The sequence below is a fragment of the Helianthus annuus genome, chromosome 2 (assembly GCF_002127325.2).
Source record: "Helianthus annuus cultivar XRQ/B chromosome 2, HanXRQr2.0-SUNRISE, whole genome shotgun sequence".
Taxonomy (NCBI): Eukaryota; Viridiplantae; Streptophyta; class Magnoliopsida; order Asterales; family Asteraceae; genus Helianthus; species Helianthus annuus.
In genome coordinates this window covers 13,368,965-13,441,053 of record NC_035434.2, presented here as the reverse complement: position 1 = coordinate 13,441,053, position 72,089 = coordinate 13,368,965, and the positions used below count along the sequence as shown (strand labels likewise).

The 72,089-nt window shown below is 39.0% G+C and overlaps 2 protein-coding genes and 1 long non-coding RNA gene across 8 annotated transcripts; 1 reads left to right on the top strand and 2 right to left on the bottom strand.

Annotated features, from left to right (window-relative positions):
* Positions 1-14,436: 14,436 nt before the first annotated feature.
* LOC110886249 lies at positions 14,437-15,333 on the bottom strand. Its single transcript, XM_022134029.1, has 2 exons — positions 15,272-15,333; positions 14,437-15,073 (listed from the first exon to the last, which is right to left on the bottom strand). The coding sequence occupies exons 1-2, from the start codon at positions 15,331-15,333 to the stop codon at positions 14,437-14,439; spliced, it is 699 nt and encodes a 232-aa protein (XP_021989721.1).
* Positions 15,334-36,984: 21,651 nt separating this feature from the next.
* LOC110911065 (auxin response factor 2B) lies at positions 36,985-45,228 on the bottom strand. 2 transcript variants are annotated; one of them, XM_035979363.1, is made up of 15 exons: positions 44,614-45,224; positions 44,416-44,531; positions 44,200-44,295; positions 44,053-44,109; positions 43,804-43,959; positions 43,622-43,706; positions 43,378-43,468; positions 43,115-43,279; positions 42,853-42,972; positions 42,279-42,354; positions 42,009-42,177; positions 39,797-40,572; positions 38,729-38,919; positions 38,244-38,403; positions 36,985-37,265 (listed from the first exon to the last, which is right to left on the bottom strand). In XM_035979363.1, the coding sequence occupies exons 1-14, from the start codon at positions 44,699-44,701 to the stop codon at positions 38,265-38,267; spliced, it is 2,325 nt and encodes a 774-aa protein (XP_035835256.1). In that variant the 5' UTR covers positions 44,702-45,224; the 3' UTR covers positions 36,985-37,265; positions 38,244-38,264. The 2 variants fall into 2 exon arrangements, with proteins under 2 accessions (XP_035835256.1, XP_022011345.1); XM_022155653.2 differs by lacking the exon at positions 36,985-37,265 and adding an exon at positions 37,597-37,945 and having other exon boundaries at positions 44,614-45,228.
* Positions 45,229-48,263: 3,035 nt separating this feature from the next.
* LOC110902200 lies at positions 48,264-50,525 on the top strand. 5 transcript variants are annotated; one of them, XR_002571046.2, is made up of 6 exons: positions 48,264-48,574; positions 48,661-48,714; positions 48,921-48,967; positions 49,280-49,380; positions 49,486-49,696; positions 49,951-50,303. It is a non-coding gene; the product is annotated as an uncharacterized LOC110902200 (long non-coding RNA). The 5 variants fall into 5 exon arrangements; XR_002571047.2 differs by lacking the exon at positions 48,921-48,967; XR_002571045.2 differs by having other exon boundaries at positions 48,264-48,714.
* Positions 50,526-72,089: the final 21,564 nt, after the last annotated feature.

Genomic DNA, 72,089 nt, shown 5'->3' with positions numbered 1-72,089 from the left:
CAACAATAGGTCTAACCAATGGCGAGACAGCAGCGTTGTCACTTTCCAACAACATCCTAGCCGCTGCTGATTCTTCGTCAAAGGTTGGCAGATTGAAGGAGTCAAATAGCCCATCATAATCGAACATCCACGGATCACCCGGAGCCCTAACAGGACTCGTGTATCTTTGAACCCTAACTTCGCTCCATAGCTCAATCTTCTTGGTAGCTAGATTCCAAACACGAAAATTCGGAGTAGCATATCCAAGGAAGAAACCCTCGATAGCTCTTGCACCAAACTTTCCATCTGGCTCAATCATAGTACACGGAGCACCAAACGGTTCAAGGTAAGAAAGATCCGGTTTCCTTCTCTGAAGAAGTTCGAAGCAAGTCTTGCCATGTCTCTTTACTGTAAGAACTCTGTTTAGCGTGTAGCAAGCAGCCGATACAGCCTCTCCCCAGAATTGAATAGGGAGTTCCGACTCTACTAACATTGTTCTTGCTGTTTCTATAATCGTCCGATTCTTCCTCTCAGCGACACCATTTTGTTGTGGAGTATAACGAGAACTGTACTCATGAAGAATGCCTTTAGAAGTACAAAACTCATCCATAACTTGATTCTTGAATTCGGTTCCATTGTCGCTTCGGATCCTTTTTACTTTCAACGTATAGAGATTCTCCAACATTGTAAGAAGATCCTTGAGGATGCCAGGAGTTTCACTCTTGTGTGCCATAAAGGATACCCAAGAAAATCTAGAGTAGTCATCAGTAACTACTAAACAATAGGCATCACCGAACGTTGTTTTGTGCTTCATAGGTCCAAAAAGGTCCATATGAAGACGTTCGAGAGGCATGCTGACAGTGTTGATTTTCTTCAAAGGGTGAGACTTCTTTGTTTGCTTCCCCTTTTGGCACGAGACACAGATATCTTGTAGATGAAAACTTCTTACAGGCACACCATTCACAAGATTATTTTTCACCAAATGGTTCATCTTTCTCAAGTGAATGTGTCCCATTCTTCTGTGCCAAGATATAGACTCCTTTTCTGTGGCTTTTGAGACAAAGCAAGTGACTTGTGCAGATGTAGTAATCGCTTGTGATGTGGGCCCAAGTGTGGAGGAACGGGCTATGTTGTACTTGGAGGCCCAAGACCGCGTAAGAAAAGGGCCTTCACTAAAATGGCCCTAACTTGGGCTACGGAGGTCCGTTTGGGGCGTGTGACCAGTCAAAACGAACGGGAGAACGAGCTCTATCTTGCTGCAAACGCCTACGGCGGTTTGGGTCATCGTCCGGGCCGAAAAAACGCTTATTTCTATTAGTTTTTTCCATTTTTATGTTTTTTCAAGTATTTTGGGCATTTTGTTTTTGGGCTTGTGTTTGGCCCGTTGTCTTTTTTAGGCCCGTTTCGAATTTCTGTCATTATTTATATGTCCCTTTAGTGAATGAAACAATCAGACTTGAATTTTGAGAAAAGTTATTTTTCACTTCAAATTCCGTGGCCTTTGGGTTGCAATTTGGGGGTTGGGGAAGAGACACACGGGTATTCGTAGAATCAACGTGTTGATCTTCGTTTATCGTATCACACGCTGCATCAGCTTGGCTCATGTCGAGAATATAAAGATCATTAACTCTCGGAGCCGATAAGAGAATCCATTCTTGTGGAATTTTGAATCCAGGTTTCAGCACATAGCAGCCAGCGTCATCAAAAATCACTGAGAACTTTTTATCGCAGATTTGCGACACACTCAGAAGATTGTGATCAATTTGCTTCACATAATTGATCTTATCAAAGCACACGATACCATTGGAGATACTTCCTTCTCCAGTGATGTACCCACCTTTATCACCCGCAAAAGCAACATACCCTCCTCTAATATTTCTCACATCGTATAGGAGCCGTAAGTCGCCAGTCATGTGCCTGGATGCTCCACTATCAACAATCCAATGACTATTAATAGTTCCTCCTAGAACATCCTGCACATGTCATTTAAACACATCAGTTGAGAATGGGGACCCAAGCCTTAGTGGTCTTGGGTCGTCCCTTGGCATCACGAAAAGTGAGCTCGATCTCTTGATGATTTTTAAGAACAACTGCTCCCCCTGAATTGTCACCCGACTTAGGTAACCAAGTTTGTCTGTGCCTACCAGTTTTTGAAGATTCTGGTTTCACAGGTTGTGACACACTTGGTTCCTTTTGCACTGTTTTAACTTCAGATTTTAAAGCTTTTTCAACAGTTTTCATGTTCTTACGTCGTTGTTTAGTTTCTTGTTCTTTTACAGTTCGTTTATCTTGTTTAGGTGAAACTGACCGACGTTGAGGGTGAACTGTTTCAGGTGGAGCTTTTTCAACCAATTTCTTCTTTGGAGCATTTGGGCAGTTTCTGATAATGTGCCCAATTTCTCCACATTTGAAACAAGTTCTCCTTTCAACAGACTTAGGAGAACTTGATCGACTACCAGATGTTGAACCTGTAGAACCTGAGGTACTTGCTCTTTCATCACACCCGTTTGTGTGTTGAGTGTAATTGTTATCACTGTTACGTTTTAAAATCTTGACTTGTTGTACAAAATCAGTGTTTGATTTGTTTTCAAAAGTCTCAATTTTATCTGTACCTCTTGATGCTACAAATTTAACATCTTTTCCTTTCTTCAAGTAACGAGCTCCTTTTGATTCAACCTTAGCCTTTGGCTTTGGAGCTCGTTGTTGTTGTTTACCCTTAGAAGCAGTAGGTTGTTGAGTGGTTGGAGATTTTTGATTACCAAACTGTTTCCTAATCTCAGCCTTAGGAATTGGATCACATTGTGTTACCACAATTCCCGGAAGTGTTTTTCCCAAAAATTTGTTTGTATTGTCTTCAAAGACTTTGTCAATCAAAGATTTATTTACATTTTTAATTGGAAAAACATGATCTGAGTAGATTTTATTATCTCCAACCAAAGTGTACAACACATTACTGCTTTTAACAGTAGACACACCTGCCTTATCAACCTTAACAGGATCAATCACTTGCTTCTTAACAGATGGAATCTCAGGAGTATCAGGATCACAAAGAATGTGATTCTCTCGTGGAATATCTACTCCTTTCATCTTGCTAAGTGATTTATCCTGATCACTTACAGCCATATCTGATTCATCATCCGATGTCTCATAGTCCTCGATAATTGGAGGACTTTGCTTCATGGATGGTGAAGTTTCTTGTTCCTTAGAGGCTGTGTTTGAAGAATTGTCCGGTTTGAACCCAAGGCCAGTAGTGAACTCCTCAACATCAAGAGGCACACTGGGTTCATACCGAGGCATTTCTTCCTCGTCAGGCATCTTGGTATAGTTGTTCATCAAAGGGGGTGGACATTTGTTATACCCTATGCCTTTCTGATTTCCCTTTAGTTGTTGAACATCGATGATGTGATCAAGCACAAATTGGGAGTTAGAATAACTATCCAATTTCTGTTTGATCGCATCATGTTCGCATTGGGCAATGGCTAATTGCTTTTTAGTTTCTTCCACAATGTTAATATATTCATTTATACTCACTTGTTTGTGGTAAACTACTTTGTTAACCTCGGACACATTTTTCTTTAAAGTTTCTATTACAGATTTAAATTCTTTTTCATTCCGGGTTAAAGCCATGTTTGCCTCTTTGCATTTCGACAGTTCAATAACCAAATTCTGGTTATGACTATGAAGCTTTTCTGATTCAAGCTTCATTTCTGCACATGATTTACAAATACTAGGAGCAGGAGGTTCAGAAGTTACCTGACTAGTAGAGGCTGAACCATTTACCATAAAGGCAGTTTGAAAAGAAAAAGCTCCATCTTCAGAAAATAGCTTTTCCATTTCCGTTGATGTAGCAGCAGCCTTTCTAATCAGAATTGACTTCTGACATTTAAGCTCATCAGCTTCATTCAGAAGATCCTGAATATCTTCACCTTCTTCCTCCTTCTCATCAGGCTCTGAGTGATTATCCCCAGAAACAGAGCCTTCTTCATCAGAACTTCCAGAATAACCAGAACTGTCATCGCTTCCAGAAGATTCTTCTTTATGAACCTGCTCGATGACCTTAGCATACAATGCAGTTCCACTTCCCTGATCTCCTTCACCAAACTGCACTGACCAGTCACATCCTTCATCAGCTTGAACAGCCAAAGCCCGATTGTGATTGGTAGTTCCAGGCTGTCCCTGATTGTTGTTCACTGCCACCATCCTCCGTTCACGGTTTTCTTGTTGGGCATTCACATTCGTCTGGTTTCTGAAAGGGTTGTGATTGCCGTGTTTCGTTGGTCGAGTGCACTCACGTTTAAAGTGCCCTTTCTCGCCACAGTTAAAGCACGTGACGGCATTAATATCAAACCCATACTTCGTGTTTTTCTTTCCTTCCAACGAAGTTCTTCCAGTTCGTGCCATGAAATCTTTTGCCCTTCTAACCGCACTAGCAAAAGCCCATTTAATATCCATCAACTCCATTTCTTCCTTGTCGATCTGATCATAATCTTCATTGGTCATGTTGATGTTTCCAAGTTGACCAGCTACCAAACCACAGTAAGCACTGACCATGGTATTGATAATTTCCATATGTTCCTTAGCAACTTCAATGCTAAGGTGTGAAAGATTTGAGTTGTCGACTTGGATTGTGTGAGGATTTTGGGGTTGAGGTTTAGGATGGCTTGTGTAATGAGCTTGCTGTTGTTGTTGTTGAGGTTGTGGTGGAGCAGCTGTTGACTGAGGAAACGGACATGAGCTTGTGTTGGAGACAAATGCAGTCTGTAACTTAGGTTGCTGAGATGCTGCTGCTCTTGCCAAGGCATCGAAACCCGGAAGATACATTTCAGTATTTTGCGGAGCGGGAGCTCGCTTTGCTTTCCTGATTTCTTCATCATTTTTGTGCTCCAGTTTCTGAATGAACTCATAGATGTTGACTTGGTCTAGAGTTCCGGTATGCTTCAACAACTCGATGAAAGAGCTCCACTTTGGAGGCAAGGCATCAGCAAACCTGTTCACCATCTCTGGCTGAGTAGAAATGATACCATAAGCACACATTTCACTAATCAAATGATAGAAACGAGTGATCATATCATTTAGAGTCTCATTTTCCAAAAACTGAAAAGATTCAAACTCTTTCTTCAACAAATCACTTCGAGACTTTCGAGCAGCTGCATTTCCTTCTCCTCTAGCAACTAAGGCATCCCACAATGCTTTCGTGGTCTTGCAATATGAGAACTGATGGTAGATGTCTTTGTTGAGTGCTTGAGTAAGTGTGGCAAAGGCCTTTTTCTCCAATTCATAAGCCTTCTTGTCATTTTCAAGCATATTGGCATAACCCTCAGAAGTGGACGCAGCAGTCTCCAGATTCTCATTGAATGCATTGATGAAACACGTCCAAAGATCGGTGCTTTGTCCTTGGACATACGTGTGAAAACGGTTTTTCCATGAAGGATAGTCATTCATATGATTTAGCTTCGGTGGACGATTGTTACTGCCCGTTTCACTTTCACTGATCAACAAGTTTTGAAGGCTTTGACTTTGATTTGCTACCAAAGCCCATTGATTTGGACTGATTGATGCTGGAGGAAACATACTCTTTGCCCATGCTGCAACAGACGTGAGTTCTTGACTATTAGATTGTGAGTCCAAACTCCAATCCCAAGGACTTGTACAGCTCATTTTGATCAAATACAAATACCACACCTAAACACCACAAACTGTTAAGTGCAAAACATATATGAATCGAAAGATGTAAACAGTTTGAAAGATCACGACCTGTTTGAAGGATCAACAGTGTTCGTAAGATCACTGTTGAGTTTCAAACAATTACTTCGAAGGATCCTTATCTTTCGAAAGATGATTTCGAAAGATTCCCCTTATCGAAAGATTCAACAATGAAAGATCCTTATCTTTCGTACACAGATCTCGAAAGATGACACTTGTTCGAAAGATCAACAGTGTTCGAAGGATCACTGTTGATGGCTCGAACACTAACCTCGAAAGATAACCTTGAAAGATTCACCCAACACGAAGGATCCTTATCTTTCGTAATGAACAGTAACTCGAAGGATGTATCTATCGAAAAGATTCCTTGACTCGAAGGATAACACACTGACTTCGAAAGATGTTCGAAGGATGGTTATCTTTCGAATCTCCTTGATCGAAGGATGATCCTTCGAGCTCGAAAGTTATCTTTCGACGGTCTGACACACTGACAAAAGTACGACAGGTTGGTGAAAAGTTGATGTGGTTGGTGAGCCAACTTTCGGCAGAAAGGTATGTGCAGACACGACTTTTCACCAACTTTTTGACTTTCAAAAAGTTTTCCCAAAATGGCAACCTTATCAACAAGATCTGGTCACCGGAAACACACCGGAGATATGGCCGGAAAAATCAAAGTCACTTAAAAACAAGTTTTCAAGTTACCCAACCCAACCTTGAACACTCCCGAAGGTTTAGAAACCGTTTTTCAGTTAAAACAAGCAAGAAAACCACCAAAAACGGGTGCTAAACCAAGTGTTCAAACACACCAAGAACTCGAACAACCCGGTTTTAAACAAGGTAAAGAGCCAAGCTCTGATACCACTTGTAGGTCCCTTTTCGCGGAGGATTACGAACCTAAACCTTGTTATACTAACCCACTAGCAAGTGCGGAATCCAAGCTAGTAGGCAAACCGGGATGAAGCAAGTAGAGAAACAAACACACAAGAGTTCACCGATTAACACCACTGTATTAATACGTATGAAGGTTCCGGTTACAAGCACAAAGTTTACAATCAGTTTGCAAACTCTCAAAGTGAATGTGTGTGTGTTTCGGACAGAACTCTCTCTAACTTTCTGTCTATGTGCATCTTAATGAAACACAACACACTGCATGGGTATTTATACCCATACACAGCAGGTCTTGGTCGAAGGATCCGATAGATGGTCCGAAGGATCATCTATCGATGACAACATGTTCGAATGATCAGCAATGACCTCGAAGGATGATCCTTCGAGGTCCAACAATTCGAAGCATATCTTTCGAGTACCTCGAAGGATCAACAGTATCCTTCGAGGCTATCCTTCGATTCAGACTAGCATATTACAAACAGATTGACCAAGTCAAACTAGGAGGATAGTTGACTTGGTCAACTTACAGACTAACTTTGGACATCGTTTATATACAGACCGAATACAGACAAAGTACAGACACAAGTGCACCAACAAAACTAACATTGTTGCATCAATTAGAGACAATCCCAACTTTCGAAAGCATGCATAAACTTTGTAGTAGTAATTTGATTTTTTAACCAAATGAACTTGGAGTTACTAAAGTTAGAATGATATGCATTTAAGTACATTTGATTGTAACACATATTTAGAAACCTAAGCCAACCTTGTTTGCATCAATGATAAATCAAAAAACCTCACTTTCGGAAACATATTTAGATTTGGTCATAAGGTTTTGATTATCTGGCTAGTAATGAATATATAGTAATAGAGCGAAATAAATGTATATTTAGTAAATATTAAATATGTAAGCTAACCTTGTTGATTGAATTAGTGACGAATCTTAATATAATGGTTTTCTGAAACATGTTTAGATTTTTCGGTAGAATTTAGACGTTTAACCTAGTGGTGCGTATGGTGAAAATAGAGCGCAAGAAATATGTGTGAAAATAAAATTTATTTATAAGGAATTTTAAAAAACCCAAACCAACCTAGTTGTCTGAATATCGAAAACTGACTTGACTGGTGTTTTCTCGAAAAAAAATTGTGTGATGTGTGGTACATACAAACTCGTGAATTTAGTCGGTCAATTAAGAAAAAAAATCAAATAACTTCAGCAAACTTTTTACGAAACTCAGGTAATATATACGTAGGGCTGGCAAATCGTGTCTTAGCAGGTTTAACAGGTATCTGATAACGTGAACAACAAAAATTTTAAACATGAATACGACTCGTTTAACTACTTTATATCCAACGTCTATAAGACAGATGTATATTTTATGGACCAAGAAGGAGAAATAATGGATCCTAACTTTCAAATTTTGATTATTTTTAAAAACATAAAAAATTATATGGTGTACTTTTCTGTTATCGTGTCTTAGCAGGTTACCTATAGGTTACGAAAGAATCTGTTACAACAAATAAAACTTTAAATTATATAATACTAATTTAAGAACAAAAAAGATTGATAAGAACTAAAAAACTAAAAGAAATTTTAAGAACGTGTTTTTCTTAAATTTCAAATTATATAGTTTTATTCTAAAATATATTTATAGTGTTTAACCAAACACCTATAAAAGGATTTTAAACTGAATGTTATAAACATAGGTGGATCTTCTTGGTGGTTCGGGGTGTCCCGGTCTCAGTGATTTTTCACTCGTAATGTTAATTTATCGAAAAAAAGTTAATGTAAAATATTGAATTTTTAAGAGTCTAGCGTCACTGATTTGGATTTTGAAAATACAACCCTGATGATTTTTCATTCAAGCTCTGCCATTTTTATAAAGATTGTTAGTTCGATTACTTCCATTTATCAAAATAGCTTATAAAAGAATAAATTTGGGACACCAATTATTATTATTTACATTTCAAACTTCTTAATAAATTTAATTATAGAGCTTACATATTAAATTGTCTTTTAATATATTTCATTTTTTTAAACATTATGTGTCCCAAATACCCTTTAACTCTTTATATTTATAACTTGTAATTTATAATTTATATTTTATATTTTATATTTTTGTTGCTATGAAAAATATGCGTTTTTATTGTATCAAATGTAACAATATTCGTATCTTTTTGTACGTTAGCGTATGTAATAAAAAATTTGGTATCGTTTGACGAAATAAAATTCAATCTCATTACCATTTGATGCAATTGGATTTGTTATAGCTAAGGTAAAGGTGAGGCTCGTTTTTTAACCAGCTATGATAGGTAAAAGAAAATTTTGGCACGGTAATGGCTTTCTCAATTCTTGGCACGTCAATTATTAATGATAATTATTAAAACCTTTTTGTATGTATAATGTTAATGATAATTATATAAACTTGTTTATGTATAATGATAAAAAAAAAGTACACAAACATTTATAGTTGTATAGTGATAAAAAGTAGTTTATTATGTTTTATTAATTATTATAATAAATCCTTAAACTAATTACATGATTAAAATTTTTGATATCAAATATCAATATCAATTGCCGTTCAAAAAAATATATATAATTATCAATTTCAAAACATTTGTCAAAAAGAACTTTAAAATATATAATTATAACTTACAAACACTAGAAATAAACAAGAACCAACTAAAAGATGATGTAAGAATTTTGTTTTAGTTCTAAATTACATACATTTATTAAAAGTTTAAGAGCAAAAAATAATGATCTGTGTATTTGCGTCAAAACTGAAAACTGTCTACGTCACATTAGTTAATCTTTAAGGTGAGCTTTACACAACTCATAGAGTACGTAATCTGAGTCTGTTATGATACACTCAAACCTCCTGAATTTAGTGAGTCAAATGTCATAAATCATTATTAAGTACCAAAGAGAATAACTTTCACAAAAAAGTTTCTGAAACTTCGGTAGTAAAGAAAAAAATAGTCATCAATGGGTGACCATGATGATTAACTATTTGAATATTTTGGTCAAGGAAAGGAAATGTAATAAATCGTCACGCTAGCTGGTTTTTCTTTGTAGTGAGCTTTATGTTATAACTCAAGCATTATGTAACTAAAGGTTGTGGGATGATACAATCAAACTTCGTGAATTTAGTTCAATCGTCGAATATTTTCAATTTCATTAGGAAAAAAAAACAAATTGGGTAATTTTAACAAACATTTTCATAATTCAAGTAAAAAATAAAAGAATTTGTAACAGACATATAAAACTTAAAACTTATTATAATTGAAGAACTAAAAAATATATAAGAACTTTTTTTGCTTAAATTCGAATTATATAATTATATTAAAAATTTAAGAACTATAAAATATTGAAACATATATAAGTATATAACTAAATATTTATAACAGTTTTTGACAAAATTTTGTAAAGGTTGAAAGTTGATAACTGTTTTATTAAAAAAAAAAACGTTATAAAGGAATAAAAAGTGAACAGCTTTACGTAATTTGAGTTTGGGCTATGGTACTCCCAAATCTTTCAGAAATCATCATTAAGGATAACAAATCAAATAAATTTTATAAAAAAAAATCATAAGATCAGGTAATAAAGAAAAAGCAATAGAATATGTTACAAGCAAAATAATACATTTACATAAAAATAAATCAAAAACTAAAAATAGATAAGAACAAAAAAAAACTAACTGAAAATATATGATTTATTTTTCTTCGGATAAGAACTAAAAAAAACTAATAGAAAATGTATGATTTATTTTTCTTCTTATATTTCAAACTGCATATATTTATTAAAAGTTTAAGAGCGAAAATATTGAAAAGTATATACCGAAATATAAATAAAAAAAGTTCTAAAACTAAATGTAATAAAGATGAAAGTTGATAACTTTGTTTTTATGAAAAAGGCTATAAAGGAATAAATTAGGGACAATTGCCCCATTTAAAGGTGAAGAACTTTAGGTAACTCAAGTATTACTATTACGTACTTGTGTAATGGTACATCCAACCTTTTTAAAAACCATCAAGAAAAAACAAAATTTAATAGCAAATTTCATGAAACTCAAACTCACATCATGGAGTCGACTAACATAAGCAATCGGGTGACCTTGTTGATTAACATTATTCGCATACATTACATGGTTTGAGTTTGTGTGATGATACACAGTGACGGATCTAGAAATTTTTTTCACTTGGTTCACTTTTTTAGATGCTTCAATTTCATATGATCGAACATATATAGAAAATTTTGAATCGGTTTAACGGTTCGAGTCGGTTAAGGTTCATCACATAATAAAGAACATTGTGAGATTTTCCTAATATCAGACATCAATCACTATGAAGAATCAACAATAGCCACTCGCATTTCTCCAATTCTTGACTTATCATATGAAAAGAGCACCAATGGCCGGACCAAATACAATTATATATATTGTTCACAAGAGATGAGAGATGATGAATAGTAACTTTATTTTTATAATATTATATAGCTTTTTATTATTTATTATTTAATATATTATAATAGTTTATTATTATATTTACTTTTAATGACATATTTTTAATTTTTTTTCCTTTTATAAAAACATATATTTCCTTTCCCATCTTTTAATAATTGTTTTTTTCTTTCTTAGAACATATATTAATTTATCGATTAATTTGATACTTCTTTAATAATTTACGTTTATAACTTTTTTCTAAAAACTTAAGTACGTAGTTGCGCTTAATTTTTCCCTGACATTATGTTATAAGTTTTGTTAAAAACAAAGTTGTACTCAAAATAAAGTATTTATTTGGTACCATAAAACGGTACGATAATAAACTAAATCATTCTAATGGTTTGTCTTTCTAAACAACATTCTTTATTTTCAAATCTCGTTTGTTTTACATTATCATTTACTCGGTTTCACCGCAACGCGCGACGTAAAAAAAACTAGTATGAATAATTGGGTAGAGACATGTTTTGCTTGACACAAATATGATTATATTGAACATATTGTTGGTGTTCACATAATCTCTTTTGAAATGTTGAGAACATCTACTTGTTGTGTGGACCTTAATAATTTAGTGATTGAAGCTAACAATGTTTGGTTTTACCACATGTTTACCAAGAGAAGAATAACTTGGTGAGAAAGACCTTAAATTATCACTTTACTAAGAGTTTGTATCATGTGAATTAAATATGTAGTAATAAACACCTTTTTTTTTTTTTTTTTTTTGAAAAGCAAACTTCATTCACAAAGGCCGACGAACTATCTCCAAGAAGGAAACAGAAGCGTCAAAAAACGGCCACAAGTTACATAAAATCAAAATTACACCACCTAAACCAATCAATCGAAACCGTTTTACATCTACTTCTAAACCAAAGAAAACCCAACGCTTTGATATCCGCCACTATCTCGGCCACGTTTCGCCTCTTGTTTGAGAAGACCATTTCGTTCCTAGCTTTCCAAATCCTCCAGCACGTTAGAATAGCAATACCTTGCATCACTTGTTTCTTTATCTTCGATCTCTCATAATACTTATGGAACTCCATCGTGTCTTTTGTGTCAAAAAGATAAACCGGGGGAAGACCACACCATCTCGCAATACCTTACCAAACACCCATAGTATACCCACAACCGGAAAAAATATGATCTGGTGTCTCCTCTTGATCATCGCAAAGAACACATAACACATTTCCCACATCGATGTTTCTCCTTCTAAGGGTCGTTTTTGTTGGAATACGATTCGAAAATGCTCTCAACATAAAAATATTGCATTTCTTAGGCAGCCATGTGCACCACTCGAACTGATTGGGATCACCATTAGCCGAATCGTCTATCAACCATTTCTTCACAATTGCCACAGAAAACTCCCCATCCGAACCTGCAATCCATTTCCAATAATCTTGCCGGTCAGTTAATTGAGTATCAAGCACTAATCGATGACACTGAATCAACTCCGTCACTTCCTGAACCGAAGCTGGATACAACGACCAAGCCTAAGTCAAAGCACCCGAGTCTCCATCCCTCCCAATCCGGTCTTTAACTTTACACCATTTATTGGTTTCCAGCCGAAACAAAGCTGGAAATCGGTCTTTTAAAGGAATATTATCCACCCAATTGTCAATCCAAAAGCATATATTCGAACCATTCCCCACAACACCTCTCAACATTTTATTAAACCCCATATCTTGAACCTTCACCTTGTAACCAAAAGAAACAATTTTAGTCCACGTACCGGAGAAACGTCTATTACACTTGACCATATCCCACTTCCGTTTGGACCCATGAATAGCATCGATAATTCTTCTCCACAAAGCATCAACTTCATTACGGTACCTCCATAGCCACTTTAATAATAAAGCTTTATTCGACCATTCAAGTTTAGTTAGACCCAAACCCCCCTTTCGTTTCGAACATGTAACAGAATCCCAACCCAACCAATGTACCTTTTTGACGCCATTTCCACTTCCCCAAAGAAATTTCTTAATTAAAGCTTCTAGTTTCTTGATTACACAAACCGGAGCTTTATATAACAAGAAATAATATGTAGGAAGAGATTCAAGAACCGACTTTATCAACGTAACACGGCCACCAATAGAAATGGAATTCGCTTTCCATTTCGAGAAAGACGAGACTCAAACACTTTGACCACCGCCTCCCAATTATTCTCCCTATTCATATTTGCTCCCACCAAAATCCCCAAATAAACAAACGGTAGCTCCCCAACCTTACATCCAAACCCATTCGCTTTAAGTTGCACCTCCAAGTTACTCTTACCAATACCAAAAAGCGTCGACTTGTTAATATTAATCCTCAGACCCGAACACATATAAAATATTCGTAAGATCCTCCTCAAGTTTTTAAAATCAAAATTTGACCATTCTCCCAATATAATAGCGTCATCAGCGTATAGTAAATGACTCAAGATCGGACCTCCATTCGGGAGCCACACACCATCAAAAGCACCAATCTTCACCGCTTTGTTAAACAAAGCCGAAAACGCCTCCATGACAATAATAAACAAAAACGGTGAAATAGGATCTCCCTGTCTAAGACCTTTGCTACAATCAAACTCGAATGTAGGAGACCCATTAACCAAAACCGAGGATCTCGCCGAAGTTACCACTCCATTAATCCACTTACACCATATTTCAGGAAAACCCATTTGTCTCATAATCGACATTAAGAAATCCCAATTAACAATATCGTAGGCTTTTTCAAAATCTATTTTAAAAATAAATATATCTCTTCCGGTTCTTCTCGCCCACCGCATTATCTCACTAATTATTAATGGCCCTTCCAAAATATACCTACCCGCCAAGAAAGCAGATTGCGTCTCAGAGGTGATATTTCCCATAACTATCTTCAATCTATTGGCCAAAACTTTCGACACCACTTTGCTCACCATACCAATTAAATTAATCGGTCGGTATTCCCCTAAGCACACCGGATCTTTAAATTTCGGAATCAACGCAATAAACGAAGACCCAACCCCCCTGTTTATTTTCCCCGACACAAAAAAACTCTCGGAAAATGTTACGAAAATCAACCTCAAATAAGCTCCAAAAGCGTTTAAGAAAACGAAAATTGAAACCATCTGGGCCTGGCGCTTTGCCATCCCCACACTCAAAGACCGCCTCCATAATTTCTTTATCACTAAAACGCTCAATCAAACCACTCGCCTCCTCTTCTGTAAGTTTCTTTAACCCTTCACACATCAAAACGGTCTCGAACTAACCTCCTCCTTGAATTTATTTTTAAAAAACTTCATTACCTCCTTTTTAATATCACTCGGTCTAGAAACTCAATTCCCTTCTACCATTAAACCCGGGATCGAATTACTAACCATCCTCTTATTTATAACCCCGTGAAAAAATCAAGAATTTTCATCTCCATCTTTTGCCCATTTAACCCGCGCTTTTTGTTTCAAATCTTTCACTTTCAAGAACTCCCCTAGTTTCTTTTTCGCTTCCTCAAAAACCCACACCTCTTCATCCAATAACTCCCTAACCTCCATTGCCAACTCTAAATCAGTGATCTCCTTCTTAAGACAATCTTCCTCCTCACTGTCTAAAGCTTTTTGCTTCTGCCTCCATTCAACAATTTTGGATCGCAATTCTCTTAATTTATGTATAAAATTCAAATCCGGCACCCCTTCACCACTAAAATCCATAATCGAAGTAGTAACCAAATTTTGAAAATCTGGTTTATCGAGCCACGAGTTAAAGAACCAAAATGGTTTTGGGCCAAAATTCTTCGAACACACCTTCAAAAGCAACGGACAATGATCCGACTTCTCACGTGCAAGAGCTCTATATCCCGCATTCGGCCACTTATTAAGAAAACACCACGAAACCATGATTCTGTCTATACGACTTAATTTCTTCCCCGAACAAAACGTGAACTTTCTATCTCTAAGAGAGAATTCATGTAGACCAGCATCTTCTATAAAGTCATTAAAATTCCGTGTAGCAACTATGTCAAACTTTGAGTTCTTCCGTTCTTCTTTATCCCTATTAGACCGAGATTTTATACTCTATTTAAGTTAATGATTGTTTCTATTATTAGATTGTATTGTCCTATATATAGGACCTTCTTTGTACACAATATTCATTCAATACAATACACAATTACAATACAAATCTATGGTATCAGAGCTATACGCTCTTGGAATACAGAAACCCTAATCAGCCGTCACTGTTCGACTTTACTGTTCACCTTTTGCTGTTTCTTTCTTTTCTGTCGCTCTTTGTCCCATCACACGAGCAGCCATGGTTATTTTTTCCTTTACCACAGCAGACAAAACTGCTCATAATTCTCACAAATTCGGCTTCAAACTAAGCCCCACCAATCATGGATACTGGAAAACCATGATCAAACCCTTTCTTATCACTAATGGCCTGTATGTTTATATTGATGGCTCCCTTCCCTGTCCACCCCAGACCATTATTGTTCCCGCCTCCTCGTCTGACAAAGACCCATTACCATCCACACAACAACCAAACCCTGACCACTCGACATGGGTTTCCAATGATGCCCATGTCCACATGCTTCTGCTGTCCATAATCTCTGAAGCTTTCTTCAAACATGTTCACGGTGAAACCTCTCGTGATCTATGGGAATCCCTGGAACGTGCCTACGCACCACACACATCTTCCCGGGAATACACACTAAGAACTCAACTTCTCAAGATAGAGATGCAATCTGATGAAACATCCGCTACCTATATTACAAGAGCCTAAGAATATAATGATGCACTAGCAAACATAGGTGCATCCATGCCAGAAAAGGATGTTGTGATGTTGATTATTTCAGGTCTTCGGGAAGAATATAACATCTTGAAACCCACCCTTGTTGCACGACACCCTCCGGTAACTCTCCTGGAATTACCTGGACTACTGGCTGATCACGAGTACATGACAAAGAAGGCTGATCCCATTATCCCTGCTGTCAGCCAGGCTTTCACGGCTACCACCAGCCGTGAATCAGCCCTGCAGGCCAGCCTTCAACTGCCTCCTAAAACAGTCCAATCACTTCAAAATCTGATAACACAACTAGGCTTTAATGTGCAGCCTGCACAGCACCAGAATCAGGCCAATTATAGCTCTCGTGGACAGCCTACTCGTGACCGGAACAACAACAATCGGCGCGGACGAGGCAACTACAACAACAACCGCAACACGGGCTCCTCGTCAGGTAACAATTCCATATTTGCTTGGGCATCTAATCAGAATACGGTCTATGGTTCTTGCAACAGGTGTGGTATTGGACATGTCCCATCACAATGCCTAAATCATGATCCGGCAACAATCCGTCCACCACGATACGCTCTACAAGCAAACTTTGCTGATCATTGCTCACAAGCATCAACATCTTGGCTGCCGGACACTGGTGCAAACAGTACTGTAGCACCTGATCTCACCAGCCTTGACAATGCTGATCCATATTTTGGTAAGGACACTCTTCTTGTTGGTAATGGCAATAGGTTACCCATTCTACATATTGGTTCCACCACTTTCAATTCACCAAACAAAACTCTTTCTATTAAAAACATCCTACACGTTCCACAAATTAAACAAAATCTTCTTTCCGTACAACGTTTTTGTCAAGATAACAACGTCTTCTTTGAATTTCACTCTACGTTTTTTTGTGTGAAGGATTCGGTTACCAGAACTATCCTCCTCACGGGTCCAAGTAAAGATGGTCTCTACCCTCTTCATCTACCAAAGATCAAACCTGTCTCAAATGTTGCTTTTTCTACCGTTTGGGCCTCTCCTACAACTTGGCACCAAAGACTTGGACACCCTCACTTGCAGCTTTTACAATCTATGCTTTCTAAGAACTGTCTTCCTGTTAGTAATAACTCTGTTTTACCATTTTGTAATTCGTGTCCTATGGGAAAATCCTCGAAATTGCATTTATCTTCTTCAAATTATAAAAGTACTAATGTGTTGGATTTAGTATTTTGTGATGTTTGAGGACCGGCTCCCGTTGCTTCCTTTTATGGTCATCGTTATTTTTTACTTTGTGTTGATCATCATACTAGATACAGGTGGATATTTCCCATCAAACAAAAATCTGATGTATTTGCCATTTTTAAACAATTTCACACAATGGCTGAACGACAATTCAAAACACAACTTAAATCAGTTCAAACAGATTGGGGAGGGGAATTTCGAAACCTATCCTCTTTCTTTGCAAACCTTGGAATTCTACGTCACCTATCTTGTCCTCATACAAGCAAACAAAATGGCTTTGTTGAGAGGCGCCACCGTCATGTGGTCAAAACCGGTCTCACTCTTCTAGCTCAATCTGGTGTTCCAATGCGTTTTTGGAACTTTGCCTTTGAAACCGCCACATACTTGATAAATCGCATGCCATCACGTACCTCATCCCACGTGTGACAACTCGAAATCTAGAACCTTTCGTTGTGTCTTGATGTAGCTTGCTTGTATGTTATGTGATTAGTTGACTGACTAAACTTAATGATAACGTGAACTTTTATGTGCTTTGTATGTGTGCATTTGTATATATATATATGTGTACGTGTTTTATGTGAACCGAGAACCCAACCCGAGAACAAAGAACCCGACTCGAGACCATGAGGTCTCGAGTGAATAGTGACCGAATGGGCCTTGGGCCGAGAACCTTTGGCCGGTTGGGCCATTGGGCCGAAAACCCTTAGCCGAAACCCATTAAGGGTGCAACACTTGGAACTAGTATATATAAACCACCCTTAGTTATTTTGACCATTTGTTGAAACATCACAACACACACACTCTTCTATCCTCTCTCCCACTTAAACTCTAGAACACAAACACACTCCTCATTCTTGGATTTGGACTTGGATCGGCTCACACACACCCGGTTGGAAGCTTTACACACACCCTCGAAACCCATTAACCGGTTAGTGTTCTTAATGATTATTGTTAAATGCTTAGTGAATCATGTTGAGTTTTGTGCTTGAATTAATGATTATGACAATATGTTAGTTGTTGAGTTATACATGATGTTTTGAAAAGAAATCGGTTCATGAATGTTCTTGTTATGTGTGGAACTATGCATAAATGCTTGATGTTGAAAATAGGTTCATTGTATGTTAAAAACGAATGATGATATCGGTTGTACTTGGATTTGGATCCGAAAAGTTTGGGTGTTTATACTAAACAAATCGGCTAATGAATATGTTGGTCATGATAGGATGCATGGTAGTGAATGTTAGTTCATAATTTTGCTTGAACAAAGGTTGTATATGTGATGAATAGGCTTGAATGTTTGAAGAACAATTTGAATATTGGTTGAAGATGTGAAAACCCTTGTGATTTTGATCCATTTTTACTAATAGCCTGATTAGGAAAACTTGTTAGTGAAATTCTATTGGTTGTTTCCTGATTTGGGCCTGATTACATTGTACTAATGGGACTGATGCATCTGCATCAACACGTGAACATGAAAACGACAGCTTACGACTCGCAATCACCTAGTTGCGACTCGCAACCACAGCGTGATGACTCGAGACCACGCGGTTGCGACTCGCAACCATAACAGGACAAGCCGAGACCACAGGTTACGAGTCCCGTTGCGACTCGAGACCTCAGCATGACAAGCCGAAACCATGGTTGCGACACCGGTTGCGACTCGCAACCACCTGAGATCAGCACAAACAGCATGACTCGAGACCATGCTTGCGAGTCCGGTTGCGACTCGAGACCACATTTATGGGCCTTAGTTAATGGGCCGGCCTTGTGGACTTCTGTGTTAACTGATTAATATGTATACTGGGCTTAGGTAGAACTTGTGGGCCAAATGTGATACTGTGCACTGTTGTTAAACTGCCATGATAGAAACTGTATGCCGTAACTGCTACTTGTACGTGCACTACTTGGTTCGAATCTGATTATAAGTGATATCCGTGTTAGGACGTTATTGACTACTTGCGACTTGATTGATCTTTCTGTGATTAACTGCCGAGCAAACCAAGGTGAGTTCACACCCTCTACAAAGCATGGGATTCCCTGGGTTGGGAACGGGGTTAAGGAACGTGGATTCCTCGTCCTCCTTGGGTAGGACGTCAGTGGTTCAGGAATGTGATTCCTCGTCCGGACGGACGGATAAACGTACTAGACTAAAACTCTATCACGAAGTCCCTCCTTTTTGTATCGACTAATCGCCGGGCCAATGGCGAGCGGGTCATTAGTTAGATAGCGCTATTTAGGTCTGACAAGCCTCACACCGTGCCGCAGAGGACGGGCGTGAACTAATGGATCTGGGGCACGTCAATGATGATAGACATTGATGTTTTCAGGGCACATAAACATGACTACAGTCAGCAGTCGATATGGTAACGAGTCTAGTGTACGCATGGGGTAGCCCCCACGGCCGAAATGCCTGATAACTAACATGGGGTAGCCCCCACGGCCGGAGTGCCGGAGTAACTGGGAATGAACATGTCACATTTTTTTAAACTATGGGGTAACCCCCACGGCAGGATGCCAGATAAAGTAAACTGTTTTCGAAACAACTAAAACGAACACCCAACCGTGAACTCACTCAACTAGTTGTTGACTCGTTACTACATGCTTTGCAGGACCATAGGTACTCAGCTGGAGCTTGCATGGAGGAGGGTCGTTGTGGGACACGGATTGCTACGTGCTATGTTAAACTTGGAACTTTTGAACTTATGTTATAACTTTAAACTTATGCTTCCGCTTGCAACTTAACTTGTTTGTTTTGAAACACCAATCGTAATGGTTAAACTTTTATAACTGCTTATATGCTTGTTCAGTATGATTGGTGGCTGGATCCTGGTCAGTCACGCCTCCAAGCGGTGGTACTCCGCAGGTGGGATTTTGGGGGTGTGACAGATTGGTATCAGAGCCATTGGTTATAGTGAACTTGGTTTTAATAAAGGAGAAACGTTTTCGTTAAAACCAGACTATAACCGGTTTAGTGCTCAACGGTCCACAACGACACTTCGCTCTTCATGCAAGGCTCGACATTCTAGGTAATATGATGTGCGTATATTGCCTACTTGTTAGTTACATAGTACATTGCTCATGGTATGCTTGATTAGTATAACTACTGTTGTTTGAACACGTGCGTGCTTACTCTGTCCTACTATCGTACTTTCACGAACCTCTCTCACACGTATTACTCTTATTATGAAGAATCATGTCTGGACGCGTTTACATGACACAAGCCCAGTTGACGACTTTGATCAACGAGCGAGTTGCCGCAGCGCTTGCAGCTGCACACGCAGGAGGTATATCCTGCAGTCCGAAAATTGTTCTAGGATCATTTGGATCCTACTCTCGTGAACCAACCTTTGTGTTAAACTCTGTCTTTCTTTCACCTACCTTAGGTCAATATGCTCAGGCACCGGTGTGCACTTTTAAGACCTTTATGGACTGTCGACCCACTACTTTTAGCGGAACTGAAGGAGCAGTAGGTCTCCTACACTGGTTTGAGAAACTGGAGTCTGTGTTCGAAATGTGTGAATGCCCTGAAGCGCGCAGGGTGAAGTATGCTACTGGTACTCTCGAGGGTTTGGCTCTCACGTGGTGGAATGCTCAAGTGCAGATGTTAGGGTTGGTTGCTGCCAACGCCACCCCATGGGAAACTTTCAAGGAAATGATCAGGGAGGAATACTGCAGTCGTGACGACATTCATAAGCTGGAAGATGAGTTCTACAATCTCAAGATGTCGGGGTCAGAGATTGAAGCATACACTAAGAGATCGCATGAGCTTGCCTTGTTGTGTCCTACTATGGTGGATCCTCCATATAAGCGAATTGAACTCTATCTTAAGGGCCTGGTGCCAGAGATCCAAAGTCATGTGACTTCAGCAAACTTGACTACTATCCAGCAGGTTGTACAGTTGGCTCACCGTCTTACTGATCAGGCGGTGGAGCAGAACAAGTTACCGAAGCGTATAGGTGCTGCAACTACTTCTGGTGCTTCTAGTGGGGACAAACGGAAATGGGATGGAACTTCAAGCAGGGGTTCAACTTCTGTGCAATCTCAGTCTCAGCAGAGAAAGACGGACGATCATAAGAGCCCCAGTCAGCAGTCGTCTGGTGGTCAAAGTCATGGTGGATACAAGGGGAGTCACCCCAAATGCAATCGTTGCAACCTACACCACAGTGGGCCATGCACCAGGGGCAACTGTCATCGGTGCAACAAGCCTGGTCATGTTGCAAAGGATTGCAGGAGCGCATACCCCGCCAATCAGAATCGTCAGCAACCTCAGCAGAACCAGCGACAGCAGCAGGGTAACAACAAAGGATGCTTTCAGTGTGGAGCTGAAGGCCACTTCAAGAAGGATTGTCCCCAACTGAACCAGAACAACAACAACAATCAGGGGAATGGTAACAATGGGAACAACAACAACGGTGCTAGGGGACGAGTGTTCGTGATTGGTCAAGGTGAAGCAAGGAATGATCCCAACGTGGTGACGGGTAAGTTCCTTCTCGACGACTTTTATGTTACAGTCTTATTTGATTCGGGTGCCGATACTAGCTATGTGTCACTAGAAGTTAGTAAGATGCTTAAGCGTATTCCTACACCCCTGAGCGACAAGCACACTGTAGAGCTAGCGAATGGTAAGAATTTGGAAGCCTCACACGTAGTCAAGGGTTGGCAGCTTATTCTCGCTAACCAGACCTTCGCTATCGATCTTATTCCTATTGTTTTGGGTAGTTTCGACGTTGTCATTGGGATGGATTGGTTATCCCAACACCGAGCAGAGATTCTTTGTAACGAGAAGATCGTTCGTATTCCTGGTTTTGGTAGTGAACCTCTCATGATTCGTGGCGACAAGAGAAGTGCTGTTGAGAACATCATCTCTCTTCTTAAGGCCCAGAAATGCTTACGAAAGGGCCACACTGCGATTTTGGCTCTAGTTACTGATACCACAGAAAAGGAGAAGAAGCTAGAAGATTTTCCCGTTGTACGCGACTATCCTGAGGTATTCCCTGAGGAATTACCTGGTCTTCCGCCCCATCGCCAAGTCGAGTTTCAGATTGAACTAGCTCCTGGAGCTGCGCCTGTAGCCCGTGCACCTTATCGTTTAGCTCCATCTGAGTTGGAAGAACTCTCCACGCAACTATAAGAACTCCTGGATAAAGGTTTTATTCGTCCTAGCTCATCGCCTTGGGGAGCTCCAGTACTATTTGTGAAAAAGAAGGATGGTACCTTCAGAATGTGTATCGATTATCGCGAACTCAACAAAGTGACTGTGAAGAACCGTTACCCTCTACCGCGTATTGACGACTTGTTCGACCAGTTGCAGGGGTCGAGCTACTATTCAAAGATCGATCTGAGATCGGGATATCACCAGCTGAGAGTTCGGGAAGAGGATGTCTCTAAGACGGCCTTTAGGACTCGATATGGGCACTATGAGTTTTTGGTCATGCCATTTGGGCTGACCAACGCACCGGCAGTCTTTATGGATTTGATGAATCGAGTGTGCAAGCCGTACCTGGACAAGTTTGTTATAGTCTTTATCGACGACATCCTGATCTATTCTAAGAGCAAAGAAGAGCACGAACAACATCTACGACTTATTTTGGAACTCCTTCGGAAGGAACAGCTTTACGCGAAATTTTCGAAATGCGACTTCTGGCTTCGAGAGGTCCATTTCCTAGGGCATGTGGTGAACAAGGATGGGATTCACGTTGATCCATCCAAAGTGGACTCTATTAAGAACTGGCCTGCGCCTCGCACACCAAAGGAGATTCGCCAATTCTTGGGATTGGCAGGTTACTACAGGAGGTTCATTAAGGATTTTTCTAAGATCGCGCAGCCTCTCACCCTACTAACGCAGAAAGGCGTCGTCTATCATTGGGGAAATGCACAAGAGTTGGCTTTTCAGCATCTAAAGGATAGACTTTGTAGTGCACCTATCCTTTCACTGCCAGAGGGCACAGATGATTTGGTGGTTTACTGTGACGCATCAATTCAGGGTCTTGGTTGTGTATTGATGCAACGAGATAAAGTCATAGCCTACGCCTCACGACAACTCAAAGTTCACGAGAAGAACTACACTACACATGATTTAGAGCTGGGAGCTGTTGTTTTCGCACTTAAGTTATGGCGGCATTACCTGCACGGAACCAAGTGCGCCATCTACACCGACCACAGGAGTCTAGAGCACATATTCAAGCAGAAGGAACTGAATATGCGGCAGCGACGATGGGTCGAATTACTGAATGACTACGAGTGCTCTATCAGGTATCACCCGGGCAAGGCCAACGTTGTGGCAGACGCCCTGAGTCGGAAGGACACTACGCCTAAGCGCGTAAGAGCTTTACAACTCACGATACATTCTAGTCTACCTTCGCAGATACGAGCTGCTCAGATAGAAGCACTGAAACCAGAGAACGTTAGAGCCGAAGCCCTACGCGGGTCAAGGCAACGCTTAGAACAGAAGGAAGACGGTGCTTACTACGTAACAGGACGCATTTGGGTCCCACTCTATGGCGACTTACGAGAACTTGTGATGGATGAAGCGCACAAATCTCGCTACTCGGTACACCCTGGTTCGGACAAGATGTACCACGATATTAAAACTACGTATTGGTGGCCTAGCATGAAGGCCCACATAGCAACTTACGTCAGCAAGTGTTTGACTTGTGCGCGAGTCAAGACGGAATATCAGAAACCCTCAGGCCTACTCCAACAACCAGAGATACCACAATGGAAATGGGAGCAAATTTCCATGGATTTCGTTACTGGCCTACCTAGATCACAGCGCGGAAACGATACTATCTGGGTGATCGTGGATCGACTCACGAAATCCGCACACTTCTTGGCAATTAAAGAAACAGATAAATTCTCCACTCTGGCGGAGATATACCTCAAGGAAGTTGTTTCGAGGCACGGGGTGCCCACTTCTATCATCTCTGATCGAGATGCACGTTTTACTTCGGAACTGTGGCAGGCAATGCACAAGTCTTTTGGCTCACGTTTAGATATGAGCACAGCATATCACCCGCAGACGGACGGGCAGTCCGAGCGCACTATTCAAACCCTAGAAGACATGCTTCGTGCATGTGTAATCGACTTTGGCAACAGCTGGGAAAGACATCTGCCACTCGTGGAATTCTCGTATAATAACAGCTACCACACCAGCATTAAAGCTGCTCCGTTTGAGGCATTGTACGGACGTAAATGCCGGTCACCTCTTTGTTGGGCAGAGGTGGGAGATAGTCAGATCACTGGTCCGGAACATGTGGTAGACACTACTGAGCGGATTGCTCAAATACGACAACGCATGGCGGCCGCTCGTGACCGTCAGAAGGCATACGCCGATAAGGGCAGGAAACCGCTTGAGCTCCAGGTTGGGGAGCGGGTATTACTCAAGGTTTCACCCTGGAAGGGTGTGGTTCGTTTTGGTAAACGAGGCAAACTCAACCCACGATACGTTGGACCTTTTGAAATCATCGAGAAAATAGGCAAAGTGGCCTACAGACTGAAATTACCAGCAGAACTCGGTGCAGTTCACAACGTTTTCCATGTGTCAAATCTGAAGAAGTGTCTGTCAGATGAGACGCACGTAGTTCCTCTGAAGGAACTCACGATCGACGAACAGTTGAAATTCGTCGAAGAACCTGTCGAAATCACGGACCGGGATGTTAAGGTCCTCAAGAGCACTAGAATACCTCTCGTTCGAGTTCGTTGGAACTCACGTCGCGGCCCAGAGTTTACCTGGGAGCGCGAAGATCGGATGAAACAAAAGTATCCCCAACTGTTTGAGAACAGTACAAACGCTACTGAGGCTGAAGCTACGGAATTTCGGGACGAAATTCCAGATCAACGGGGGGTGGATGTGACACCCCAGGATAACCGGGAAAACCTTACAACTTGACTAGCTTCCTCAGTGAGTGCCATCAAATTTCGGGACGAAATTTCTTTCAACTTGGGGATGATGTGACAACTCGAAATCTAGAACCTTTCGTTGTGTCTTGATGTAGCTTGCTTGTATGTTATGTGATTAGTTGACTGACTAAACTTAATGATAACGTGAACTTTTATGTGCTTTGTATGTGTGCATTTGTATATATATATGTGTACGTGTTTTATGTGAACCGAGAACCCAACCCGAGAACAAAGAACCCGACTCGAGACCATGAGGTCTCGAGTGAATAGTGACCGAATGGGCCTTGGGCCGAGAACCTTTGGCCGGTTGGGCCATTGGGCCGAAAACCCTTAGCCGAAACCCATTAAGGGTGCAACACTTGGAACTAGTATATATAAACCACCCTTAGTTATTTTGACCATTTGTTGAAACATCACAACACACACACTCTTCTATCCTCTCTCCCACTTAAACTCTAGAACACAAACACACTCCTCATTCTTGGATTTGGACTTGGATCGGCTCACACACACCCGGTTGGAAGCTTTACACACACCCTCGAAACCCATTAACCGGTTAGTGTTCTTAATGATTATTGTTAAATGCTTAGTGAATCATGTTGAGTTTTGTGCTTGAATTAATGATTATGACAATATGTTAGTTGTTGAGTTATACATGATGTTTTGAAAAGAAATCGGTTCATGAATGTTCTTGTTATGTGTGGAACTATGCATAAATGCTTGATGTTGAAAATAGGTTCATTGTATGTTAAAAACGAATGATGATATCGGTTGTACTTGGATTTGGATCCGAAAAGTTTGGGTGTTTATACTAAACAAATCGGCTAATGAATATGTTGGTCATGATAGGATGCATGGTAGTGAATGTTAGTTCATAATTTTGCTTGAACAAAGGTTGAATATGTGATGAATAGGCTTGAATGTTTGAAGAACAATTTGAATATTGGTTGAAGATGTGAAAACCCTTGTGATTTTGATCCATTTTTACTAATAGCCTGATTAGGAAAACTTGTTAGTGAAATTCTATTGGTTGTTTCCTGATTTGGGCCTGATTACATTGTACTAATGGGACTGATGCATCTGCATCAACACGTGAACATGAAAACGACAGCTTACGACTCGCAATCACCTAGTTGCGACTCGCAACCACAGCGTGATGACTCGAGACCACGCGGTTGCGACTCGCAACCATAACAGGACAAGCCGAGACCACAGGTTACGAGTCCCGTTGCGACTCGAGACCTCAGCATGACAAGCCGAAACCATGGTTGCGACACCGGTTGCGACTCGCAACCACCTGAGATCAGCACAAACAGCATGACTCGAGACCATGCTTGCGAGTCCGGTTGCGACTCGAGACCACATTTATGGGCCTTAGTTAATGGGCCGGCCTTGTGGACTTCTGTGTTAACTGATTAATACGTATACTGGGCTTAGGTAGAACTTGTGGGCCAAATGTGATACTGTGCACTGTTGTTAAACTGCCATGATAGAAACTGTATGCCGTAACTGCTACTTGTACGTGCACTACTTGGTTCGAATCTGATTATAAGTGATATCCGTGTTAGGACGTTATTGACTACTTGCGACTTGATTGATCTTTCTGTGATTAACTGCCGAGCAAACCAAGGTGAGTTCACACCCTCTACAAAGCATGGGATTCCCTGGGTTGGGAACGGGGTTAAGGAACGTGGATTCCTCGTCCTCCTTGGGTAGGACGTCAGTGGTTCAGGAATGTGATTCCTCGTCCGGACGAACGGATAAACGTACTAGACTAAAACTCTATCACGAAGTCCCTCCTTTTCGTATCGACTAATCGCCGGGCCAATGGCGAGCGGGTCATTAGTTAGATAGCGCTATTTAGGTCTGACAAGCCTCACACCGTGCCGCAGAGGACGGGCGTGAACTAATGGATCTGGGGCACGTCAATGATGATAGACATTGATGTTTTCAGGGCACATAAACATGACTACAGTCAGCAGTCGATATGGTAACGAGTCTAGTGTACGCATGGGGTAGCCCCCACGGCCGAAATGCCTGATAACTAACATGGGGTAGCCCCCACGGCCGGAGTGCCGGAGTAACTGGGAATGAACATGTCACATTTTTTTTAAACTATGGGGTAACCCCCACGGCAGGATGCCAGATAAAGTAAACTGTTTTCGAAACAACTAAAACGAACACCCAACCGTGAACTCACTCAACTAGTTGTTGACTCGTTACTACATGCTTTGCAGGACCATAGGTACTCAGCTGGAGCTTGCATGGAGGAGGGTCGTTGTGGGACACGGATTGCTACGTGCTATGTTAAACTTGGAACTTTTGAACTTATGTTATAACTTTAAACTTATGCTTCCGCTTGCAACTTAACTTGTTTGTTTTGAAACACCAATCGTAATGGTTAAACTTTTATAACTGCTTATATGCTTGTTCAGTATGATTGGTGGCTGGATCCTGGTCAGTCACGCCTCCAAGCGGTGGTACTCCGCAGGTGGGATTTTGGGGGTGTGACACCACGTCTCTCCCTTTGAGCATCTTCTCAAACGTAAACCGGATCTTTCTTTTTTACATGTCTTCGGGTGTCAATGCTTCCCTCATCTTCGTCCCTATAATCCACACAAAATGGATTTCCTCTCTAATACCATATGATTTGTATTGTAATTGTGTATTGTATTGAATGAATATTGTGTACAAAGAAGGTCCTATATATAGGACAATACAATCTCATCACCATGTATCTTTCTCGGGTATAGTCCCTCACATCACGGTTACCAATGTCTTGATCTTACCTCGAATCGCATTTACATCGCCCGACATGTACGGTTTAATGAAACATACTTTCCTTTCCTTCATTCATCTTCCCCTACACCTACCCCACCCTCTCCTGAGCCTTATTTTTCATCCTATCCTTCACTACCCGAACAACCATTTCCTTCCAATCCAACTGAACCGTCTACACCCCTGGCCCAAACCCAACCGGTCCAACCATCCTCACCATCGGCCCAAACCAATCCGGCCCAACGACCTTCGGCCCACATCCATCCTGTCCAACAACTAACCGAATCTATTCAACCACCCAACCCATTCTCAACCGAACCACTTACTATCACTTATAAACGCCGCTCAGCTACGGACACTCACCCCACCCTCCCAGCCTATCAAACCTACCAAAACACTTCACCACCAAACACATCCTCCACCATACCCATTCCACCACCTTCTGACCACACCCAATCCAATTCTACAACCACCAACACCGACACCCAACCTCGCCCTCGCCCTCCAAACCTTCGACCAAACTCTAAGCAAAGGGCTTCTTACAATGCTTCCGCTTTCCACACCTCCATTGATCCTTCCTCAACCGAACCCTCCACCTTTGCCATTGCTAACAAAAGCCCTCAATGGCGCGGTGCCATGACAGAGGAGTACAAAGCCTTGATAAGAAACGGTACCTGGACTTTAGTACCACCAGTTCCTAATGCTAATGTTGTTGATTGTAAGTGGGTATACAGGTTGAAACATGATGAAAACGGGAATATCAAACGTCACAAAGCTCGTTTAGTGGCCAAAGGTTTCAACCAACAGCCGGGATTTGATTATCATGAGACATTTAGTCCAGTGGTGAAATCCACCACGGTTCGTGTAGTTTTGTCTCTTGCTGTTACAAGACAATGGCCTCTTCGCCAATTAGATATTCAGAACGCCTTCCTTCACGGAGATCTCAAGGAAACTGTGTACTTGCGACAACCACAAGGCTTTGTTGATTCACAAAAGCCAGATCATGTTTGTCTACTCCACAAGTCCTTATATGACCTCAAACAAGCCCAAGAGCCTGGTTCAATCGCCTCTCCAGTACCTTATTACAACTTGGGTTTCACGGATCCAGAACAGATCCTTCATTGTTTATTTATTCTCATAATGGTCACTTATTATACATGCTTGTTTATGTGGATGACATAATCCTCACTGGCAATAATTCTCGGCTCATTGATCACATCATTCAACAGTTGGGTACCACTTTTGCAATCCAAGATATGGGTCGGTTGTCATATTTTTTGGGCATTGAGGTAATTTTTCAGGGCCATGACTTGCTTCTCTCACAAAGGAAATACATTGCTGACATTATTCAGAAAGCAGGTCTCTCCCAGTCAAAATCGGTTGACTCTCCTATGGCTCCTAACTCTAAATTGGCTCTTGGAGACAGTCCTCTATTTGACAATCCAGTGCAATTCAGACAAACAGTTGGGGCTTTACAGTACCTAACTCTTACCAGACCGGACATCACATTTACGGTCAACAAAGTCTGTCAATTTATGCACTCGCCTACCGAAAATCACTGGTCAGCAGTCAAAAGAATTCTTCGGTATCTTCAAGGAACATCCAGTCTCGAGTTGCTAATTCAACAAAAATCAGCCCCAGTGATTCATGCTTACACTGATTCTCATAATCACTCTCTCACTGCCTTTACTGATGTAGATTGGGCTGGTTTTCTCGATGATCGGCGATCCACGGGGGGTTTTGCCATATATCTTGGCTCCAATCTTATTTCATGGTGTGCTCGTAAACAACGCACAGTCTCTCGGTCATCTACAGAATCAGAATACAAAGCCCTAGCCGACACTGTTGCTGAGTTAACATGGCTTGAAGCACTTCTAAAGGAGCTTCACGTTTCTATGGCATTGTCACCTATCCTATGGTGTGATAACCTAGGTGCCACTTACTTATCAGCCAACCCTGTTTTTCATGCACGTACAAAGCACGTGGAAATTGATTTTCACTTTGTCAGAGAAAGGGTGGCTCGGAAACAACTCTTCATACAATTTATCAAGACGGATGGTCAAATTGCAGATGTGTTCACAAAACCCCTTGCCTCAAAACGATTTCTATTTCTTAGGTCCAAGCTAAAAGTTGCTCCTCGGCATTAGCTTGAGGGGGGATATTAGACCGAGATTTTATACTATATTTAAGTTAATGATTGTTTCTATTATTAGATTGTATTGTCCTATATATAGGACCTTCTTTGTACACAATATCCATTTAATACAATACACAATTACAATACAAATCATAATCCCGAACACAATTAAAATCTCCACCAACAATCCAAAACCCATCCAAACTATGTATGACCCTAGACAATTCCAACCACAATTCTCGTTTACCATTATTAGCATGTGGAGCATAAACATTCAACATAGTACACCTCTCCCCCGATTCTTTCAATATACCCGACACCACCAAGTAACGCCTTCCGTTAATCGATGACTGCTGAATAAACATTTTCGGATCCCACAACGATAAAACCCCTCCCGATCTCCCATTAGCTTCAACCCAATCGCTTCCATAATCCCCATACCCCAAAAACGATCCAAACACACCCCCACAAGAGACGCGTATTGAATTTCCTGCAACATAATAAACCCCACCTCGTGTTTAATACGCAAACCCCGAACCCAATTGCTCTTACCTTGATTCCCTAGACCTCGAATATTAAGCGAAATCACATTCATGATTCCACCTCTTGAAATCCTTCTTCCTGAACCACCTTTAGAACTGATTGTTGAAAGTCATCAATGTTATTTGCACCCAAATCTTTACCCAAATTAATCTTCTCAGCAACTTCAAAATTACGAACTCTTTCCACGTACCTATCATCCTTTTTGGTGTCCGCTTTGTTTCCACCATCCAAGCCGTCACCAAAATTAGCTCTACTAGTTTCCTGAGAAAGCCCCTTGTTGAGATCCGGGGTCGCAAAGGCAATCGAATTGTTCTCCTCTTGTACTAATGTCCCTGGATTCACCGCTTCGATCAATCGAACCACATCAAAAGGATCACTATTGTCTTCACGAGGCCGCTTCTTAGGCCTATCCTGGTCAGAAACTGATCTCGATACACTCTTAGCCAAAGATTTTCGTCAATACTTTCCCCTCTTCTTAGTTTTCCCCAGGACCGATTTATTTGCATCCAAGTTAACAGGAACATATCCATTTTCTTCATCATTCACCCTACCCACATTATCAAAACCAACCCCTGACATATTATCGCTTACATTCAAATCGACATTAGCATTATTATCCACCGGTTCCGTTGAACTGTTTTCATCTTCACCATCAACAAAATCTCTATCGGTCTCCGATGAATCCTGAGACTCATCATCGTCCTCAAAAAGACAGTCTGAAATCCATTCCCCTACCTCCTCCTCAATCCAAGCCGAGAACGAATGCTCTTTCCATTTCAGCGTCACCCTTTCCTGAATCCTTCCCACTTTATTACAAAGAACAGCAAGGGATATACTCGATAAATCACTATCATCCTCATTAACTTGTGCTTCCTTAACGACTTTACCATACCTAGCGCCAATAACGTTGAAAATCGGATTCATGCACAAATGCACCGGCACTCCATGCACCTTAATCCATGCAATTCTTACCACGTCCCAGACTTGCCCTTTCCATATTTCAAGTTTGTCGAACCAAAGTGACCACATATCCTTCGCCTCGAAAAATCTCACCATCTCCTCCTTGTTCTTGAATACCAACATAACCCCAAAACCTCCAACATACTTAATCATTGCCGATCCAAAACCTGACGCTGACATACAAGTACGAAATGATACTAGAAAATCAAAGTTCCTTACCTTACCCATCATAGCACAATCATTCCATTGTTGAAAAGCTTGAACATTATCATCTATCTTAATCATCTCCACCGAACCATCGGGATCTTTGTTGCTCAGTATATCCCTAAACAACCTTTTCCCAACAAAACTGGAACCTAGATTATTACCGCGTCTGCCATCTTGATTACCTTCTTGATCTCTGGCCTGTTTTTTCGATCCATATACCTTATCTTGTTTTTTAACCGAGTCTTCTCTTTGAATCTTCTCGGCATCCATGAATCGTGCCAAAGATATGAATAGTTTATAACTACCCATCCAAACATCCTTCATCTCCTTTTCCATAGCCAGCCTATCTCGAACGTTCCGAAATGAAACGAAACGAAACCAAATCTTTTTCCCAGTTTGTCCAACTTCCGCGCAATATACGTTCCGTCAACGACTCCATAAGCTTTAAGAACCTCAACCAGATCAGAAGAAGCACATCCTCTTGGTAAATTTGAGACAAAAAACTTTGTGATCCCGTCCGATTTCGACAACCCATTCGCCGTCATTCCGAGGAGTTCGGAGAAAACCCTACTGTGTGTTTTTTTTTTTTTTTTTTTTTGTAGTAATAAACACCTAGTAAAGTGTTTAATTCATGTCTTTCTCACTAATTTCTTCCTCTTTCATGGTAGTTTAGATCAATTGTTATATCAATGCATCTAAATAAAGTGATGCGTCTAAATAAAACGATTTAAGGACACATATGAACTTAAATGTTATTAAAAACTTAAAAAAAGCACAACATTTAAAAAAGAAAAAAATCAGCTATCATTTCTATAAGAATATAAGATAACAGTGTCTAATGTGAATTACATATACGTACTTTACTCCCTTGTTCTTATTAGCAAGAGCAATATCTTGGTTGGAGATCCTCTTCTACAATAATGACACCAAAGATATCTTTACCTAGTTAGAATAGTGTTCACACGATACATATAAATATTTAGTACATATCTAGTTTAGACAAGAAACTGTGATAACCTGAATTACCGGAGAGAATGAGAGAGACGGCTGGAGGTCAGAAGGTGGACGGCGTTGGGGCTGGCCGTTGGAGACCGGAGGTGAATGCGTGAATTGTGATGCGTGCCTCAACTGTTTTACTTTAACCAATATTGGTTTTACATTAAAAAAAAGGAGGTTTAATAAAATGACAAAGAAAAACACAAGGACTGGAATCGAGCTCAAGACCTTAGGTTTAGAAACAAGATACTTTATCAGCTAAGCACTTAACTTGTTCTGTTATGGGTTCCTCATGGGTTCCTTCTGTGTTTTCTATATGGATTTTTACTAAAAATTTCAAACCGACTGGGTTTTTAGAAACCCGTTCTTGCCAAGTAGATCTTCCCCCGATGATACACCCAAACCTTGTTAAATAGGTAGGTCAAATGTTAGAAAATCACCATTAAGCAAAATTAATCAAATAACCTTAAAAATTTCATGAAACTCACTCGTAAAAAAATACAAAATTAATCATCATTGGGTGACGTCGATCGTTGGTTAACAATTTGAGTATATCAGTAAAGAAAATGTGATCGTTCGACACGCTAGCTAGTTTCTCTTTAAACGAGTTTCATGTAACTCATGCATTATTTAAAATGTCATTTTAGTCCCTGTGGTTTGGTCAATTTTGTCAGTTTAGTTCAAAGGTTCATTTTTCGTCTGTGGGTCCAAAAGGTTTCACCGTTGCCATTTTAGTCCACTGGGTTAATTTTATCCATTTATTATGTTAATGAGAAGGGCAATTCGGTCATTTTATATGTAATTATATTAACTATAATGGCAATTCGGCCATATAAAATGACCGAATTGTCCTTCTTGTTAACAGAAAAAATGGACGAAGTTAACCCAATGAATTAAAATGGCAATAGTGAAACCTTTTTGGACCTATAGCCGAAAAATGAAACTTTTGGATTAAACTGACAAAATGGCTCAAAACACAGGGACTAAAATGACACTTAACTCTAATTAAACTATTAAAGTTTGTGATGATACACCTTTTTTTAATGGCAATAAAAACACTTTATTAACAAACCAAAGCGCGGCAAAAAGCTACGAAGAACAAATACATAAATGGAGAAAAGGTAAACAAAAACAATAAAACTACATTCACCCAACGATACACCTAAACTTTGTAATTTAGACCATACTGTATGGGAGTGTGAAGGGGGAGGGCAAAGCTCCTTCACGCCACCCACATCACCCTACCACCATTCCACTTGGGTGTTGCCTCTTCCTATTGTGGGAAAAAAATGATATTATTTTTTGGAGTTTAACAAAAATTGCAACGGCTAGTTATTTTTTAAATTTTTATAATTTAAATTAGTTACTTCATTTTACATTATAAAATAGCCACTCTAACACATTCGTCTTCACATTATTCTACTTCTCTTTCAAACTTTTATAAAAAAAAAATCTTTAAACTTTTATAAAAAAAAATGAACCCACACAACCATTCTTTCAATCCAAACAACTCGTTTTGTCGACCCGAAACGCCGACTGCCCCACAAAATCCTAGCCCACTACAAAACCCGAGTATCCAAGTTCTAGTTGGTACACCCTAGTTTGCGGCTTACACATCTATTTTAACAGGCATGTTGTATCCGAGATTTCCTTACGACAACACTTCCCCCTCGCAAGTTTCGCTACCAAACATCCCTCACTAACAACAACTTCCTATATCTACAACGGAACCCACACCCGATACTGTTTCGGAAACCCAACCGCCGGAGAAGCTCCCAAGTGGAAGTCGGGTTGCTATAAAATGGACAGCAAGTAAGAAGTGGTTTACCAAATCTTGATTTTCGTATCGGAGGACCTGGTGATCGATACATTCTTTTACGTTATCTAAAGAAAAATAAATAAATCATTTTGTTGACGGTTTTTGTTTAAAATAAAATAATATTTATGATGTCGCTTTATTTTTTTAAAGGAATGCTCAAAAGAGGAAAAATTTTGGGATCGAATTCGTGAAATATTTCACGAAACTTGAAGCAAGATGTATACCGGTTCAATGATAGTCTCTCGTTAAAGTGACACAAAATAAATAAAAGGACGACAGAACTTCAACAACGCCAAAAATAACTCAAAAGGGTGAAAATGAAGCCGACTAGATGGCGAGAGCCTTTAATGAATACATAGAAAAAGAACGTCACTCGTTCCAATTTATTGATTCGTGGTAGGGGGCACGTCACCACATCAAATGGGCGAAAGTATTGCTTGCGACTCAATCCTCAAAAAAGAAGCAAAACAAGTTGGTCTACTCGTTTCGATGCTCGTAACGAAATTGTTCTCAACTTAAGCGAAAATAATGTCAAAGTTGAACAGAGTCGTCCACCCGGTAGGGATAAAGCTAAAAGGAGGCCACCAAAATCATTAAGTGCCAATGTGGATTACACCTAAAATTTAGCCGAGCTTATAGAACGTATTAGTACGTTTAAGAATATTTAATAAGAAAACCTCGAGAAAAAAAGAAGTATACGTGCACTATATCAAGAAAAATAAATTTGAAAAGGAGAAAGGAATGACAAAAGAAAAACGAAAATATTTGAAGTTACTCACTATGAATATCAATCAGAGTACCGGACATGAAAGACAAATGTACGAGGATATGGAAAAACAAATTAGGGAAAATATAGTCTTTAGTTAGTAATGTTTTTAATGTCTTTTCGGTTTTTTATTATGTTTTTTTTTTCTAATTTCGTTTAATTTTATACAATGCATTATTTCTTAAGTTAATGTTATTGTTTTAATTAATGGTAATGTCTTTTTTATTTAATTGTTTTGTTTTTTTTTTAAAGAGAAAAATGCCCGAATAGTCCCTGTGGTTTCATCTTTTTTCACCTATAGTCCCCAACTTTCTAAAATTACCTGAATAGTCCCCAAGTTTACAATTTTTGTTCCCGGATAGTCCCTGAGTCTAACTTCAGTTTGTTTTCTCTGTTAAGTGACCCCATGTGCATATCACGTGAGGGGTATTTTGGCCAGTTTCTGTTTTTATTTTCTCTGCCTATTAAATAAGTGCATTTTTCTCACAGACCTAACCACCAACATTTCTTCTCATCAATGTTCTTGATCTTCTCGAGAGAGTTCATCTTCCTCAGCAGCATCGAAAAAACACTTTATAACTCTAAAACAAACTTTGTTTTCTCTCATTAAATGATGATTGTTGTGGATCGGATAAACTTTGTCGAACCGTGCCCTAACTCCAAGAGAAGCCACCATCTACTCGAAAGGTGACCGTAGTACGAGGAAAGCCAACATACCTATAAGGATCAAAAACATTCACAACGACTCTCAACGTTGTACTATCGATACAGAGCAGAACAGAGAAACCCCATTAAGGTTTGGTCCTTGAATTTTGGTCATAATATATTAGCACTCCAACTGTTTGTGAAAATGCCTCAAAGAGATAAAGTGGTAATATTGTTGTATTAGTCTTTATAGAACAGGTGAGATGAGTTTTTAATACCCATTTGAATGCAGGTGTCTTTTATTGAGGTGCCAGAAAGGGGTGTTTAGTAGATATGAGTTGGTCCAGTAGTAACTATCTTTGCTTGTCAAGCTCAAGCTCTGTTATCGGTTTCAATGAAGTTACACGGTTTAGCAGGTGCAAGTTGCCTTGTGAGGTGAGGGTGCAGGCATACTTTTATATGTTAGGCACAAAGAAACTGACCAAAATACCCCTCACGTGATATGCACGTGGGGTCACTTAACAGAGAAAACAAACTGAAGTTAGACTCAGGGACTATCTGGGAACAAAAATTGAAAACTTGGGGACTATTCAGGTAATTTTAGAAAGTTGGGGACTATAGGTGAAAAAAGACGAAACCACAGGGACTATCCGGACATTTTTCTCTTTTTTAAATTATGAATAAATCAATTATTTTAATTAAAAAAATATAGATTTTTTCCCTTGCCCACCCCATGTTTTTTTTTGTGATATGAATGGAAAACTCCACATAGTAGCAGTGTGAGGACTTTGCCCAAGCCCTCCTGACTCCATATAGTCTTAGTGGGTCAAATGTTGGAAATAACATTTAGGAAAACCAATTGAGTAACTTAAACAAACATTTTACTAAAACTCTTAACATTTATATACTATGAATTAGTCATATGTTTGTGCAATTGATGTTTGTACTATGTGTTGTTGGGTTTGTTTATGTTATTTGGACTTGTAAGTTTGTTTTGGGTTGTAATTTCGTTTGGTATTTAAGTTTCTATTTTGTTAGTGAGTGGCTTCATATAGAAGCCTCACCCTCTTTCTCATCCGTGTGTTTCTATGTCATCCGGCCACCGCATACCACCATGTCACCATCACCGCTATCTTTTTTTTGTTGACTTTCTGATCACCTCCTGCTAGAGAATAACGGCAAAGGGCAAACAGAAGTCATTACAAAGCAACATCAAATCTAAACCAACAAGGTCAATCTAAATTACAAAATCTAGCTCCGAAAAAGACGAATTCGCCTTTATCTCCTCCACTGGTTTTTTAATGTTATTGAACAGCCTTAGCATTCCATATCAACCCACCAAAATAATGTTTTGCCCCCATTTTCTTGAAAACTTTGCTCCCTGGATTTACTTGCTGGAATTGTATTCTTTCCTTAATCGAATCACCTTTATTAATCGGCAATTGACACCAGTCTTGGACTGACTTACAAACCGATTCTGCCAAGACAAGAGATCAGTAAGTGATCAGATGACTCTAACGCAGAACCGCAAGCATCACATATCATTGAAGAGACAAAAGACGTTTCTGTTTTAGCAACCACGGTCGGCCTGCCAATACCACTGAACACTTCCTTAATTCTTTTGAATCAATGTTGAATTGATACAAATCATGTCACACTTTCACAATATTTTTCCAAATCCCAGGCGCCGTTTTCTTTTTACTGGAAACCATTCAACGTTACTTCTACTACAATGTTTGTTTTATCTTATCATATTGGTCAAGAGGGTATTAATAAAATCCTTTGAGTTCTTGCGCTAACGGTCGAAAAACAGAAAGATAAAACCAGAGTTTAATGCTACAAAATTAAAGTCTCCATAAAGAGTCCTTACATACAAAAAGCTAGCTACCTTTGTACATAATGGCAGGCATGCTCCCAATATCAACTATATACAACCGTACTTGATATATATATTTTAAGGACATTAATAATGTTTAGAAGCCATGCAGCAATATAACAGCTCCAAAATATTGTATAATCATCAAATATTCAGAGAAGATTTTGCTCAGGAATTTGGATGCATCATTAAATAGTTGTTTCAACTCTTCTTGACTGCCATAACCTATGTAGTATACCATACATACTCCCTCCCTATCCCCTCCCCCTACAAACATATACCTGCCAAAAAAAAAAAAACCGACTCTTCATCATATTAGTTCTCCGATTATTTCTACGGGTATTCATAAACCACTGAACTTGAACAGGCCAAACTGAACCAAGTTGGCCGGTTCAGACACGGTTCAGTTTTGGCGGTTTGCCGATTTAGCGGTCCGGTTCGGTTCGATTTGGAACTAGTCCGGTTGATTGCATAAAAAGTTAACTGAATTTGGTCCAATTAAACGTTCTGAAAATTTCGATGAAACCTCGAAACTATAAAAAAATTAATTACTAAAATAGAAAGAATGGAGTTAGTTACCTAGATATAGTTTTAAAAACCCTATGCATGTTCAGGACTTGAAGACAATGGAGCAACCGATGAATTCTCCTCGCCCCTTGAATTTAGAGTCCCGAGATTCATTCGTTGAACCTCCTCTCTTGTATAAATATATATCTTACGGACCATGCCACAAAATTCCCTAATTGACAAGAAAAATAATACATGGAAAACACATTAGTTAGAATATTTCGGATTAAATTACGCAATAATTCAGAGTGGGTTGATTAATGTCTCCGGTTGGCTGACTTGGAACATCTTTGTTTTTGTCCAAATGGTTTAATTTCTATAAAAAGTTATTGCATTAATTAATTAATTAATTATGAATATAAAGATCACATTTATTGAATAGTATCTAATTTTGAACTATTTTTGACAGTTCCCTTTTTAACTACTTTTTTTCCATTTGACCCGTTGGAGATGAAACATAATGCAGATATAGATATAAAGTAGATATAAGTCCTTACTGCCATGGATCGTCTCCAACAAGCATCATGTCACCCTCATCATCTGTGTATACAACCAACCAAGCCTTGTTGCGGGATTTTAGTTCGCCGTTGAATTCAAATAACTCATCTAACTCAGCAATCAATTCATCGTAATTGTTGAATTTAGTAAGATCCAGAGACCTGCCAAGGGCGATCCCTTGCTTATGAACCTGAAATGAATATAATTATGCATGTCAAAAACACCAATAAAATCTATAGAAAATACAATAATTAGGTGTCAAGATGGGGTAGCGAGTTTTTGTCAAAAGGGATGGGGTCGGGTCAGGTTTAGGGCTGTAATCGAGCCGAGTCGAGCAGAGCCAGGTTGAGCTCGAGCTCGAACTTAAAAAAGCCAGTTCCGCTTGGCTCGTTTATTTTATCGAGTTGTAAAGTCGGCTCGTAAAATGTTCAAGCCAGCTTGAGCCAAATCGAGTCAGCTCGTATTGATATTATAAAAAACAAAAATAAAAATTAGACATATATCTATATGTATTATTTTTATTTTCTAATATTTTAAAGCTCAAAAGGCATATTAAAAGTATTATATGTATAATTTTTGTTTGTTTTCTCATATTTTTATATGTTACAGATTAATTAAACTTAAAATATTAACACTTCAAGTCCTCCCGCATATTTTTTATTTTATTACATTTAAAATTAAATTCAAATATATAAAATAAATTTAATTCGAACCGGCTTGCGAGCTCACGAGCCAAGCCAGCTCTAGCTCTAGCTCTAGCTCGAGCTCAGCTCGTTTACAAACTGAGCCGAGTCGTTTACAACTGAGCTTTTTTCGAGCGAGCCACGAGCTTTTTGAACACCCCTAGGTTGTGTTGACCCCGAAAAAAACTTCCTTCGCCAATGTTTTAAAAAATTCTAAACAACTAAAGTGTCAATTATGAACACAAAAGAGTATCATTACAAATATAACAAAAAATCTTTGAATAAAAACGATTTAAGAGCCTTGGTTCAGATTTTTTTTAAACTCGACCCATTCATAAGTAAACGAGTCAAAGCTACCACCTCGGCATATGATAAAACCAATACCTTCGTACAGCTCCTAGTTGAACCCCCGTAGACTTTCAGTTGTGGCTGGGAATTTTGATATTGCTTCTCTATATCTTTACCCATTGGTGAATTACCAATAACATTTAGACGCATGGACGGTTCAGATCTCTGTGTAGATTCAAAGGAAGGGTATCTTTGTAATTTCAACTCTTGATTTGCATCCGAAGCAACCTTGTTACCAAGGGGTACACCAAATATTTTACAGTTTCCGTCTTCTGGTTTCCTAACCTCATTTTGCTGAACCAGTGGCAATTTTGGAATTTCCAGATACGAATTTGTAAGTGGCGGCGGCATTAGCCACTTTCCAAGTTGCGGCCCGTTATTGTTTGGGCTACGATAAGCGGAATGCTCACCGAAAGCACCTTTCTTTGGCGAGCCCATTAGGTTCAGGGACAGATTGGATGGCAGGGTTGACCATGGGTTTGACTTTGACTGTATGTTGAATTTTCCTTCGGTTGGACTTTGACCAGAAGAGTATCCAAAACCGGATAATAAATCAGTGAAAGATGATTCGGCGGGTCTTCCGAACGGTAACATTCTATCGACTCCTGAGTAACGTTGGGTGACAGTCACATGGTCGGTTTTGTCGTTTTCTTCTGTTATCAGTGAAGATGGCCATTGAATAGGTATACCACATGAATCAGAGTCGTTACTTTCCGCAAAATGGCCTCTTGGTGTTGATAGTTCTTGTCCTTGCAAGACCCTTGAAAATGCACTTGCCGGTGAAAGGTCTGTTGCAACAGCCCGTGATGAACCTGTATTCAAGACTTGAAGTTAGCTTGTTATGGAACTTATGGAACAATAGTTCATTTCCTAATGCATTCATCATGACTAAAGATTAGGTGACACGTCAAAATGGTAATTTTCTACGCAATAGGCTGGTTGAAGTGAAACCACTTTTTGTCCAAACCTTTTAAAAAGCAATTGGGGTGCTAAATATAATTACAGATTATTATATTATTTCTAGTTGTAATCTATATACTTTTTGTAGAATAGTGTACGCTTTAGAAGAAACAGAAATAGGATTAATTTCATATATACCCTTCCAAACTTACCAAATTTCATATATACCCAATAAAAACTAAGTGGAGGGTTCAAATGAGAAGAATTTTTTTGTAAGAAGAAAAAAGAAGAAGTTTCAACCAATAAGAATGCTTCATTTTAATTCAAAAATATTTGTATTTAATTTAAATATAAGGGTATATTGGTAAACTTACATAAATCATTAATTTGTATTATTCCCCTTTAATAACTAGCTAAATTAAATTTGTAACTCCTTTTCAAAATATATACTTTTTCCAAATTAAAAAACAACTTAATTTAAAGTGTAGAATAATTTACTAGTTGTGTAGGATAAATGACGAGTTATGTAGGATATATTTCGAGGTGTGTAGGATAAATTTCGAATGTGTAGGATGAAATTTTATAATGTGTAGGGTATATGTAGGAAAAATTTTGATATGTGTAGATTTTGTAGATTATATGTAGGATAATTAATGATTAGTTGACTAATTAATTTAAAGAGAGAAAAATTTAATGATATGAGTTATAAATGAAATAGCATTTTACTAGTATGCCCTTTCTTCTTTTTCTTCTCACATTAAATTTCTTCTCAAATGAACATTCCCCTAAAAACTAATAGTCTCATATATACCCAACTTTGATGAATTTTTACTTAATGACCATTCTACCCCTTTTCATTATATATATTTGTACCCTATGGCAGTTAGGGATCTCTACGGCAAAAAAAGGGTAAAATAGTCTTTCAATAAGTTGTTTTTAATGAATTGGTTATATTTGATATTTTAACTCTTTTGTAAGGGCATACATGATAATCTCTGTTTTGCATGGGTATATATGATATTTTTAAAGTTTGTAGGGGTATATATGAAATTGCCCCTTAGAAATACATTTTGAGCACTCGTTTTGACCCATGTGAACAGTTTTATATTTAGCTTATTCTGTTGAGTTTACTCGTTTAACCCATTAGAAATAAAAACATAACTGGTTTAACAGTGGTGGGGGTGGGTGTGTAACGGATCGAAACTGGTTTTCCGAACGTTATCTGTAATCTGTACTAAATATGGTCACATATATTAACTTATGCTTTTGAGATTACCAGTTTGACCCGTTTGAGATAATACAAAACCCCAGTCCACTCATTTATATACAAACAAGTTGATGTAAATACCTTCTCTTGTAAGAACAGAGGAATCGGGAGATGAAGGTAACATGGTTGATCGAGGCCTTTTTTGTTTATGTACTAGAAGTGGATTTACTGCAGGACTGAGGGCGGGCTCGATATTCCAAGGTGAAACTCTCTCTGGACGAGGAATACTCGATGTTTCATCCCATCTTACCTATAAAGGAATATAATAGAAAGAATAAAAACAATAAAAAAGTTAAGATTGCATGATATGTCATATGGAGTAAAAAAACTAAAATTGGGAGTTAATAATACCTTTAGGTATCTCCACTTAGATTCGGGCCAACTCTTGGGATCAGACTCTTCAATTCCAACTATGGTTCCGGTAAATCTACAGCATTTGATCATGTCTCAACATGAGGATAACAAAATAATTTTGGAAAAGAGTAAAATGGCATTTTCGTCCCTGAGGTTTGGACAGTGTTGCGACTTTCGTTCAAAGGTTTATTTTTTGCATCTGGATCCAAAAGGTTTGAAATCTTGCCATTTTCGTCCAGCTCGTTAACTCCATCCAATTTTCTCCGTTAAGTCATGGGTATTTTCGTCTTTTTTGTTATCTTAAAGGGCGATTCGATTTTTTGAATACTTGTACATTATGCTAAATGCTTGTACATAACGTGAAAAAGACTAAATTGCCCTTTAAGTTAACAAAAAAGACGAAAATACCCCTGGATTACCGGATAAAATTGGATGGAGTTAACGAGCTGGATGAAGATGGCCAGATTTCAAACCTTTGGATGAAAGTCGCAAAAGTGGCCAAACCTTAGGGACGAAAATGGCATTTTACTCTTTGGAAAATAAAAAAAATCAGTCAAAACACTAGCTCTACCTTTGTTCTGGAGCTTCTTCACCTTCAAACCTCATTTTAAATCTCATTCCTATGGAGTAGTTATTCTTGATAGACTCCATGTACCGATCATATGGAACGATGAACTCTGCAGGGCTAGTTCTGGATCCATATAAAATATTAGTGCAAAATTGGAGAATAAAGATGAGGTAAAAGCGTAAAACATAATTAGCTGAACAGATAATACAACAGTATACATCAATTTGCCACCACAAATATTTAAGATCTATACTTGATCACATACCTAGGCTTGTAATAGACTGTAAATATTGTTCCTGTTTGAATAGCATGCCATGCAGTCGCAAGGACACCGAGATGCATGCTATGACTGGATATGACAGATGATGGCATGTTTGGTTGCTGTCTCATTGCACGTCTAACCCCCACACGGAGATCTCCGTTTTCACCTCTATATATAATGTTTACTTGTCAGGTATTTTTATAAAGTAGATCAGAAAATAAATGAAAGAAGATATGATCCACATGAGATTTGTTATTACTTATTACCTTAGGAATATAAAAGCGTCTCCAGCAACGAGCCTTTTAGAACTAACAAAAACACTCCAACCACTTTGAAGCAGATGCCTTCTCGGTTGACCTAAAATTGACAAACTATGAGTTGCACGAATTGAGAAAGGCTATATAATTACTTAAATATTGTATGTATAATAACAAAACAAAATCCAAATTCAATTAACCAATAGGGATTTCCGAACCATGACTTCAAAACAAAATCCAAAGTTGTCAATACCGCGGAATATGTGCCGAAAACGCCATTCATTTCCATGCAAATCCTTTGCTGCCAGCTCCTGTGTTGGAGGCTGCCTTGACATATCCTGTCACGACCAGATAACCGTTTTTAAGTATCAAAAGTTTAAAACACAACTGAATTTAACCTTATGAGTGATGATCTTTACAGGGTAAGTTACTAACCAATGGTGGAAGACATTCATCAGCATGGCGTCTCAAAACAGAAAACCCACCATGAGTACTTGTATCAGAAGCAGTCAAAGTCTTGCAAAAAGAGTGCACACGAAACCGAGCTTCCGCAGGCGGTGCTGATTCTTTTGTAACAGCACCTTCATCTTGCTGTTTAAACATTTTCATTGTACCAAAAGTTATTAACTAAATTCTTTTTACACGTGTACCAAACATGTTAATCACACTAAAGATAAAACTCACGTTATTTTCAGGCATCAAAGTTATTTGCGCGTAAACCTCATCCGTCTCTAATTCAGCCTACATACACAACACAGTCATAATTATTCGAAAGAACAACAACAAACAGTCTACCACAAACACCAAATCCAGTAATGCATAACAATTTACCTTCAATTGCACGTTCATAACACGGCAGAGGATCTTCGAGGGAAGGTTATACATCGGCATCTGTTGTTCCGCCACCTGATTCGTTGAAGCCTCAACCTAACAAACAAAGTAATCCATAACAACTCATCAACAGTGACTATTTAATAACTAGATTCACACAAATCCTACAAAACTTTGTGATAAAATAACAAACAACTAAATACTCAAAATGTGAACCTGTTCTATATGTCCTTGAGGAAAGTAGAACACTAGCTCATTCTCTCGAGGCACCGTAACGAGCGGACCAGCACACGCGCGCCATAACTCCTTGTAAAGAGCCGCATCCGCATCAACTAGTAAAAACAAAACGTTAATCAATAGTATATCACATAATAAAACAAACTGATCAACAAAAACTACTCAAAGTACTCTTACCGGCACCAGAAACCGCCGGAACAGTTCTCGAATCACCTACAGCGTCGTTCACGTCTCCTCTCATGTTATCAACCTCAGAAGAAGTCATTTCACTACAATATCCGAGTCTCACCACAGATCTCTAACCTAGAAACGCATAATTCTCAACAAAACCCTAAGATTCTACCTTCAATCACACTAGATCAACTCAATCCAGTTCTAAATTGTATTAAATTGCATTAAATGAGAAAATTCAACACCACACAGCTTCCGAAACTTCTACATCAACATTGAAAACGATTTTCTCTCTCTAGAATCGAAATTCGACCATAAATCACAACAGATCAACTCAATTTCAGTTCTGAACACCTTAAAATTGCAGTAAACGAGCAAATTCAACACCGAAGAGGTTCCAGAAAATCTAAATCAACAATCAAAACGATTTTCTTTCTCTAGAACCGAAATTCGACCATTAATTACAACAGATCAGCACAATTTCGGTTGAATTCAGCTTCAAACTTGCGTCAAGTGAGCAAAATCAACACCGAGCGTTTACAGCAAGAATCAGACGGATTTTCTCTCTCTAGAAAGTGGAATTTCTCGTAAGCGAAGAAGATATTCATCGAATGGTTGGAGGTCAAAACAGGTGTATGCAGTAATTTCAACAGGTGGTCCAACATCCGAGTAGTGTGTACCGGGTTATTTGGACCGGGTTTTTTTTTGGTGTGATGAACCGGATTAAAAACGGGGTCCTTTTTTGTTTTGGATTCTTGTTTGTTTTGAGGAATAACCAATGTTGTAATATTTTCTTGGTTTCGAAACTGCCACAACAAGATGTAGCTGAAAACATTCCATAGGTCTAGTTGGAAAACGTTTCGGTGGTCGAACCAAACAATGCTATGATGATCAAACAAGACAACGCTCCGTATGATGGTCAAGTCAATGAAGATTAGCTACCAGATCCTAGATTACCCATTATAGAAGGTTTCGTACGATACCATAACGAAGCCAATATAGATGTTTGGTATTATGACAAATGAGACTATCGATGCTTTTATTCATACGATGACGATTACGACTCGGATTGGTCAAATGACGATTGATGTTAATTTCTATGTTAGTTTGTGTATTTTCTAAATTTTAGTAGATGCGTGTTTTTGTTTTTTTATTTTTATTTTATAAATATTTTTATTTAATTGTGTAGTTTTTTAATGATTTTTTTAATTTTAATTAATAAATGTGTTAATTTAATTTTAATCATTACATGTTTAAAATAATATTTAAAAAAGGAGAGGGGTGTATGACAAGTATAACATAGGTTGAGGGACGAGATTGAGGATGAGAGGAGATGTTGATGTGACGCTAAAGTGTCAGTTAGGGATTAAAGAAGTGCATAACGGGTAGTCTAAGAACCAGAGCTATCAATGTCATTTGAACGACCTCTATTTGAACAGACTTGTTAATGATCATAGCGGTTGAAACGGTTGGGCATGACCACCTGAAGTGATTAGACGAGATTATAAGAAAATTCTTATAAAATCTCATTTCCTAGTTTTTGCTCCAAAATATTTTATTTCATATTTTGATAACATAAAAAATTACAAAAATAGATAAAATAGATTAATATTATATTTTAACTTAGATGGTATAAAAGATTAAAAGTATTTGTTATTGATTCACATTCAATCCACATCCCATGTCACCACCCTGATTTGTGGACATGTGGACCATCACTTACGGATTTTAAAATGAATTTCATTCAAATTTATGAAAAGAATGGAAGTATAGCAAATCATTGATTGCCACGTGTCATGACACATGGCTATATGCAAATCGCTAATCACCCATATGTCATTGTATCATTCAGTATTGGTGTTGTGTGGCCACAACATAATGGGGTGCACCCGATCCAACATGTGCAAATGGACCTCTCTACCCGAACATGTAATTTAGATATTTTAAGACTAAATCATTTTTACTTTAATAGACTAAAACGATATATACAAAGAGTATTTATACACAAAATAAAATTTTGATCGATTCACATAGGAAGATAACTCCATAATAACAAGCAACATTGTTAGTCTTAACAGGATGGTTATGTCTCGTAAGAATACTATGACATAAGAGTAAATAAAGGGTAAATTGATTAACGAGTGTGATGATTCAATATTGAACGAGGATACAATAAATATTCACATTTCCCTTTGAGGTGAGTTTGTAAAGGCTTAGATTTTTTAGTAACAATTGTTACACCTAAATACCATCTAACCTTACACCTATAAGAATTAGATGTTAGATACTATTCGAGTTTATACACCAATTGATGCATTTATTGTATAAATGATGAGTGTCTCATCACATCCCCTGACTTGTTGGGTGGTTGTGTTAGATTATTTAACGTTATGTTAATGAATCTAATTTTGTCTTGATTTTAAAACTTCAATATTGTCTTCCATGGGTTCAAGCATCCTATTACCCCGATGATAGTTACATTGTCAATCATATAAAATCTTAGGAAGTACAAGTATTTGTGGTTCGATTAGCATAACGAATTTTAGTAATTATTAAACATAATCAAATACGCATACGAACTTACTCATAAACTCATCGGACCATTAACCTCATTTCATTAAATTACAGTTAAAATCTATGCTAGAAACAAAAAGCTTCTAGTATATTTGTTTTCTAATGATTGATGATCGATTGAATTTTCAAATACATAACCAATCTCGTTATGCACAAAGAAGAAAGGGGAATGAATAGATACGAAAACAAAAAAAAACATGGATCCATATATATGGTGCGACTTTTAAAGGTATGAATAGCGTGGTATGATGGTTGACAATTTTAGTGAGAAAGAGCTAAGAGATAACAGGAAGATGAATATTATTGATACATTAATAAGTTTTTTTTTGTTACCTTCTAAGCAAGTCATCATTTCCTCTAAAACTTTAATTTTCAAATTGTTATTTATTTTTGTTAGACGGAAATTTTCCCAAATTCTACATGTAAACATATAGAATGCATTTTTTTAATAGTGGAAGTTCTATCAATAGGTGCGGCAACTAGTAGGGAGCTAGAACTAGAAGCCAAATTATAACAATATACAAAGCTAGAGTTTCAAGCACCGGGGAAGGTTGTGAGATCACAGTTACACCACATGTTCCACTCAAAGACGGATAGTTTCGACCTATTTTTTACCCACTCAAACGTATTCCTCAAGAATTTCGAGTATAGACGGACAATTGTAATTGAAGGTCTTCTCATTCATTTCTCTCCAGATGAACCAACATGTGTCTCTCTCAATTGGCTCACCACATGTTATAATAACCTGATGTCTTAGCAACATCTAATGGTAAACCTTTCAGTGCAACTTTAAATTTTTTGAAGAGAAAAATAAATAAATATATATTGAATCTTGATTTTTTATGGCAAAACTATCACATTTTCCATGTGTTTGCCAGCTTTTTTGGAGTGGTAGTTAGTTGAGATGCTTACCCATGACACAATGACATAACCTTTGTCCCTTCACCAACCTTTTACTTTCTTTCAAAAACAACATTAATATATGCATAAGACGTGATACACGTGTTGAATATTCAAAGGGTTAGTATATAATTACGTCACGTATCTATATAACTATATAATACATCTCCTATGTACTAAAAAGTAATTTACCCCTGAAATTTTAAGATAGCAGACGAAGAGTCATGCCTTATTCCCTGTTCTTTCATCATCTTCTCCCAATTTTGCCCCCCAATTCAATGGATTACGCCCATAATCAAGCCTACACCTGAATAAGATGACTCAAAGCGTCACTGCAATTAGTAAAACAATCAATTAGGTCACATCATTGAAATCAATTCTTGACGATTGGATGGCAGCAACCCTAATTCTCCCGGTGAAGAAGACGAACCGCACAAACGACTAAGTTTTCATCCATTTATATCCAGTTTCATCAGATTGTTATAAAGGAGAGGTGTGAGGTTTCCCTTCACCACCATTGTCATCACCGTCGTTGCCAACCCCACTACCACTGTCTGACGCGATGGTTGTTGCTTGCAGACCGATTGAAGATGAACGAAGGCAAGATTATTCAACACATTCGGCGGACCACAGGTATGATTTTCAATTTTGAGTTGTGAAACAAAAGGGATTAAATTATCGTATCAAATCCCAGTTTTGATTGGTAACTACTAATGTTTGGCGATGGTTTGTCGTCGTCTTGGGTTCTGATCGAGTCATCATCTAGGATTCTGATTGACAACATTCAATTGCCTACTGAATTTTAGTTCGAATTAATCGAGTCATTGCTGCTTTACTAGGAAATTTTGAAGAACCCTTGAAAAGCTTCATCTGTGTTTTTGACAAGGTGCCCTTTTAGAAGTCTATTTGATTTTATTACATAGCTTTTGCTTATATTCAAGTTGATTCTGATTGTTGTTGCTAATACAGGGAGTATGTAGTAGGATTAATGGGTTAAACCGGGTCTAAGTTGTTCCTGGTCATTTTTAGTACAGGCTAGAATGAACTGCGTTGACCCATAATTACATTTTGTTTCTTTTTCACTTTTTTTAATAGTGTTAATAGCAGATTATGGTTAAAAATCAATATTACTTTGTTATGAAATAGGCAAACAATCTTTTAAAAGAAGAATTCATTTGTAATTTCATATATTGCGTAGGAAGGGCACCAGATTCTTTAGAGGAAGCTCGAAATATTAAAGAGTGACTCTTCATAAATTGGCAGATGGGTGGCGCGTATGGATCAGCTTCTAGGGAAAAAGTAAGGAATTGTTCATGATCATGATATTTGATAGATGAGATACATACTTGATGTAACAATAGTTTTCTTATACTAATTGTGCTAATGGCAGATTTTATTTACAAGCTTGGTTTGCAGGCATGTCTTCTTTGGATTATTCGACAATGAAGTGGAAGCTACAGGAGTCTTGTAATTCTTTAATTACATAATCTTTGAAAGTTAATGTGTTTAATGACATTTCAGATCATCATTTAACAATGTAATGGTAGGGAAGCCATGACCAACTTTGAGTCAAGCATCTACGGGGAAGATAGAAGTTTGGAAGCCATGAATCAAGGTATACTTAAGTTGTTTTGTCTTTCTTTTTAATTCTTTTTAAAGAGCATAATTAACAAGAAATTATGATATGATATATGTATCATTCAATTGAACAAAAATTTAGTGAATTTAAGTTTCTTTTAAATCTTTTATAGTTATTGAAATTATTATATGGACCTGATAGATGAGCCGCAGTTTGACTTTTAAAGCCAAATGTACTGTCAATTGCGAATTGGATATGGATTTTGGTTTAACTGGCCCTTTACACTGCAGTTGAAGGCCCCAAGTTGGGGTTTCAAGGCTGCTGGTGCAGACAAGAAGGCTGAGGCATGTAGTCCGTGGGCACTGGTAAAGATCCCTGGAAATGTTGTTGGGCTACAAGGCTGTTGTTTGACACCAGTATATGGACTTTCAAAGGCCTACGCTCATAAAGTTGATATGGACTTCGATGTTGCTCTGTGTATGAAGGTCCAACTATGGGTTAAAAGTCTGCTGTTCAACCACACTATACTCCTTATCCATATTTGCATTTGGTTGCTTTAGACATATTTTTGGGTATGTCTTACTTTAAAACATTTTCTTGTTTAATGTACAAGGAGATCTATTTATTCTTTAATTTACTCGCTTCTCAGTCAATCTCTTAGATGATAACAAGCTAAAAGGGCCAGAAAAGCTTTACTGAGTTGACGTCCATGGTGGAGCTATTGTCTAAGACTCTAAGTCACTTTTCACTTCTTTTTTTTGCCCTATTTCTCTTTTTATGCTGCCAACAATTTTGTGATATAATGTAGTTTTAGTGTTTTATTTACGTTCAAATCGTTGAAAAGAATAAAGATATTTTTAATTCTTTTTAAAGAGCATAATTAACAAGATATGACCCAGCAAGTCAAAAGTTTTGATTCGTATGTCAAATGCATGCATGACTGACTCACTACATGATTCCATTTATTAGAGTCCTTAATTTGATAGTTTTTCAAGTTCTTAAAGCATACTTTATATTATTTATATATAATAAAACGTATAATGCGATTATAGGACATGTATATGTTCCATCTTCGCATGTGGACATGTAGCAAACGTGCGTGAATATTTAGTACCTTAAAGTTATAACAACTCAAGAAGTGACAAGATGCGAGATAGACGATTCTGATGCTGCATCTTCTTTTCCATAGAAGTATTGCACACATGGGTGGACCTAAGTGAAGCCCAGGGTGGGCGGGCGCACCCCTTGAAAAAAAATAGTGTTCGCACCCCTTGAAAATATGCTTGAACCACTCATTCGCACCCCCAACAATAATTTATGGGTCCGCCATTTGCACAATCTATCACGAGGGGTTGTTAGACTCACACACCCGCCGCAACGCGCGGGCATCCCACTAGTATCAAAATAAATATAACACTTGATTTTAATATTGTATATATTAGTTAAATTAGTTAAAATATATTATATAATTTATCCACCGGCCCTAGTCAAAATTCTATGATTGACCCAAAGGAAGTCATTGGAATGACTTTACTAATTACCCAATTCGTGAACTGAAGTTCGTTTTCCTTTGAAAATTTCGTGCTCCCCAAATCTGCCATAATGTCAGGCTATCCGGTATGGGGACGGCTCCGGGATGTTTCGGACCGTCAGGCTCGGCTACACTGCCCCCTTGGGACTTGTCGCGGCACAAACGTCGCCCAAGGGACGACGGGGACGCTCCAATGTGCATTTAATGTCATTGTCCAACAGCTATTTAAAAAAAACACCTTTCAACCCGTTCATTTTTTTACAAAAAAAAAAAAAAAAAAAAAAAAAAAAAACTCACCCCCTATATCATGATGCATAATATGATCATCGAAGACGAAGGTAGAGCAATTTGTGAGTACGACGAAAATGCGATTAACGAGAATTATGTTTCGGTAAGTTAGGAGCAACAAGATTTAAACAAGTTCTCGCTACATAATGAGTATATACATAAAAACCTTAAAGCGGACTTGGTGGGATACATTTAGAACCACAACGAACCCAATGACGACCTAGGCCCATCCCCAAAGTATTTTTTTATTTGAGTTAATATTCTATATTTTTAATGTCATGTAAATTATTAACTTTAGTGTTTAATTTAATTTTACTTTTATATTATTGCATATTATTTAACAAAAAAAATGGGAGACATATCACCCACAACCTAGGCCCATCCCCAAAGTGAGATGATAACCTTCCGATAACATAGCCGCCTATGTGGAGACCCATCCCCAAATGACGGGATTCCTCCACACCCAATAGCTGTCACACCCCAACCGATGGCGGAAACATCGAAATGAGACGAACAAATTGCTCAAAAGTTCATAACTCTATGTGACAATATATATTAAATTCAAATTTCATAAAATTGCTAAAAACGTCATACAAAAATCAAATAAGACAGCATTGTTTCAAAGATACATTGACAAAATAGATTTATCTAAATGTGTTTCTAAGTCCACCTAAATCTTGTTTCTTCACCTAGCATCATCTTGTCTATCAAACTTGCAACGTGTATTAAAATAGAGTTCAATGCAAAAGCAAATGCGTGTAACACCTCGAAATTTTGCGTCCAATAATGTATTGACACGTGTCATAGGTTTACACGTGGTAATAAATACTAAATAAAGACTAAAGTTGACAAACATTGAAAGTATGTGAATCTGAGGGTTCAAAATGTCAACGAGGGATAAATATACTGTACAGTAACCCTAAATGATGCTCGTACCTTCAAACGAATAAATCATGGATCGTACGGAACGAAATGCGGAAGAAAGTGAGAGATTACAAACTACAGGGGTTAAATGTGTCAACATGTTTAAGTTATACCTCTGAGTGACCCTTTGACGAACCCGAGACTTTGTAACAGTAAATTACGCTCACTAGAATGTACGATATAAATTTCGCGAATTTCCGTTTTAAAACGAGAAAGTTATGATCAAATTCGTATACGAGGGGTTAAAAGCGTCAACTTTGAAAGTTAGGATTTTTCGGGTAGTAATAAACTAACCGGGGACTTAACGGCGCGGGTAAAAGTCACGGGGCCCTTGTACGAAATTAAACGAGGCCCAAAGTGCAAAGTTACCCCTTCGAATCGCCAAGGGCCAGCAGTAATAGTTGAAAAGATTTGAAAAATCTTACTTTTTGGTCTCAGGCGGGCCGCGTGAAAGTATCAAAGGACCTTACGCGGGCCGCATTGACAGTAGAAGATATGGGCTCTGACAGTGAGATTGAAGCGGGCCGCGTAAAGGTAGCATGGTCTTGGACGCGGGCCGCGTCAATGCCCCAGATGCAGAAAAATCGGACAGAAGCACTGTTGAGTGTTTTAACCGACCTTAGAGCCATTATTGAGAGCATGGGCGCCCCCTAAACGTCCCCTAGCACTCAGGGACAGTTGTTGATCATCCAAGAACACTTGTAGGCATTGTTGTCAAAGATCTAAGGTGCCTAAACTAGTATAAAAGGACCTTAAGTTGCAACATTGTTCTTCACACCTTCAACTGCTTTCTTGATCATTTCTGAAGCTTAAGCACTCTCTCTTAGCATCCCTGGTCGTGCATAGGACTCTTGTAAGTATGCTCCACCCTTTTTTGGTTAAGTTTTGCTTAGATATAGCTTAAAAGTCAATCTGTCGTAATTAACGATTGACTTAACGATTAATCACAAATGGTCCAGTGATTAATCGAATCAAAGGTAGTTATATGTTGGTAATCATGTGGGCATTAAACCCTTAAAAGGGCACCCTCTGATTCCCGCTATAGCTAGTCCAAATGTCAAGTCAAACTTGCTTAGAAAAAGTCAACAGAATGCTAACTTTCGATTTTATGCATAATCAGTAATGTAGATGGCGTGTAACCTGTTTTGACACTCATAAAACATGATAATAAATATTATAAGTGGTCTAAGCTTGTTTGATCCGACCATTTACTGTTTTGACCCGGTTCGGAACCGAAAGTCGCAAAACTTTGACTTTTGCTTTGACTTCAGTTCTGACCCGTTATGGTATGATTTAGATATGCCTTAGGACTCTCTTAGGACCAGGTTACATGATGGTATAACCTCTGTGACCGGTTCGTTGTTTGTCCGAGTCTTTTGCACATTTCCGTTAAAAGCTTGAAAGTTGACCATAACGCCCTTTTTACTTTAAAACGAGAATTTTGGACATGTGAAAGGACAATAACCTTAGTTACTGATTTCTAAGCATGTCCCTAAAATTTCACGTCAATCCGAGGTCTAGAATAGGAGTTATGCTAAATAGCGCAATTACGGAAACTTTGGTAATTAAACGGCGCAATTAACATAAAGCCTATCTAAACCCAAATTTCGACACCAAACCTTTTACACACTGATGTAAAATAATATTTTGGAATTTTTAAAGATTTTTAATTATTTTTAACCTGCTCGTAACCTACGGTTATGGCATTGATTCGGTAAATACCGAATATACCCTTTTCGGACATAACTTGAGTTCTACATGGTATTTTGACCCGATTCCAGTTGCTACTGATTTTAAATAATAAATAAAGTATTTTGAACTTTATAAACTGTTCGGAAAACTCAGATTTCCTGTAGAACTCGGAAATCTCTTTTATAATCTTTAAATAGACCAAAATACCCCTACGGGGCGTACATTGGGATTAAACTCATTATGGGCATAATGGAAGGTATCCTACTAATACCACAACCTCTTTAAAGCATATTAACTTAGGAAACCTGTGTAGGACTCTTACGGTTACCCGTTACGTCATTTGCGCGCACGGTTCGGTTTATGTAACTAGTTTACATAAACTAGCCGAAACGGGTCAAACCTTATCGTTTTTACTTCAAAATCCAGAGTGTGGTTATATTACCCATATAAAGCAAGTCTTCAAACTTGTTGGGTCCAAACCACAGTCCATTCCTGGTTTTCGCCTTTCACGCGATTAAACCGTAGTTATCCTTTGAAACTGACCGGTCTAAGCTAAGGCTAAATTAAAGACCCGTTAGGATTCTAATAGGTTGTTTAAACCTTCGTTCCAGAATAGGAGACCAGTAAAAGATACTTGCATTTGCTTATTGAGGTTATTACTTGCTCAGGTAAATACTTTTAACTTATTTTCCGTTATACGGGCTTGGGTTACGGTATATAAAATACCGCTTGGTCGGGCAATTGACCCTAACTCATTAGTAGTTGGGTATTATCAATGTGACCCATTTAAAAAAAAAATTTCTTGGCTTTACGCCTTTGGGAGCTTAATGACCATGTCCCGGATATCCTTGGCAGCATTTTACGAAATGGCCACGACCTTGACACGCGGGTGTAGGCGTACACCCGGCAATGTGTCCATATTTATAAAAGTATAACCGTTGGTTTTCCCGCCACGGTTTTATGCTATGTGGTGTGTCTATTAACCTTAAACCCGGCACGACCCGGGCAACTGAGCGCATAGTGAACATGTAATTCTTTTACAAGATTTAATTGATAAATTATCCCAAGTTATAAAGAGTTTGTGCCTTGTGCATTCAAATCAATTTTATTAAACCTTTTACAAAAGTGTAGGTTGAATGTATTTACCAGTGTAAACTGACGTATTTTCCTCAAAAAGATTAAACGCAGATTCTACGCGAAATAGGCTGGCCACTCCTTAGCATCGTTAGAGTCTCGCAAGCTTGGGATCCCATTATCTGTTGAACATTATTCCTATTTTATTTTGATCCCCTGTGGATTATATTCGACTATTTGTGATACTTGGATATTACATTTAATGGTTGGAATATATCTATCCTTATGCTTCCGATGTGCATTTAAATATTGTGTGGTTTGACTATATTGTTGCCAACTACGTCACAGTAATCCCCCTCCGGGCCCACCGGTGAAACGTGTGGAAATCGGGGTGTGACAGGTTGGTATTAGAGCCAACGTTGAGTGAATTAAACACTATCCTTATGTGTTTAATCTCAATGACACAATTGCACATACTCGAGTCTAGACAAGAACATAGGACAAATTCGAATTGTGGTTCTAGTTTGTCTTTTATTGTTTATTGTTGATTTAAAACTATTTAAGCAGGAAAGATGCCACCAGCAATTAGAAGAGGAGGAAGAGGCAAAGGACCGATCACTACTCACAATGATCACGAGGCCGGACCTTCACATATGCGAGCTCCTTCCAGCACAAGGAGCAAAGAACCTCAGAGGCGTAGGAGGAACCTCTTTGAGCCCGCAAGACGGTCTACCTCACACAGTTCGACACCTTCATACCGTCACTCTTTTGGACCAAATTCGGAGAACGAGCCCAGTAACCCTCAACCTTCGTTTATACCTCTCCAGCGTTCTGTTTCGCACCGTTCCAATGTCGACCCTACTCCTTTCTTCCAAGGCCAGTTCAACCCGGCTGATTATGTCCAAGAACCAGTAGGTTTTAACCCTTTAGGACCTGAAGACCATTTCTCCGAGGATAATGCGATGGATATGGACGAGGACACAGATCCCGTCGAGCCTGCACGAGGTACTCCCAATCATCCTATCGAGATCTCCGACGGGTCATCCTTTCACGGAACACTCTATCAAGGTCCCGACAGTTACCAGGCGAGGTTTAACCAGTGCGAATGGTACTTTACACCCTCTCACCATTCATCACCACCAGCAGCAACAGCAGCAGTAGGATCCTTCCGAGGATTCGCGTTTCGTGGCAGTTACGCCACCGCCTCCACCGCCACCAGTTCATCAAGCACCTCCAGATCCGCCAAGGCATAGGAGATCAGGCGCGCGGATGTCCACACGAGGAGGGGAATTTCACTTTAGCACCCCTCGCCACTCGAGTGCAAGTCATTTTCCGCCACTGCCTGAAGACCCGCAAATGGGTGAACCTTCGAACCACCATGCAGAGGTGAATTCTGCACCAGTTGCACCACCTCCGCCACCATTCGGCTACGATAACCCGATACCTGCGTACGCCGGCTCCACCGCGTACAATCCATTTGAGCAGCCAACTCACACTCACTACAACTATATGGGTGGTGACCCATACATAGAAGCGGCGGCAAATTACTACGTCCGTCATCCTGAAATACCTTATGAAACACCTTGGGGAAGGGGACACTCAACTCAAGGGTACCCAATACCCACTAGAACTCCGGTTCAACAACCGTCGCAGCAGCCACGTTTTTCCCCACCGGAGCAGGAAGAAATCCTTCACCGTTTAAATAGGGTAGAACGAGACTTTGAGCAAGAACACAAGAACAATCGTGGATTCCTTAAAGGCCTAGCAAACCTGTTAAAAGGGAAGAAGAAGCGAGATCATTAGTCCTTATATGTTATATTGTAATTCCTATTTTAAATCAAGTCCGTGTGTGGACATTTATTGTGTGTAGTCCCTGCGTGGACAATTTCCTTTCAGTCCCTGCGTGGACTTATCTTTTTGTCCCTGTGCGGACATCTATCCTTGTATTTGGTCCCTGCGTGGACTTGTTTTCTGTAAACCTCTGCGTAGGTATTTGTCAATTGAAAGTCCCGTTTAGGGCAGTGTGTAATCATTATTATGATTAATGGAATGTTAAGTTTATAAATTTCATTTTTGTCATTTTAATACATTATTATATGAAATAAATTAAAAATCATTCCTTTTAAATAAGTCTGCCTAAATAAAGAATCTTAATGGTGAGACCTAGCCTGGTGTCATTATAAGACCCGGCCAAGATGGTAAGACCCGAGTAAAAGGATTCAGATTCCTGTTAACCTCTGTAAACATATTAACATTCTTGGCAGATGTGATTCGTTAAAATCACACGCGTCATTCTTATATAAGAATCCTTCAAAGGATTCCAAGACCTAAGTTAATGATTTATAAATCATGGGTGAAATCATCAATTAAGATGATCACTTATCAAACATCCATTAGTGATGTAGTGCCTACGGGTCATACTTATTGTTATATAAGACAAAAGACAGTTATAGTCTATGACTCCCTGTCAGAAAAAGGTAAAAGAACTGTGGTTCAAACCTTCATGCCTTGATTCTCTGAAATCCTGGCTGATAATATATAAAACGTCCTTGTGACTAGGCTTTTATGCCACTAACAATATTGTTTGTAATTAGGATAGGTTATATTCAAATCCTAAATGAAAGTGAGTAACAAATTAACCAAATATGGTCTATGTTTACCATGGTTAATGAATTGCCATAAAAGACAATTCCATAATAAACTCCTAAATAAAATTCTGTCATATTCCTTGTAGCAGATCAAGATCTCAATGGCTGACCCAAATGGAGTTAATAGTCAATCAAAGGAGGATGACAATGATAATGCCCAGATTAATATAATGGGCGCTGAATTGAAAGCTTTAGTAGACGACACTGTTAAGACTGCCTTAGATCGGCAATATGAAGAGTATAGCGAGTCTCGAAGCAGGACCCGATCTGCACCACACTCTAAACCAAAAACCCATTCTGAGCATCACAGCAAACCACCCTCGACCCAGTCTAAGCCTAAGAAGGACGAAGATCGGCACTCATCGAACGAGAATAGTGTCCGTCCTAAGAATAAATTGTTTGATAATGCACCTCGCGCCAAGGGTTGCACATATAAGTATTTCGTTTCTTGCAAGCCCCGAGATTTTACTGGGGAAAAGGGCGCTGTGGATTGCATGACCTGGCTAGACAAAATGGACACCGTGGTGGACATTAGTGGTTGTGCTGAGAGGGATGTGGTGAAGTTTGTATCCCAGTCATTTAAGGGTGAAGCACTAGCGTGGTGGAGATCATTGGTTCAAGCCTCAGGGAAGGCTGTTTTGTATAGCATGTCATGGGAGGAATTTATTGCTCTTATCAAAGAAAACTACTGCCCTCAGCACGAGGTTGAGAAGATAGAGTCGGATTTCCTATCACTGGTCATGAAGAACCTGGACTGCCAGGCATACCTCACGAGTTTCAACACCCTATCAAGACTGGTTCCGTACCTTGTGACCCTGGAACCCAAACGGATCGCGCGTTTCATTGGGGGTTTGGCCCCAGAGATAAAAGCTAGCGTGAAGGCTTCTAGGCCTGCTACATTTAGACCGTGGCAGATATATCTCTGTCTCTCACACTGGATGCAGTGAGACAGAGATCTCTGAGAAATGTTGATACTGAAAAGAGGAATGTGAAGATGATGATTCACGTAAGTCAAGCAAGAAGCATCGCGGGAATCGTGACCACAATAAGGGATCAGAGACCAAGAAGAATGATCGACAGTCGGGCGATAGGCCCAAGTGTAATGTTTGCAAGAAGCACCACTTCGGAAGGTGCAGGTATGAGCAGAAATCCCAGTCGAAGGCATGTGGGATTTGCAAGTCCTCTGAGCATAGGACTCTTGAGTGCAAGAAACTCAAGGATGCAACTTATTATAGTTGCAACGAAAAAGAGCACATCAAGACTAACTGCCCGAAGATAGTGAAGAAGGCTGAAGAGGGGAAAAAGACCAATGCCAGGGTCTTTCAGATGAATGTTCAAGAGGCTATCCAGAACGACAACGTCATAACCGGTACGTTTCTCATTAATGATGTATTCGCAAGAGTATTATTTGATTCTGGAGCAGATAAATCCTTCGTGGATAATAAGTTTTGTGAGCTATTAAAATTGCCTGTTAAAGCCTTGAATGTGAATTTTGAGGTAGAGTTAGCTGATGGGACTATGGAAACAGTCTCAACAGTTTTAGATGGATGTGTTATATCCATTAGGAATCACTCATTTCCTTTATCCCTGTTACCCTTTAAACTCGCTGGTTTCGACGTAGTATTGGGTATGGATTGGTTATCGCATAACCAAGCCCAAATTGTGTGCAACAAGAAACAAGTGGTAATCAAGACTCCGTCTGGAGAACCACTTACCATTCAGGGAGATACTCGGCATGGATTGCCTGCGCAAGTGTCTATGCTAAAGGCATCCAGATGTTTGAAGAAGGGATGTGTCATTTATATGGCACAGGTGATTATCGGTGAGGAGAAACCCAAGATTGAGGACATCCCAGTCATCTCTGACTATCCTGAAGTTTTCCCGGAAGAACTGCCTGGTTTGCCACCAGATAGGCAGGTGGAATTCAGTATCGACATCATTCCAGGAGCAGCGCCTATTGCAAGAGCACCGTATAGATTGGCGCCGACTGAAATGAAAGAATTGAGGACGCAGCTAGATGATCTGCTAGCCAAAGGTTTTGTTAGACCAAGTTCATCTCCTTGGGGAGCACCAATCCTGTTCGTCAAGAAGAAAGATGGTTCGATGCGTCTATGCATCGATTACCGTGAGCTGAATAAAGTTACAATCAAGAATAGGTATCCTTTGCCCAGGATCGACGATCTGTTCGATCAGTTGCAAGGAGCGAGCTACTTTTCCAAGATTGACCTAAGGTTAGGCTACCATCAATTGAAGGTCAAGGACGCAGATGTGCACAAGACTGCATTTAGGACTCGTTATGGTCATTTCGAGTTCCTAGTGATGCCTTTTGGGCTCACTAATGCACCTGCCGCATTCATGGATCTCATGAATCGCGTCTGCAAGCCGTATTTGGATAAATTTGTCATTGTCTTCATCGATGACATCCTCATCTACTCAAAAAGTCAAGCTGACCACGAGAAGCATCTTCGATGTATTCTTAAACTGCTTCATCAAGAAAAGCTTTATACCAAGTTCCCTAAATGTGAATTTTGGCTATGAGAAGTTCAATTCCTTGGACACGTAGTCAGTGAGCGTGGTATCCAAGTGGATCCCGCCAAGGTTGAAGCCGTCATGAATTGGCAGGAGCCGAAGACACCTACGGAGATTCGCAGTTTCCTAGGTTTGGCAGGATACTACAGACGCTTCATCGAAAATTTCTCAAGAATTGTTGCACCCCTAACTTCTTTAACTAGAAAGAATATAAAGTTTAATTGGGGCCCTAAGCAGCAAGAAGCTTTTGATATTCTCAAACAGAAACTAAGCAACGCTCCTGTGTTGACATTGCCGAAAGGAATGGAAGAGTTTGTAGTGTATTGTGACGCATCGCACACCGGGATGGGTTGTGTGCTTATGCAGAGGGGCAAGGTGATTGCCTATGCTTCGCGACAATTAAAGGTGCATGAAAAGAATTACACCACCCATGACTTGGGGTTGGGTGCCGTTGTATCTGCACTGAAGCTATGGAGACACTATTTGTATGGTATTAAATTTGTGATCTACTCCGATCACAAAAGCCTCCAGCACCTATTCAATCAGAAAGATTTGAATATGAGGCAGCGACGTTGGATGGAAACTCTGAACGATTATGACTGTGAAATAAGATACCATCTAGGCAAGGCCAACGTAGTCGCAGATGCCTTGAGCAGAAAAGAAAGAGTGAAACCAATAAGGGTCAATGCTAAGAGCATTGAAATCAAGAACAGTCTGAATGAACGATTGTTAGCTGCACAGAAGGAAGCTGTGTTAGAAGCTAACTATCCAAACGAAAAGCTAGGAGTAACTGAAGAGCAGTTATCCTATGGCAAGGATGGAATTCTGAGATTAAATGGAAGGATATGGGTTCCTGTTTATGGAGGCCTTCGAGACGTTATCCTCCAGGATGCCACAGTTCCCGATATTCCGTTCATCCTAGAGCTGATAAAATGTACCAGGACTTGAAGGCAAACTTTTGGTGGATAGGCTTGAAAAAGTCTATAGCCACCTACGTAGCAAAGTGTTTGACTTGTGCACAAGTAAAAACAGAACATCAAAAGCCGTCAGGCTTGCTACAACAGCCTGAACTTCCCGAGTGGAAGTGGGATATGGTGACGATGGATTTCATCACCAAGTTGCCAAAGACAAAGAAGGGAAACGATACAATATGGGTAATACTTGATAGACTGACCAAGTCAGCACATTTCCTACCCATAAAGGAGACTCATGGCTCCGATATACTAGCCCAGTTGTTTGTAGATAAGATTGTAGCCCTTCATGGCGTGCCTGTGTCTATTATCTCTGACAGAGATACCAGATACACGTCACACTTTTGGAAAAGTTTCCAACAATTGTTGGGCACACGTTTGAACTTCAGTACGGCTTACCACCCTCAGACAGATGGACAGAGTGAGCGTACAATCCAAACGTTGGAAGACATGCTTCGTGCATGTGCGATCGACTTAGGTGGTAGTTGGGATAACCACCTACCATTGGTCGAGTTCTCCTATAACAACAGCTACCATACGAGCATTAAGGCTGCACCTTTTGAAGCCCTATATGGTAGAAAGTGTAGAATGCCCGTTTGTTGGGCAGAAGTTGGAGATGTCCAGATGACAGGACCTGATATAATTTTTGAAACAACGGACAAGATTGTCCAAATTCGCGATCGATTGAAAGCTGCCCGTGATAGGCAGAAAAGCTATGCAGATTTGAAGCGTAAGCCTTTGAATTTCGAAGTAGGCGACAAGGTATTGCTTAAGGTATCACCCTGGAAGGGGGTGATGCGATTCGGTAAGAAAGGCAAACTAAGCCCGAGATATATTGGACCCTTCGAGGTAATCGAACGTGTCGGATCGGTTGCCTACAAATTAAACTTACCGGAAGAGCTCAGTGGTATCCACAATGTGTTCCACATCTGTAACCTGAAAAAGTGTTTCGCTGACGAATCACTGGTTATACCGCATACAGATGTACACATCGATGAGAGCTTAAAGTTCGTTGAAAAACTTGTGTCGATCTAGGATCGACAGGTTAAGAAGCTTCGCAGGAAGTATATACCGATTGTGAAGGTAAAATGGGATGCCCGTAGAGGTCCCGAGTACACGTGGGAGGTAGAGTCCACGATGAAAGAAAAGTACCCTCATTTATTTCAATAAATCTCGAGGTCGAGATTTCTTTTAAGGGGGTGAGGATGTAACACCTCGAAATTTTGCATCCAATAATGTATTGACACGTGTCATAGGTTTACATGTGGTAATAAATACTAAATAAAGACTAAAGTTGACAAACATTGAAAGTATATGAATCCGAGGGTTCAAAATGTCAACGAGGGATAAATATACTGTACAGTAACCCTAAATGATGCTCGTAACTTCAAACGAATAAATCATGGATCGTACGGAACGAAATGCGGAAGAAAGTGAGAGATTACAAACTACAGGGGTTAAATGTGTCAACATGTTTAAGTTATACCTCTGAGTGACCCTTTGACGAACCCGAGACTTTGTAACAGTAAATTACGCTCACTAGAATGTACGATATAAATTTCGCGAAGTTTCGTTTTAAAACGAGAAAGTTATGATCAAATTCGTATACGAGGGGTTAAAAGCGTCAACTTTGAAAGTTAGGATTTTTCGGGTAGTAATAAACTAACCGGGGACTTAACGTCGCGGGTAAAAGTCACGGGGCCCTTGTACGAAATTAAACGAGGCCCAAAGTGCAAAGTTGCCCCTTCGAATCGCCAAGGGCCAGCAGTAATAATTGAAAAGATTTGAAAAATCTTACTTTTTGGTCTCAGGCAGGCCGCGTGAAAGTATCAAAGGACCTTACGCGGGCCGCATTGACAGTAGAAGATATGGGCTCTGACAGTGAGATTGAAGCGGGCCGCGTAAAGGTAGCATGGTCTTGGACGCGGGCCGCGTCAATGACCCTGATGCAGAAAAATCGGACAGAAGCACTGTTGAGTGTTTTAACCGACCTTAGGGCCATTATTGAGAGCATGGGCGCCCCCTAAACGTCCCCTAGCACTCAGGGACAGTTGTTGATCATCCAAGAACACTTGTAGGCATTGTTGTCAAAGATCTAAGGTGCCTAAACTAGTATAAAAGGACCTTAAGTTGCAACATTGTTCTTCACACCTTCAACTGCTTTCTTGATCACTTCTGAAGCTCAAGCACTCTCTCTTAGCATCCCTGGTCGTGCATAGGACTCTTGTAAGTATGCTCCACCCTTTCTTGGTTAAGTTTTGCTTAGATAGCTTAAAAGTCAATCTGTCGTAATTAACGATTGACTTAACAATTAATCACAAATGGTCCAGTGATTAATCGAATCAAAGGTAGTTATATGTTGGTAATCATGTGGGCATTAAACCCTTAAAAGGGCACCCTCTGATTCCCGCTATAGCTAGTCCAAATGTCGAGTCAAACTTGCTTAGAAAAAGTCAACAGAATGCTAACTTTCGATTTTATGCATAATCAGTAATGTAGATGGCGTGTAACCTGTTTTGACACTCATAAAACATGATAATAAATATTATAAGTGGTCTAATCTTGTTTGATCCGACCATTTACTGTTTTGACCCGGTTCGGAACCGAAAGTCGCAAAACTTTGACTTTTGCTTTGACTTCAGTTCTGACCCGTTATGGTATGATTTAGATATGCCTTAGGACTCTCTTAGGACCAGGTTACATGATGGTATAACCTCTGTGATCGGTTCGTTGTTTGTCCGAGTCTTTTGCACATTTCCGTTAAAAGCTTAAAAGTTGACCATAACGCCCTTTTTACTTTAAAACGAGAATTTTGGACATGTGAAAGGACAATAACCTTAGTTACTGATTTCTAAGCATGTCTCTAAAATTTCACGTCAATCCGAGGTCTAGAATAGGAGTTATGCTAAATAGCGCAATTACGGAAACTTTGGTAATTAAACGGCGCAATTAGCATAAAGCCTATCTAAACCCAAATTTCGACACCAAACCTTTTACACACTGATGTAAAATAATATTTTCGAATTTTTAAAGATTTTTATTTATTTTTAACCTGCTCATAACCTACGGTTATGGCATTGATTCGGTAAATACCGAATATACCTTTTTCAGACATAACTTGAGTTCTACATGGTATTTTGACCCGATTCCAGTTGCTACTGATTTTAAATAATAAATAAAGTATTTTGAACTTTATAAACTATTCGGAAAACTCAGATTTCCTGTAGAACTCGGAAATCTCTTTTATAATCTTTAAATAGACCAAAATACCCCTACGGGGCGTACATTGGGATTAAACTCATTATGGGCATAATGGAAGGTATCCTACTAATACCACAACCTCTTTAAAGCATATTAACTTAGGAAACCTGTGTAGGACTCTTACGGTTACCCGTTACGCCATTTGCGCGCACGGTTCGGTTTATGTAACTAGTTTACATAAACTAGCCGAAACGGGTCAAACCTTATCGTTTTTACTTCAAAATCCAGAATGTGGTTATATTACCCATATAAAGCAAGTCTTCAAACTTGTTGGGTCCAAACCACAGTCCATTCCCGGTTTTCGCCTTTCACGCGATTAAACCGTAGTTATCCTTTGAAACTAACCGGTCTAAGCTAAGGCTAAATTAAAGACCCTTTAGGATTCTAATAGGTTTTTTAAACCTTCGTTTCCAGAATAGGAGACCAGTAAAAGATACTTGCATTTGTTTATTGAGGTTATTACTTGCTCAGGTAAATACTTTTAACTTATTTTCCGTTATACGGGCTTGGGTTACGGTATATAAAATACCGCTTGGTCGGGCAATTGACCCTAACTCATTAGTAATTGGGTATTATCAATGTGACCCGTTTAAAAATTTGTTTTGTTGGCTTTACGCCTTTGGGAGCTTAACGACCATGTCCCGGATATCCTTGGCAGCATTTTACGAAATGGCCACGACCTTGACACGCGGGTGTAGGCGTACACCCGACAATGTGTCCATATTTATAAAAGTATAGCCGTTGGTTTTCCCGCCACGGTTTCATGGCTATGTGGTGTGTCTATTAACCTTAAACCCGGCACGACCCGGGCGACTGAACGCATAGTGAACATGTAATTCTTTTACAAGATTTAATTGATAAATTATCCCAAGTTATAAAGAGTTTGTGCCTTGTGAATTCAAATCAATTTTATTAAACCTTTTACAAAAGTGTCGGTTGAATGTATTTACCAGTGTAAACTGACGTATTTTCCTCAAAAAGATTAAATGCAGGTTCTACGCGAAATAGGCTGGCCACTCCTTAGCATCGTTAGAGTCTCGCAAGCTTGGGATGCCATTATCTGTTGAACATTATTCCTATTTTATTTTGATCCCCTGTGGATTATATTCGACTATTTGTGATACTTGGATATTACATTTAATGGTTGGAATATATCTATCCTTATGCTTCCGCTGTGCATTTAAATATTGTGTGGGTTGACTATATTGTTGCCAAGTACGTCACGGTAATCCCCCTCCGGGCCCACCGGTGAAACGTGTGGAAATCAGGGTGTGACAAGGCGAGTATACAAGTTTGATACATAGCATAACATAGAATAAAATTGTTTAACGTGCTCGTATCCAACATGAACAGCAATATGCAAGTTACTAGTATGCTGAGATTGTGTAACAATATGTTCAAACCCAAGTTTCCAATGCGTTAAAATAGCCAATCCAAATAGTTTAATGGGAGGTAAAATAGTTTAATTTAACAATACCCCAAGTCTCGTGGGCGATGCATTACTCCTATAGCGCTATAATTGTTAAGGTGGTGTAACAATCATCTTATATTTCCATTATTTTATTATAATTATACACACTTTTTAAAAATAAAATGCATATTTAGCAAAAACTTAGTTAATAAGTAAAGATGTACATTGTTTTAGCGAGTTAACATAACTAACCATCTAGTTTAAAACATTCACATCTAAAAGATTTTACAAAACAACATTGTTTAGCTAAATTAGATTAGCGTGGAAGCATTCAAAACTTGTGTTCGGTTCTTGATTTCCCTTGCTTGATCGACATCCACAACAAAACATGCATCCTACAGTCAAAACCCCAGCAACTGTTAGTTTTTACATTTTAGAATCAAATAAGTATAAGTTCTATTGCATAAACAATGAAAAACCAACAAAATTCTGCAGATGGGGGCTGTCGCGCCCCGCGACGTATTAAAGGTAAGCCTTCGCGGCCCGCGACGGCTGTCGCGTCACGCGACGCCTTGAGTAGTTTGTCATCGCGTAGCGCGACGGCTTTATTTCGGCAGAAAGATTGTTGCTGGGTGCTGCATATTTGCCCAGCACTTATAATTCCTTTGTCAACTTCAAACCTTCATAACTTACAATTTATAAGTCCGTTTTAGCCGATTCTTTTTCTTATACGTCCATTTTAAAATTACGGATCTAACCATGTGGATTTCACTTAATGAAAAATAGTTTACGAACAAATAGTCTACAGATTCTATGATTCAATTATTCGCCCCATTAACTAAGGTGCATATTGGTCAATCTACACTTCTTGGGCATTCTAGTTTCATTCGCCCATATCCCGGGCTCGTAACTTTTGATGTATCTGAACCGTTTCATGGATTTATGCTCGCAATCAAATTTCATGCTTGTTTTCTACAATTACAAGCATATCACTTTATACGAGTCTTACATTTAACTCCTACCAATTGACCCGATATCCCGGATTCATACTTGGCTTAATGTACCCATTCATTGCTAATTTGCTACCTAGCATTAGCGCAATATGATATTCAAAATTTTACTATGCACAAGATCATTTTATGAACATAGTTTTGACCTGTTTGGTTGTCATGTGAAATCCTCACCTTAAAGTCGAACCAAACTGTTTATGACTAATATTTCGACCTGTTTGAGTGTCGAGTGAACTACACCACTTCTTGGACACGTCAAACGTATATTCTACATTTCGACACTATTAACACACTAACATTTAAACGCATATTCATATTATGACGGGACCAAAGTCACGTACCTTTAGAGCACACCCTTTCCCCGTGTATCCCCTCCGGCTTGTCCGCTCGACGATCCGGGTTCTTTGCCTAAAGAGTTCAATTCACAACCAATTTAGAACTCTAAGGGTATGTTTGGTATGAGGTAATGGAATAGGCGGTGGAATGGAATGGACAAGGTAATGGAATGGATGAAGTAATGGAATTGATCATTACCATTCCATGTATTGTTTGGTTACCATGTAAGAATGGAATGAATCATTACCTTTTGTTATTTGGTTGACAAGAAAAGATGGAGAAATAAAATCGGATGGTGGTGCTCAGTGGTGGGCAATGAAGGTGGGTGGTGATAGGTGGTAGTTGTACCAGCGACGGTGGGTAGCGGCGGTGGTAGGTGGTGAGGGCGGCGGGTGGTGGTGGGTGATAACGAGGTGGGTGGCGGCGGTGGCGATGGTGGTGGTGGCGGTGGCGGTGACGATGGTGGTGGGGAGGTGGTCGGAGGTAGTAGCGGTGCCGACGATAGGTGGTGGCGGAGGTGGGTGGCGGTGGTGATCGGAGGTAGCAGCGGCGATGGTGGGTTGTGGTGGTAGAAGTGGGTGGTGGCGGTGATCGAAAGTGGCAGCGACGGTGGTGGCGGAGGTGGGTGGCGGCAGTGATCGGGAGGTGGCAGTGGCGACGATGGGTGGCGGCGGTGGGGACGAAGGTGGGTGGCGGCGGTTGGCGGTAGCGGCGATGGTTGCAGTGGTGGTTTCGTCGGTGGGCGACGGCGGTGGTGGTCGGAGTTGGCGGTGGTGGCATTGGTAGCGGTGACGGCGATGGGTGGCGGCGGAGGTGGGTGACGATGGTAGGCGGCGGTGGTGGATGGTGGTGGTGGTGGGTGGTGGCAACAGTGGTGGGTTGTGGTGTTGTTAATAAAGGGTGAAGAGGGAATGGAATGGGAAAAAAAACAGGGGGGACGGATGGAATGATTTTGAGGGAATGGAATGCATTTTGGAATGGACGATTCCATTCCATCGACCAACCAAACACTCTTTTCTTCATTCCCTCGTAATGATCCATTCCATTCCATCTCTCATTCCTGCATACCAAACGCTATCTAAGTATCATAGAATTCATACATGAGGTAGGAAGAACAAGCTTCCATTTAGGTACCTCTATTGTTCACCAATTCACTTGTTGTTATGAACAACAAGGAGGGTCATGAACCTACAAGAATAATGAAATACAACAACTAATCTATGAGAAAACATCAAGAAGTGTGTGGATTTTTATGAAAGATAGCCCAAGCTAGTCTAACAATCACACATTCATCAAGCTTCAAGCTTGAACACTTCTTGTGGGTAAAACCCTAACTAAAACAGAAAGTTTGTGAGGTTTTAACCTCTGATTTAGCATGTCTCAACCTTGTTAAGCCTAACTAACCATAGATGAGGTTATAAGCATTAGGACATAGGTTTGAGATGAGTTAGACTCGAGTTCAACTAAGATTAACAAGTTTAAACGAAATCAGAAACAAACAGCCCACTTTGGAGCCTTTTTGGCGACATTCCAGGGCTTGTTTTTCATGAAAAACCTCTGGAAACGTAGCTAAGGTCAATACAAAGAAGTAGGAAAAAAGAATCGAGTGAATCGGATATGAAATGAGTGAGTTATGCTCACTTTTGTGAAGATTTATGCTTCCACTCGAACTTATGAATTGCAGTTGATTATAGACTAATTTGGGAGAGTTTAGAGTGATTTGGAAAGTGTAAATGACTTGGAAGAGGGTTGGTATTTATAGGGAGTGATTAGGTTAGCGGGTTCGAGTCCTGTGGTCTGCGGTTTTTTTCTTTTTGTTGGTTTTTAACTTTCAGCAATTTCCCAAACAGAGTCTCTGGTCTTTAACTTAGTAATTTGCACAATTGGTCCCCATGGTTCAATTAACTAACTAAGTTATATAATCTGTTAACTAATTAGCTTATCTAAGTAATTGATTAAGTAAATTAACTTGGTTTACTAACTGGGTTATTTTCTAACCTTAAAATTAAACGGGACTAACTAGATTATTATAAAAATAAACTTTTAAATAACAAAATTATCTTACAAGATTAATATGGAAGATTAATAAAGAGGTAATTGGTAGAACCACATTTAACACAAAAAAAGGACAATATTGGCAGCTATTCTTTCTTTTACTTTTGCACTTGGGGCCCTATTAGTGACATTGGTTTTTTTTTTTACTTTTCTTGTTTTTAGTTTTAGTTTCAATTACAGATCTTATAGTATAAGTAAAATCTGTTTTTAACCCTATAGTTTATAATAGTTACCAACTTACATGAACTGTAACTTTAACCTTTTTATAAGTTTCTATTACACGCTTTATACAATAAATAATATACGTTTTCAACCCTATAGTTTTGTTTTTTTTTTTTGTAACTTCCGTTCGTTCATTTTTTATTTTTCTTGTAACTTCCGTTCGTTCGTTTTTTATAAAGAGTAAGTACGCTCTTGTGTTAATTTTTTTCTTTATTTCAATTTTGAAATATTTATATTATTGGTAGTGTCGTTTAGAGCTTTTCATCTATGATATTTATTAGAGAAATAATTTGGATTTTCTCTTTTGGTTGTTTTATCCGGTGTCACTAACGTACTGATATCGTAACAAAACGAACATACACTGATCAAGTCCCGGTTGCATAGTGCGAAGGAATTTTGCTTGTTTTATATAACTATCACTTACAATTTTACAACTATTGATTTAATGTGTCTAGTCGTATGAAATCTTATCAAATCCAATAAAAAGATTTCAAATCCAATAAAAAATGATTTTTAAAGAAGCATAGAGAATGATATGAATCGCCGACCTTAGTATTTTAATGGTTAAATTTGAGGAGGTGACAAAGTTTAAATTAATGTTACAAATGTCTTAATCTATTGTTTGTCTATTAAACTCAAGTAACTTTTGTATACGTCAGTAGTTTTAAATGTTTATACTATAAACCGAAAGCTTTATTATCTTTAAATAATTAAATTGAGTATAGAATTTTATTATATGTGTTAAAAACGTCATTGTTTTATTTCTTGATGTACTATTGATTATAAAGGTGCATCTATTTATTCACGTTGGGTTTAAGCTGATTACATGTTTAAATCAACTACAACAGTGTGTTTAACGCACAACAATGAATTTTAGTCGTCTATGTACGAGACATGAATGAACTGTGTGATTATAATTATTCGTCCAACCACTACGATAGTGCGTCTAAAACTACATTCAATTTATTTTATAGACACGCATATATAACTCGGTCTTACAAATATACGTTTAATATCCTAGATACATCCTAAATTTTGCACACAAATCATTTCGTACAGAAATCTTCCAATACCTATGTATATATAGTAACTTCAAAATTAACGTTCAAATCATTTTTTTAGTCAGCAATTTCTTGATAAGGCCATTCAAAATTATCTATTTATTTATAAACATCCATATCCTTGATATTAAACAAATGAAAGAATTTGGTGTCAAAAATGGATAGTTATGTCATCCCATATGTGTTAGTAACGTGTGTCCATATTTATGCCATTATGTGGTGGTATGGGTTATTTTAGAAACAGTATGGACATATCATTACTTGTTCATGTGATCATTCTTTACCTATTTTGACGTCCTTTATTTATATTTTGTTTTATTTCTTTCACAAAAAATTCATGGACAACTGTTCCGTATTTATCTACTGTTGAGTGAGTCGTGATTAATATTATTTACAGATATAGTTAAAACTAGTGGGAAACTCGTGCGATGTAGCCAGTGGCGAAGCTTGACCCGAATAACGGGTGGGTCGAAAACGTATATATCCAAAAAATTCTATAAAACCGGGGAGTCGAAAACGTATATACCCAAAAATTTCTTACGAAAGCTACATATATAACACTACTGAACGAAAAGTTCGGGGGGTCGGGCGCCCCCTCGGCCACATTCTAAGCTACGCCCATAGATGTAGCGGAGTTGACAATATGGACCGAGAACATAATACAAACCTAAAAACGTTAAAAACTCATATATACGTTGTGTGTGCATTCCTTATGCCATAATTTATCAAGTGGACAAAGCAATACAGGGTGGGATTCACCTAACGTGTCACACCTCTTCTACGACTAATCGGTCGCGACTTGGGAGATGTATTAAATGGACCAACATTGCCCAGAACGACGAACATGGGTTCAAGATAAGACATAATGATGGCAAAGCAAAAACTATACCTTTGACACCACGACCATTGATTTGTGAAAACAACAAAAGGGGTCGGGCTCTCAAATTTTCTAGCGAACTAAACCATGAGTTGGACTAACCACACGACCAAGCATATGTGACAACGGCAAAATAACCGGCAATTCCATACAACTTAATCACTATTTACATATTTAATTATATGTATTAGACTTAATTTTGATATAACGGAGTCTTATAAAGTCTAGCAATCTCTGGATATATATATTTACAATCAAAAAGGCAAGAAGTTAAAAAAATTGTTTGGCAATGATAAAAGTGTTTTTCATTTTGGCTTTTTAAGGAGTAAAAAGTTGTTTTTTCAAAAGTCACAAAACCTGACTTTTTAAAAAACTTTTGGCTTTTTTGACATAAAAGTACCTATCTAACCTCACTCTTTAAAATAACAACTAAACATGGAATTTAATCATATCAATTTTGGTCATTTTACCTTTCCCACCACAAAAGCTAATACAAACACTTTTTTAAAAACTTATTTCAAAAAAGTCATATGTTAATA

Bases quoted from the DNA above. Each gene is read 5' to 3' on its own strand.
- LOC110886249 (XM_022134029.1), bottom strand. From the start codon at position 15,333: ATGGCTGCTCGTGTGATGGGACAAAGAGCGACAGAAAAGAAAGAAACA. The intron at 15,074-15,271 runs GTAAAGTCGAAC...TCGGTCTAATAG, and splicing joins GAAACAGCAAAAGGTGAACA to GGATAAAGAAGAACGGAAGA.
- LOC110911065 (XM_022155653.2), bottom strand. From the start codon at position 44,701: ATGACTTCTTCTGAGGTTGATAACATGAGAGGAGACGTGAACGACGCT. The intron at 43,707-43,803 runs GTTAGTAACTTA...TGGTCGTGACAG, and splicing joins ATGAATGTCTTCCACCATTG to GATATGTCAAGGCAGCCTCC. The intron at 42,973-43,114 runs GTATGTGATCAA...ATATGGATCCAG, and splicing joins ACAGTCTATTACAAGCCTAG to AACTAGCCCTGCAGAGTTCA.